The sequence below is a fragment of the Hemiscyllium ocellatum genome, chromosome 17 (assembly GCF_020745735.1).
Source record: "Hemiscyllium ocellatum isolate sHemOce1 chromosome 17, sHemOce1.pat.X.cur, whole genome shotgun sequence".
Classification (NCBI taxonomy): Eukaryota; Metazoa; Chordata; class Chondrichthyes; order Orectolobiformes; family Hemiscylliidae; genus Hemiscyllium; species Hemiscyllium ocellatum.
Window position 1 is genome coordinate 57,370,579 of NC_083417.1, and position 72,089 is coordinate 57,442,667.

General features: G+C 43.3%; 1 protein-coding gene across 2 annotated transcripts; it reads left to right on the forward strand.

Annotated features, from left to right (window-relative positions):
• Positions 1-12,903: 12,903 nt before the first annotated feature.
• ano10b (anoctamin 10b) lies at positions 12,904-45,630 on the forward strand. 2 transcript variants are annotated; one of them, XM_060838194.1, is made up of 14 exons: positions 12,904-12,981; positions 13,245-13,384; positions 15,044-15,190; positions 17,634-17,807; positions 17,895-18,029; positions 22,480-22,599; positions 24,214-24,780; positions 28,740-28,795; positions 31,012-31,086; positions 31,983-32,156; positions 35,178-35,369; positions 37,426-37,563; positions 42,529-42,645; positions 44,295-45,630. In XM_060838194.1, the coding sequence occupies exons 3-14, from the start codon at positions 15,046-15,048 to the stop codon at positions 44,421-44,423; spliced, it is 2,022 nt and encodes a 673-aa protein (XP_060694177.1). In that variant the 5' UTR covers positions 12,904-12,981; positions 13,245-13,384; positions 15,044-15,045; the 3' UTR covers positions 44,424-45,630. The 2 variants fall into 2 exon arrangements, with proteins under 2 accessions (XP_060694177.1, XP_060694178.1); XM_060838195.1 differs by lacking the exons at positions 42,529-42,645; positions 44,295-45,630 and adding an exon at positions 41,679-41,788.
• The last annotated feature ends 26,459 nt before the right edge of the window (positions 45,631-72,089 follow it).

Here is a 72,089-nt window from a genome sequence, read left to right on the forward strand (position 1 = left end):
TGCAGATGCTGGAGATCAGAGTCAAAAAGTGTGGCACTGGAAAAGCACAGCCAGTCAGGCAGCATCTGAGGAGCAGGAGGATCAGCATTTTGAAAGTAAGCTCTTCATTAGGAATAAGGAAAAGTGATTGCAGGTTAACACATTAATGGATGGCACTCAGGGAAGAAATAATTAACAAAAAAGCAAAACATCTTAATTTGAAGAGAAATGATTAGAACATCCTAAGATGACAAAATAAATAAAAGTTAAAGTTAACTGAAAAAAGGAGGTTGATGGCAAATGTTTGGCGCAGGATTCAGTAAAAAGAATGACTATAACGGCAAGTATCAGAAAGAATTGAAAAAGTTAGTGCCAGAGAAGTTATGAGAAAAGATTAACAGTCAATGTTGAATTAAAGGCAACGTTAAATTGAATGCCTAATCATTTTATACACTGCTAAAGTGTGAAAGGAAACTGTGTTGCTTATTGAGACCCAAAAAAATGTCAAGATATAGGAAGTGGCTGAAGTTAAAAAAAGTAAAATTTGTAACTAAATTAGTTCTCTGCATCAGTCTTCATAAAGAAAATGGTTGATGTGAAAGTGACAGTAAATGAATAGAGAAAAGATTTACTAAAAAGTTTAACATTAATGGAAATTGATAAGTCACCTGATCCAGGTAGAATGCATCTGAAATTCATCAAAGAAGCAATAGCAGAAGTAATGGAGACATCAGTCACAACCTTTAGTGGATACAGGGGCAGTGCAAGAGAACTGCAGGGCCACTAATATCATAAAAGCACTCAAGAAAGGTGATAGAGGTAAACATGAAACTGCAGACCAATGGACTTAGTGCTGATGATGTCGGAGTTATTAGAAGCTATTATTAGCAGCAAGATGAACTTTCCCTTGAAAAGGTGTGAGTAAATCAACGAGGGGTTCCAATAATTTATTAAAGGCAAATAATTTTTGTTAAATTTGATTGAATCCTATGATGAAGTAACACAACATGGCTCTTAAAATAACCGGAGTAGATGTTGAATATGTAGGTTTCAGAAAGCGTTCTGCAAAGTGCCATAAAAGTTTAATTTTTAAGATAATAGAAGCATATGGAATTAAGGTGAAACTGATGATATTGACACAAATTGCCTCAGTGACAAGAAGCAGGTCTTTATCAGATTGGGACATGGTTTGAAATCATATTCCCCAAAGGCTGAATTTAACTGTAGGCTTCAGAGCCTCGCTGCCAGCACCAAAGGGAAATCTGAACACCCAGTTGCTGGGAGGCAGACAGCTGAGACATTGTCCAGGATACAGACTCCTAATTGGCTGTCTCCAAGTTTATTCTCCAGGCTCCTGCTGCTGCTAGCCCACTCAGAGGGCAAGCTACTGCAAAATCTCAGCAGCCAATTGGAGATCAAGAGGTTGCCTAATGTGAAAAACCCTGGGAGAAACAAATATTTAATATTCCAAGGCTACACAAGACCATGCCTGCCCAGAATCACCCCTTTGTTTGAGGGTGCCTCTGACACCAATGGCTCTGGCCCTCCCCTACTCATAATGTTATTGCAGATCTCCCTGATCTGCTTTGGTCCAAAAGTAAACAACCCTAGCCTTTCCAATCTTCCCTCATAATATTTAATATTCTCCAATCATGACAACATCCTTATAAAAGTTCCTATTATGCAACAATTGGAACTACATACAGTACTTCAGCTGTGTCCTAACAAGTGTTGCATAACCTCATAGGCTTGTATTCTAAGCTTCAGCTAATAAAGACAAATAACTATTATGTTTTCTAGTCCATCTAATCTACCTTTACCTCCTAGGCTTATATTCTAAGCTTCAGTTAATAAAGGCAAGAAATGATTATGTCTTCTGGTCCATCTAATCTACTTTTCCAGTTACATTCAGGGATTTGTGGATTTGAACTTCTCTCACATCCTCTACATTTTCCAGTATCCTATTATTTAGTCATTAAGGTTCATGAGCTGTGACGAGCTGACTCCTGCTTCGTAATCAGGTGATTTGTTTGGCTGCATCATCTGATCTTTGTTCAATATCTGAAGCATGTAACTTTTATTTCTGCTGGCTGTGCAAAATAAGCTGCAATGTAGTGATTTTTCTGGAAAATGTAGTGTGTAGATCAGCGGTCAGGTTAAGTCAATCATATGATGGACAGAGATAAGACAGAGTAAAACCATAATCAAAGGTAGTCCATTTCTCTCAATCTATTTCTCTCAATGTTTCTTCCCTGCATGCTCTAAAACACTGAGGACCAGTTAACAAGCTTTTCAAGGTCCTAATTACCCCCTGTATGTAATCAATTGCATACATTCCCTCTACATCAATCATGCTTTTCAATGACTTGATGCAGAGTGCAATTGCAGAAAACTGCAACATACAAATAGTTCAGTATGCTCATCAAGTGCCTAATGATAATTTTCCCTCCATGAAACACTGTTCTAATTCCATCATGCTGCTTATTCCCATACTCCTAAATATTCACACAGCAATTAAAATCTCTTTGAAAGGAATTTATGAGCTGTTCTTTCTGAATAGTTTGTTAGCAGAATTCTTCAATGAAGTTCTATGATTCTCACCGTGCTCTACATATATAATTTTCTTCAGACAGTTAAATCTTATACCAATGGGGTCATTGTGCTGTAAAATATCTACCCAATTTGTCCCATTACCTTGCTCTTTCTTTCTTTATGGCCCTGCAATTTTCTTCTTTTCAAGTAAATGTACTTTTCCTTTTTGAACATTGCTATCGAACCAACTTCCACCAACTTTTTAGGCAGTGCTTTCCAGATCACAGCAACGATGTAAACAGATGCTTTCACTTCTCAACTCTCCCCTGGCTCTTTTGCCAATAATCTAAAATCTGTGTCCTTTGGTTATTGACCTGCGGCCAACAGAAATTGTTTTCTTTCTTCCTCGATCAAATCCCCTCATAATTTTGGACACATCTATTACCCTTTCACTGAAACAAACCTATTCGAAGGAGAACAATGCCACCTTCTCTGGTCTCTCCTCATAACAGAAGTCCCTCATTCGTAGCCTGAATCTCAATAACCTCCTCTGTACTTTATCCAAGATCTTGAGATGGGAGAGCTAAAGAGCATGAGTGACCACCTTGAACAAGTCCAGAATAATATGTTGTTAGGACATTCAAGGACTGTGCATAGGCAGATTGGAAGTTTAATTGAAGATAATGCTTGCCTATGTAACAGATACATGTTGCACTACATGTGACCCCACCATACTGTTCTGTTAAATCTTCCTTACTGTCCTGTTTTGACACCATTACCTTGATAACATGTTATAATCGCTCTATCTTAATTAGTTTGTACAGTGTTGCGTTACTTGTTACTTTGGTTAGACCTTTGGCATGCAACTTTTATACCTATCATGTTATTCCAATCATTTGGTTTGTCTCCAGCATTACCTTATTTTAAATTGTTTTGTAATTATCTCTCTGCCTCAGTTATTCAAATTGTAGGTCATCCCTTCATTCATTATTCTGCTGTTGACATTTTACTCACACCTTCTGACACTCTTGATCACTTGCAGAGATCTATAATTCAGCTGTCGACACTTCACTCACACTATTTTTGGGATTGTTTGATCTGTCTGATTATAAAATCTGTACTTGTGTGCTCTCTTCACTTCACCTGGCAAAGGGGCAGCACTTTGAACCCTTGTGATTTCAAACAAACCTGTTGAACCATAAGCTGGTATCATGTGACCTATGACCTCTGTTACAGCAGAGCTATCATTTTGAGTGAACCATGTTAAAATAATGGTGATCAATTTGCTACGGTACTGCATGTACACAAGCCTCCTATGTTCTTACGTTGCTTTTAACACCCTCTCGACCAAGAGAGGTGAGAATTCACACAGAAAACTGGAAAATGCTGAAATAACACCCAGGCCAGAAATGGTTAAATACCTCACAAGGGCGGTGGACTGAGGTATTGATAACTGGTTTTCCAGGAAGAAAGGGTGTAGTCATTTGGATTTTAGTTTTTCAGGCAGCTCAAGAATAGATTTGCATGAGGTGGCTGACAGTGTGCCTCCTTTAAAGTTGATATACTGTACACGTTAATCCCTAGCAAAGGCAATCTTGTTCAAGTTGCCCATGTATATGCCTGATGTGTCTGAGCCTCCCAACCTTGTGGCCTTCCTGTTAAATGTACCTTGTGATTGAATACAGCTTTACAGCACACAGCAAGGGTTAGTAGCATTTAATAGAGTTGACAACTTGCCAGATTACAATTGACAAAACATGTATCAGGTTTTCTGTTAGAACAGGATCCACTCTGTGTACAGTCGAACAAGGTGTCTAAAAGCAACCCATGTATTTCACAATGTTTGCAGACAAGTTAGTGAAGCATCAGAACTCTTTTTTTCTCCACAAATGCTGCCAGAACTGCTCCAGCAATATCTGTTTTTGCTTCAGATTTCCATATCTGCTGTTCTTTGTTTTATACACAAAAGGCTCTCTGGTCTTATGAAAGGGAGTGAAATGTGTAGATCAGTAGATGCATTTTATTTGCACATCAGGATGAGCTGTAGACTGTCAAAACATACCTCTGACCTGTCAATTTTAGGAAAATGAATTGTCACTGGCTCGGCATGAAGTGGAAAGTGTGAAAGCTGTGTGATGTATCAAAATACTTTGGAATTGGTTAGGGGTTGAGTGGGGGATAGGAGGCTGTGGGGTAAGTGCTGGTGCTGCCAGATGCCTGAAATCCTTGTGGCAATCCAAAGCTTTCCATCATTCAATTTGATACAAAATAAACAAGAAATCCAGTAGTGAGCTGAGGTCAGACATATTAATAAAATGATGATTACTCAAATCAAGTGTGACATTTGATAGTCTGTGTCAACAGATCTGATGAACAGTTTAAAACTGAAAGTCCATTCCTATTTTTTTTCCTGTCTTTCGATCTAAATCTGTCAATTCTCTCAGGCTAACTCCATGTCCATCTGTAACCTGTCGCACTTGATTCCCTCAACATGTAGGAAGTATGTAATATCAATGCTCAGAGTACCTATGGAATTTATGTAGAGAATAAAGCTATATCACTTTAGAACAGTAATCAAATATATAATACATGTTCAACTTATTTCAAACACTCAGAATTAACATATAGTAAACAAAGGTAATATATTGTGATCAAACATTCCACAGAGTACATCAAAGAGCAAACGGGAATAAGAAAGATCCCATGAACTTCCTAGAAACTCCCCAGATCTTGATGATACAACAAAATCTAATTAAACTTCACAGATTACTATTCTTCACTCTGATCCTAGTTTCGGACTGTCACAGGTTGCCTCAAAGAGTGCTGCTTTTCTGCCCTCCTTCCCTGGATTTACATTCCCCTGCACTTGGGAACTACTCTCCAATCACTCATTCACAACCATAGGTCCAGCTCCCCACTGACAGCTGCCCCTTGGTCATTCCCCACGCTCCAATATTACATCAAGCAAATACTGCTAGTGAGCTTTTTAACTCCCACTCGCTCAACTGCACTGAAAATTTAATAGTTATGTGTTTCTCCTAAGCCCCTTACGGCTTACAGATCACAGCATAAAGCAAACTTCCCATTTTATCATCTCCCTAGGGCACCACTTTGAGTCCTGATTCCAACATAGCTACTTACTAATTCCTAGAACTTTTACCTGAGTTTACTCAATCAGCACAGAACCATTTGACTGCTCTTGACTCACCTATGACTCGTACTGCACACAATCTGTGTAATTCAGCACAGCAATACATTGCTAGCCTTCCTAGCAATACATTGAACTGCTGCATTCCTGAAATGGAGTTGACATCTTTCCCCTTCTCCAACAAAATGTGGCCCATGAACCCCTCTTCAGTGACTCAAAACTGTCCTGAATGACCTATAAAACCTTGCAATATCCCCTTCCCCTGATGCCACCTAGCCCTGAACTGAATGTACTCGAAGTATTACATTACACAGAGCATCCTGGCTTGCTTGGTCCAAACAAAGAGATACTGTATAACTGGAGGATTTCATCATAACACACATGCACAAACATATATATTTGTTTAAATGGTATTTCCCTAGCTCATCCCAAAGTGTACAATTAGAAATAAATTAAAGCAAACTTACTAAATGAAAACTAAGTCATTGGGAATGGGGAAAGTATATTTATGTAAGATATTTGTTGACGGATTGAACGGCAGTACAGACACAATGAACCAAAATCTCTCTTCCCGTATTCTGCTCCCTAAGCTGGATACTGATGGAATGCTACACTATGAAGAGCTGCTGTCTTTTGGATCTAGAGGTTTTCCAGAGGCTCTCTCAGGTGACTATAAAAGGAAATGATCAGCTGAGTTATCCCTGGTGTCTTGGAAAATATCCATCCCTTAGTTAATGTCACCAAGAAATAGAGTATCTGGTTGCTATCAGATTGCTGTTTGTGGGAATTTAGATTGTGGGAAAACTTTCCCACATTGTTACAGTGAATACATTTCCAAATGTTGTAAACCCTTTTGGGATATCTTGAAGTTGTAAAAGGCAGTGTATAAATGTACGTCTTTCCTTTTGTATTTAGATAGTTTGTAAATAATCTATGTTGTCTTTAATTGGATAGCTGGTAAAGTGGCAAAGTAAGCTTTTATCCAATTGATTCTGTTAATTTCATTGTATACCTGAATCAATGGTGGCTCAGTGGTTAGCACTGCTGTCTCACAGCGCCAGAGACCTGGTTCAATTCCCGCCTCAGGCAACTGTCTGTGTGGAGTTTGCACATTCTCCCTGTGTCTGCGTGGGTTTCCTCCGGGTGCTCCGGTTCCCTCCCACAGTCCAAAAATGTGCAGGTTAGGTGAATTGGCCGTGCTAAATTGCCCGTAGAGTTAGGTGAAGGGTTAAATGTAGGGGAATGGGATTGGGTGGGTTGCTCTTCAGAGGGTCAGCGTGGGCTGGTTGGGCTGAAGGGCCTGTTTCCACACTGTAAGTAATCTAATCTAATCTAATCTCTCTCATGTGTCACAAAGTTGGCCCTTTTTTTCTAAAAGTTGTTCCTTTTCTCAAGGATACTGTGTCCTTGGTTTTTTTCAGAGGGGTCGTAAATATCTCCTGGCACCAATTAGTCTGGTTTGGTCCAGAGATTAAAGGGAATTGATAGGCCTTTTTGTTTATATATGAAATTTCAGGCCAAAGTGGTCATGTTTTAGAAGTGACCTGTGTAATGAAAGGGGAGAGGTCAGCTTTCTAGCAGCAGTTGAGTTCAGTCCAGAACTATTTGGGAGTTGAACAGTGAGCTGTGTGGAAACAAAGAGGCTTAACAAGGAAGGCAGATGAACTCAGGGCATGGTTAGGAACATGGGACTGGGATATCATAGCAACTACGGAAACGTGGCTCAGGGATGGGCAGGACTGGCAGCTTAATGTTCCAGGATACAAATGCTAAAGGAAGGACAGAACAGGAGGCAAGAGAGGAGGGGGAGTGGTGTTTTTGACAAGAGATAGCATTACAGCTGTGCTGAGGGAAAATATTCCAAGAAATACATCCAGGGAAGTTATTTGGGTGGAACTGAGAAATGAGAAAGTGTTGGGCACCTTATTGAGATTGCATTATAGAGCCCTTGATTGGCAGAGGAAATTTGAGAAACAAATTTGTAAGGAGATCTCAGCTATCTGTATAGGGTGGTTATGGTAGGGGATTTTAACTTTCCAAATATAGGCTGGGACTGCCTTCAGGTTAAGGGTTTAGATGGAGAGGAATTTGTTAAATGTGTACAAGAAAATTTTCTGACTCAGTATGTGGATGTACCTACTAGAGAAGGTGCAAAACCTGACCTACTCTTGGGAAATAAGGTGACTGAGGTGTCAGTGGGGGAGCACTTTGGGGCCAGCAATCATAATTCTATTAGTTTTAAAGTAGTGATGGAAAAGGATAGACTGGATCTAAAAGTTGAAATTCTAAATTGGAGGAAGGCTAATTTTGATGGCTTTAGGCAAGGACTTTCAAAAGTTGATTGGGTGGGGGTGAATGTTCACAGGTAAAGGGACGGCGTGAAGATAGGAAACCTTCAGAAATGAGGTAAGTGAAGAAGGTGTTTGGTATGCTTTCATTATTGGTCAGAGTATTGAGTACAGGAATTGGGAGGTCATGTTGCGGCTGTACAGGGCACTGGTTAGGCCACTGTTGGAATATTGTGTGCAATTCTGGACTCCTTCTTATCGGAAAGATGTTGTGAAACTTGAAAAGGTTCAGAAAAGATTTATAAGGATGTTGCCAGGGTTGGAGGAATTGAAGGAAAGGGAGAGTTTGAATAGACTAGGGCTGTTTTCCCTGGAGCGTCGGAGGCTGAGGGGTGACCTTATCGGGGTTTTTAAATCATGAGGGGCATGGATAGGATGAATAGACAAAGTCTCTTCCCTGGGGTGGGGGAGTCCAGAACTAGAAAGCATATGTTTAGGTTGAGAGAGGAAAGATATAAAAGAGACCTAAAGGGCAACTTTTTCATGCAGAGGGTGGTACGTGTATGGAATGAGCTGCCAGAGGAAGTGTGGAAGCTAGTACAATTGCAACATTTAAAAGGCATCTGGAGGGATATATGAATAGAAAGGGTTTGGAGGGATATGGGCTGGGTGCTGGCAGGTGGGACTAGATTGGGTTGGGATATCTGGTCGGCATGGACCGAAGGGTCTGTTTCCATGCTGTACATCTCTGTGACTCTATGACTCTATAAACTCTGTGTGGATGAGCAGCTTACATTTCGAAGTTGGACTCACTCAGAGGCTACTGGCAAGTACCTTTGTCAGAGAGAGCAAAGGCAATTTCAGCTTTCATTACGCCAAATGGACTATATCAGTTCAAAGTCATACCATTTGGTATGAAAAACGCTCTAGCCACTTTTTGCCACTCTCTTTCTGCCCTTCTAGCTTCAACCTGTAAGCATCTGTTCCATTCATTTACATTGGTTTTTAAGGGAGTTTGCTTATTGGGACAGTTGTGTATACTTGGAACAGCAGAATTAAGTCTAGTTTGGATAGGCTGAGTTCTGTAGGGGTTCTTTATTATGTTCTTTGTGTTTCATTGTGTAATTTTGTGAATAAATTTTTGTCCTTTTTAAAACCTGGCAGTCATCCTAGCAACCTAACTCAGGGTAATTTTCACTGTACACTACCGAAACAAATTGTAAAGTTATGATCTGGGCTGCCTGCTTAAGAATGTCTTGAGTGGTCTGGCCTCGTCCATAACACAAGGAAGGCAAGGACCATCATGTTAACAAAAAGCAATACTGAGGGGCATTAAATAAGGCAACACGCAAATCAAGGTAAAATAAGGCATTTTTGCACCTTCACGATGTCTTCTGCTGAGTTTGGGTGGAGAGATGGCCACATGACAATATTTAAACATCAATAGCTCCTCCTTTTTTAAAAAATATATTTTTATTGAAAAAATAGATTTTTAAATATTACGAGTTCAAAACAATACAATTCAAAACCGTACAAGAAAAAATCCAACAATAGCTCCTTCTATATTGTTTCAATGTTTTACTCCAGGCAGTATGAGGAAGAAAGATGGCAATTTCCCAACTTTAGATCATTCCAAGGTATTTTCCAAACTATGGTGAACTTTGAAGTATACTCTCCGTTTTTATGTAAGAAGTATAGCAGCCAGTTTGTACAGAGCAAACTCCCACAATCGGCAAACTGTTTCAATATTAAATAATAGCTAGGACAATGTGATAATTCCATGGCTTTTCTTCAAGGAGAGGCGTGGAATTGTTTACAACTACCTGAGATATTCCATATAAAGGGGTGCCATTTTTTGACATTCCTGCTTATTTTACAGATATTTGACATATTGCAATCTGACTATGCTGGCATATTTTCAGTCAGCTGAGTTCACAGTTATCTCCCTTTTATTCTTCTTCCTGTCGTCCCCTTTGCAGGAAGCTTTTGTGTTATATTTACATCGTAGCACCAATTTAACTTGACTGCGCTTTGCCTTCCAATGCTTCTGCAATCTGCCCCAGTGCAATGTCAATAGGGAAATGGCTGCCATTCATTAAAAACTCTACTTGTACAGTTGTTGAGAGCTTGCAGTGAGCTTCAGCTTTCTGAGCACAGATGTCTCACATTGTGGGTTGGGAGGGCAACTGTGAGACTGTTGGCCTGTATCAACAAGTCTTCCTGTTTGCCATGTGTGGCCCTGCTTTTCCAGCTGTGCAAGGACACATCACATCTGCACACCATCAGCACCTCAGTTCCATTATCTTTGTGTCTCTTGGGTCAGGGCTGCCTCTGGTGACAGAACTCTAATCAGAACAAAATTTTAGTGTCATGCTGTATCTTGGTCATATTCCAGCACAAAAGCAGCACATTGTATCCCTGAGGTGAAATGAACTTGGCTGTATGCGCTCGACAAAGACATCCTTCTGTTTACTGGCAGGCATCCAAACTGTGAGCTCTCTTGCTGAACAGAACCTGGCAAATAAATGTTATTGATGATCGGCTGAAGTGAATGTGACCAAGTCATCACAATCCAAGAAATGAAATGCTGGCAAGACCTACGTATATTGTAAGCATTTTCGATGTATCATAGACCTCATATTTCTTCTCAAAGTGACGGGTGTGGGGCTGGATAGGATTATTTAATTGCAGCAACTGAAGCAAAGTATTGACATTTTGATTAAAATTGAAACAGTTTAATCGATTCCAGGCCTGAATTGAGTCAGACCAGAAAATGCAGAGTTATTTTTCAACACATAGTTCTGAAACTGTACCTTGAGCGATGCACACTTTGGCTATTTTATGTTTCCTCCAACATGTTCTCCGTTACTGTAAGCATCAAGGATACGGTACATTTCAGAGAATACCTCTGGGATGCCTGGACCAACCAACCCAACCACCCCGTGGCTCAATACTTTAACTCCCCCTCCCACTCCACCAAGGACATGCAGGTCCTTGGACTCCTCCATCGCCAGAACATAACAACACGACGGTTGGAGGAAGAGCGCCTCATCTTCCGCCTGGGAACCCTCCAACCACAAGGGATGAACTCAGATTTCTCCAGTTTCCTCATTTCCCCTCCCCCCACCTTGTCTCAGCCAAATCCCTCGAACTCAGCACCGCCCTCCTAACCTGCAATTTTCTTCCTGACCTCTCCGCCCCCACCCCACTCCGGCCTATCACCCTCACCTTGACCTCCTTCCACCTATCACATCTCCATCACCCCTCCCCCAAGTTCCTCCTCCCTACCTTTTATCTTAGCCTGCTGGACACATTCTCCTCATTCCTGATGAATGACTTTTGCCCGAAACGTCGAATTTCCTGTTCCTTGGATGCTGCCTGACCTGCTGCGCTTTAACCAGCAACACAATTTCAGCTCTGATCTCCAGCATCTGCAGACCTCACCTTTTACTCAAGGAAACTGTGATTGTGGATATTGCTTGGTATCTCTATTCCTAATTACTTAAATAACAGTCCTCTGGAAGTGATTAGCACATTCTGCTACCTTAGGTCCACAGCAACAGACAATCTGTCCCATAATGCTTAGGGAAAACAGCTATGGCCACCAACCTATGGCCAATTTGTGAAATGCACCTTGGACTACATGACCTTTGGTCTAAGCTGAAGGGTTGGGCTGTCTTCACCACACCTGGCTGTAAAATAGAGGTGACTTACAGGTGACAGGAAGGTCAATATTTTCCATTCACAGTGTCTGCAGCCCAATACTAGTACATCTTTTTGTGATAAAATCATAAATGTGACATTTCTGTCAAAGGCAAATCACCAAATGTGTTACCAGCAATGAAGGGGTGGCTTCAGTGAATAGGGTGGAAGATAGTTGTAAGTCCTTCTGAATGGTGAGGTGGCCAAAAGCAAATGACTAGCTGGGCACACAAGCCTCCTGTTCAATGATGCTAACCAGCATGATGTGAAGGCCCCAGACATCAACCGTCACTTCTTGGAGTCATTGGCTCATGGGAAAGGGCAACGGCAATACTTGATGTGAACTGCAGGAAATACTGTGATGACCACTGGCAACAGGTGCCCAAAAACAAGAAGCCACAGTGTCATTTGGTAGCTTCATGTGGCAGAACCTGCAATCATCAAAAATGCATCGAGCGAAGGACACTATATCTAAAGGAACATGTTGCATGTTCATTATGACTCATAAGTGGAAGGAGACAATGGGGGAATGGGGAGAGTTGGGCTGGAAAGTGTGTTAAATTATATTGAATTCTCAGCAGCTTATGACAGAGGCCCTATGGCTGGATACGGCTTGTCTAATTACTCGTATTCTAGTGAAGGGAGAGTGGGAAATGTTAATCCAATAATGAATCTTAGTCAGACTGAAACCCCTTGTGCTTCAATTTCACATGATGAAGGACTTCACAGTTTGGAAGGTACATTAGCTATTGCTCATCACTAACTTCCATGCTACCTCAGTGTCTACTTGTTAGAATTAGAAACTTGGTGACGTATTTTAAATAGGTCTTTGTTAAAATACCAGATTGAGAAGATACCACACAAATGAGTTGAGCATTTACTCAATAATATCTCTAATGTTTCTTTCTATCCTGCATTTGCATTGTAACTCCACCTGCTGATCACTCTGACTACAGGGAAGAGAACCAGTGCTGTATTCTTAAAGATTGCCCTGTGATTTGAAGGTCTTGACTCTCTTTAAATAGTAGCATAATTAATAAATTATTTCAAAGCTGACTGTGTGAGCTTGGGTGCCTTATTGAAATGATTTTAAAAACCTTCATCGCTGCTTACCACAGCCATTCAGGGTGGGACTGTTTGTCTTCCAGGCATTCATTTGATTTGTCTTCCTATTGATTGGCAAACAAAAGGCCCAAAGAAAAGAAAGCACATAGTTATTTGGCTCCCTGTGTTCCACACCCTGCTGAACACAGCAGTGCAGCTTCTGACCGATTTGAGCTGAACAGTCTCAACGAGTCATTGTGATACACAACACAGAGGCTTTTCCTGATAGTAGGTGCCTTCATTCAAGCCACTAATCGCATGTTTTGGGAAGCTACTGGGCCAATGCAGGTGCTAACTTTTCCTTCAGCAAGACCAACTTCAGCAGAAGCCAAGTAGGCGTTAAAAAGCATCTGGCAAACCCTGTGGACATTACTTGTGTTCGAGGAGCCCTGACACTGACAGAGAGATGGGAGGGTTTTAGTGCAGCAACATTCCAGGGAGCCTGTCTAACTTGTTGGTGTTGATTTTTGTGATTTTCCATCTCTGTAAAGGTACAGGGGAAGAAAGTACTCGTGTAGACCAGTACAAGGATGGGTCAGAAACTACAGTTCAAGCGATGTAGCTGTATGACTCTATGACTCCTCCTGCAGTCCTGTGATTAGGCCTTCACATTAAATCCTCACCTGTGCAGGTAAGTCTCAGTTATTTAGTAACATTGGAGTGCACAAATTCTACTTCCTGTTTAATATTTATTTGGCTTCATTTTGACTTTTCGGTGAAAAGAATTACCATAAGAGGAGGCTGTATTCTGCTATAGATTTGCAAGCAAAAAGATGCCTATTTGATGTTCTTAATAGTCATATAGTATAGGATGTCATAGTCTTTAACTATTGCAAGATCCTGTTTCTCCATCTTGTTTCTCCATCCTGTTGAGTTGCTGCTTGCCTACCGGCTATACACTAATTCCATTTTTTATGCGTACTTTCTCAGCATGTAGGTTTCTCTCGCAAGACCAGCATTTGTTTCCACTCCCTCATGTCCCTTGAACTGAGGGACTGGGTGGGCCATTTCACAGGGCTACATTGTTGTTGGGCTGAGGTCACATGTAAGACTAGCTAAGGATGGCAGATTTACCTTCCCTAAAGGAAACGAGTGAAGCTGATGGGGTTTAATGACAATATGTGTCAGTCCTGTGGCACCATAAGTGAGACCAGCTTTCTATCCCAGGTTGCTTATTCATTACATTTGAGTTCCACAATGTGCCGTGGTGGGACTTCAACCTGCATCCCCATGGCATTAGTCTAGATTGCTGGATTACCAATCCAGTTGGATTAGTGCAGTATTATCATCTCCCCTCTGTGTACCAGGTTGCCACATCGAATCATAGAATGCCTACAGTGTGGAAGTAGGCCATTCGGTCCTACACTGACCATCATGGTTAACATTTTCCTGTCAAGTCCAGAGAGTAGAAAGTTAACATTCAGGCTTGCTGTTATGTATTACATATGTTATTCTATTAAGTTTTAAACAATGTTTCTCGTTCACACTCTCAGTGACTGCACTGTGACATTCTTCCTTATAAAGTTTAGGATCAACTTTGGAGTTGGGTGACGGATAGAAGTTGGGAAGAGATGAAAGTTTAATAGGACAGGAGCAAGTGAGAGTCTACAGTCCCCTCCACTGTTCTGTATGTCCTCCAGCTGCACAAAGCAACCCAAGCACACTGTCTAGAATGGGTGAATGGTTTGCCCATTTGTCAGCAGAAAAGGAATAATGCTTCCAGAGCAATGTATCTTCTTCACATCAACTGCTAATTGGATATTTGATCTATCTGTACCTGACACTCAGGCATTTGTGAAGAATGATTCAGACGTTGAATCATAATTCATCATTTCGGTATGAGAACTGACACAAGTCCCCCGAGGCTGACTTATTACCATACTGATGGCTACATTGGACGTCTCTTATTCAATTTATCATCAGGTTCACCACAGTAGAAAGACTGGGTCAATTCACAAAGGTGCTGGGGGAAGAGTCACTGTTACATCAATAGGCAATATAAAACACAAATTGTATTGTTGTAACCTCCAACCCCCTGCCTCTCAAAACTACTTATTAGGACAGGCCTGGGTCAAATTTACAACACAGTGCACAGCTGATGTTAGCTTCACTTTGCAAATTCAGGCAAAATAATGCATTCAAATAACAAAAGCCTTCCGATCATTAAAGCATCATGTTGCGCTTTCAGCTCCACTTATATATAGAAACCATTTATATGAATAGGCTGTTATTCTGTGGTTATAAATCCTGTTGGTTTACACTTTCCATTCTTTTCCATGGACTTGAGAAGCCATGGGATCTTGGACCAGACCTTCGTGTAAATGCTGTATTTCCAAGGCAGTGCAGCCTCTGGTCGCCTTGGAGTTAATTGAAGACATTAACATGGAAACGAAGCGATGGCTGATGACCCGATTGCAGGCAGAGAAGATAGTTGGTGGTAAGTCAGTGCTGATTAGCTGACAATGGACAGGTTTTAAAAAACACAGTTCTTAAAAAATAACTGGGACTGCAACTACTGATGGCCTGCAGCAATAACCTGCACTACTGGACCAACAGTAGAAGGCTCAGTTGCAAAGGGCTGTATGGGTGCAGTTGCAGGTTTGGGTATATGTTTGGTATTCACCTGCTTCAAGAGCACTGACATTGCTCCAATCAATCTCGTGTCTGTTTAGTTGTTAGATATTCCTCATCAACAATTTTGAGATCATTTCTGAGAGTGATTTCGATTGTTTGACCAGCCCCTGTCTTTGTGAATTTTGATATACCTCACCTCACTCAGCATGCTAACCATCACTATTGCCCTGGGCCCCTTACCATAGTTAGGCATGGAAATCTCAGTATGAGAAGCACTCAGTAGTCATTCACTTTGTAAGAATGGATAGAATTCAGAACCTTGCAAGGCTATTTAATAACTTCCAGAAACAGTAGAAACCCGTTACAGGGGTAAAAAGTGAGGTCTGCAGATGCTGGAGATCAGAGCTGAAAATGTGTTGCTGGTTAAAGCACAGCAGGTCAGGCAGCATCAGGAATCCTGATGAAGGGCTCTGGCCAGAAACGTCGAATTTCCTGTTCCTTGGATGCTGCCTGACCTGCTGTGCTTTAACCAGCAACACATTTTCAACCCGTTACAGGGGGTCTTCCTCCACATGGAGAGTTTGGTCCAATACAGTAGAAGACTGAGGGAAGCATAGTTCCGCTAAATTTCTGAATTATGATATCACATTTTATTCATCCTTTTTCCTTGCAGAATTTTAACTTTTACCTCTTCCTTAATCATCTGACATGGTTAATATTATGGCCTTTATCCAGACATTTGTTATACTCATATTCCTTATCTTCGGGATTTCAATCTGATTCTTTTCTTGCATATTTTACTCTCTTTCACGAACAGTGCTTCTGGACTGTTTGGTTTCTTTAGTAAACTTTGTTCTCCTCTTTCAAATGTCCTCTTTAATTTGTTAAGTTTTTGATCTCTTCAGTTTTTCTCCGCTGCAGCTTTCATATGAAAATTTCTCACAATCTATCCAGTCATGTTGCCTATTTTCTCTCCTCACTCCAGCTACGTAATACTGTTGCTCTTGTCAATGTCTGATTGACTCAGTTTGATTCCTGTTCTGAGTCCTTGTTTTCCTCTTTTGGCCTTTCAGTTGGTACTCTCTCACCTCTGGACACACTTTATGAATGCATGTCTATCGCTGGTCCATTTGTTTCACTGTTTCACTTTGTCTCTCAGTTTTTGCCTTCAGTTACAGAGTCATACAGTTAGAGAATCATGGAGGAATACAGCATGTAAATAGACTCTTCAGTCCAACTCATCCAAGCCAACCAAGGTTCTCAAATAAACTAGTCCCATTTGCCTGTGGTTAGGCCCATATCCCTCTTTCCTATTCATGTACCTGTCCAAATGTTTTTTAAATGTTGTAATTGTATCAGCGTCTACCGCTTCTTCTGGCAGTTCTTTCCACACACAAACCACTCACTGTGTGAAAAAGTTGCCCCTAGGTCCCATTAAGTCTTACTCCTCTCACCCTAGAGTTATGCCGTCTAGTTTTAGACACCCCTACCTGAAGGAAAAGACCTTTGCCATTCACTTTTTCTCTGCCCCTCATGAGTTTATAATCCTGTATAAGGTCACTCCTCAACTTCCTACACTCCTGTTAGAAAGATCCCAGCCTATCCTGCCTCTCCTTACAACACAAAGCCTCTAGTCCCAGTAACATCCTTGTAAATTGTTTCTGAATGCTCTCCTGTAACATCCTTCCTATCACTGTCTGTTTATTCTCACTGTCTGTTTATTCTTGGGTGAGCCAATGGCCCAGTGGAATTATCACTAGATATTTAAGCCAGAGACCTGGGTAATGTTGAGAGGACTTGTGTTCAAATCCCACCAGGCAGATAGTCGAGTTTGAACTCAATAAAAATCGGGAGTTTAGTGTCTAATGATGACTGTGAATCCATTGCCAATTTTCAAGAAAAACCCATCTAGTTCACCAATGCCCTTACCTAGTCTGGCCCTACATGTGACTCCAGACCCACAGCAATGTGGTTGACTCTTAACTGCCTTCTGGGCAATAAGGAATGGGCAATAAATGTTGACCTAGCTAGAGACACCTTCATCCCATGAATGAATAAGGGACCTAACTGATTAGGATACGTCACTGGAAACCAGTGAGGGTTGATATTTGGGAACAGTGAGGTCAGCTAGATGAAATTAATTTGAACCAATCCGTGATTCCAATTGTCAATTCAGTCCCCAGGCTGGGATTTTTCCCTTAAAGGAATGTATGGACATTCAGGAGGGTAATTATTTTGATAAAAATAGTGTGCAAGTCTATGGGAAAAAATGAGACTGACAGTAGGTAACGATTCTTATTGTCCAGGTGCCGAGCTCATGGTCCACCCTGGTGAAGATGATGATGGCAACATGCTTCTTGTTTCTGCATCTCAACATGTTCTGCTGAGGGCAGCCGAGGTTGTGGGACTTTACAAACTCTACAAGGACGGCTCCATGATCGCATTTTCATACAGAGACAGCAGAAACTTTCAAAACTCAGGTATCACATCCGCATCGAGTGGCAAAGAATCACCTCAGCTTCCATCGTATTTCTTACTTTTCAGACTATTTCGTTCTTCCTTTCCAGATAACATCAATGAGTTTCTGACACTTGCTGAACGTCAATTTATTGTTTTACGCACATTGGAGAATATAAAGGCCGTGGATGAGAAATATATTCCAGGATACCCTACAGAAACCCTCTATCCCGGAGAAGCAATTTGTAAGTTCTCAGTTTTGTCAGGAAATTGTGAAACAGTGGTGCACCCAGCACTGGGCCTTTAATTTTTAAAGCACGGGAAACATCAAAATGATCTTTTGTTTTGTTGTACACACAATTCAATCATTGGAAATTTCGGACCCATATGTCATGTAACTTTCGGCTGCTTGGAACAGTGTTCACACGATCTATCCCGTCAATGAAATGCCCAGTAAAATAATGCCCACTCAAAAACTTAACATGAACTCAAGTGCTTTTTATCATTCTCAGTTCAAAACTATCAAAAGCTATGCTTTTTGCAGAACTTGTGAGCTGCGTTCTTTTCCCATAAAGCGATGTATGGGTACTCAGGACAGTAATTATTTGAACAAAAATAGTGTGCAGGTATGTGGGGAGAAAAGCAGGAGACTGACAGACGGTAATGATGCACATTTGAAGAGCCAGAGAAGCCATAGCCTAATAGAGGTCTACATCATGGAAACAGGCCCTTTGGCCCAACTTGCCTATGCTGCCTTGTTTTTACAATTAAACTAGTCCCATTTTCCTATGTTTGGTCCATATCCATCCATACCTATCCATGAACTTGTCTACATGTTTTTTAAATGATGAGATTATACTTGCCTCGATCATTACGTCTGGCAGCCTGTTCCAGATACTTGCCACCTTCTGTGTGAAAAATTGCCTCTCTGGACCCTTTTGTAGCTTTCCTCTCTCATCTTAAACCTATGCCCTCTAGTTTTAGACTCTCCTACTATAGGGAAAAGCTGCTAGCTATCCACCTTATCTATGTCTCCCATGATTTTACAGACATCTGTAAGATGACCCCTCAGTCTCCTCTGCCCCAGGCAAATTAAATCCCAGCTCAGCGAGCAAACCTAAATCCAGAAACTCAACCTGAGCTACAAATTTTCTCAAAATTCACTAAAAGAAATCCCAGCCTATCTTGCCTTTTCTTATAACTCAAACTTTCCAGTCCAGGTAGCATCCTAGTGAATCATTTCTGCACTCTTTCTAGTATAATAGTATCCTTTCTATAGTAGAATGACCAGAACTGAATGCAGTGATGGGCTAAATGGCCTCATTCTGCACCGTAACATTACCATGATTCTGTAAGTAATTAGAATGACATTGATATACCCATTTATAGTGATTATGGGAGCCATTGGCCCAAAAATGACATTAAACAGCAATGTTATAATCTCTTGTTTCAAACCAAATTTCAGGAGTTCATAGACTATTGCCTTTTAATCCCATGGAATGCCAGTATGCCATTGGGATAAACAAGCTGGAGATAGCTTTGAAAATAGCATGAGCTGTGCCTAAAGGATCCCAGGCTCCAGGTGCCAGACAGAAATAACATTAGCAGCTGCTCACCTTGATAGCTTGGCCCCTGAGGCATACCAGCATTGGGAAGCTGGATGTTCTGATGCTTCTAAAACTTATTTGCCCTTGCCTTTGCTGGCATTGGAAATGGATATTCTGAATTTGCAACAAAAACTGCATCTAGAAATCTAATACCAATATCATCAGGCGACTTGATACCAGGAGGGGGAGTAGAATAGAAAATGAAGCTCAAAAATTACAGTTGGGCATGATATTTAATACCAATTTGATAAAGAAATGTTAACAGAAACAAGGATTCTCCAAAGTAGAGTAGAGGTTTAATAGAACGTTATGAACAATGCTGATGAGTAAATAGGTTTCACTAGTAGCAGCATGGCTGACAAGAGAGCATAGGTTTGTGCAAACTGGCACAGAAATAATGGAGAGATGAGAAAAGTTAGATCTGATAACCTAGAGTTCATTGCCTGAAAAGTGATGTAAGAACACTTAGGAAAGGAAATTGGATAAACTTTTTTTTCATATTCTTTCATATTACGTGCATTTTGCAAAGGCAAATCAGGGCAGGACTTAATGGTAAGGTCCCGGGGTGTGTTGCTGAACAAAAAGACCTTGGAGTGCAGGTTCATAGTGCTTTGAAAGTTGAGTCCCAGGTAGACCGAATAGTAAAGAAGGCATTTAGTGTGCTTGCCTTTATTGTTCAGTGTATTGAGAATAAGATTTGTGATGTCATCTTGTGGCTGCAAAGGGCATTGGTAGACCACTTTTGGAATTCTGCATGCAATTCTGGTCTCCCACCTATAGGTTCAGAAAAGATTCAGAAAAAGATTTACAAGGATGTTGCCGGGGTTAGAGGGGTTGAGCTATGGGGGGAGGCTGAATAAGCTGGCCCTGTTTTCTCTGGAAGCTAAACCTTATAGAGGTTTATGAAATCAGGAGGGGCATGGAAAGGTAAAAACAATGACTGCAGATGCTGGAAACCGGATTCTGGATCAGTGGTGCTGGAAGAGCACAGCAGTTCAGGCAGCATCCAAGGAGCAGTGAAATCGACATTTCAGGCAAAAACCCTTGATCAGGAATAAAGGCAGAGAGCCTGAAGCGTGGAGAGATAAGCTAGAGGAGGGCGGGGGTGGGGAGAAAGTAGCATAGAGTACAATAGGTGAGTGGGGGAGGGGATGAAGGTGATAGGTCAGGGAGGAGAGGGTGGAGTGGATAGCAGGAAAAGGAGATAGGCAGGTAGGACAAGTCCGGACAAGACATGGGGACAGTGCTGAGCTGGAAGTTTGGAACTAGGGTGAGGTGAGGGAAGGGGAAATGAGGAAGCTGTTGAAGTATACATTGATGTCCTAGGGTTGAAGTGTTCCGAGGCAGAAGATGTGGCGTGCTTCCTCCGGGCGTCTGGTGGTGAGGGAGCGGCGGTGAAGGAGGCCCAGGACCTCCATGTCCTCGGCAGAGTGGGAGGGGGAGTTGAAATGTGTGGAAGGAGGGGCGGAGGCGGGATGTGTACGAGATGAGTTGGAGGGCATCTTTAACCACCTCCGCCCTCAGACCCCACCCCTCCAACCGTAACAAGGACAGAATGCCCCTGGTGCTCACCTTCTATCCTACCAACCTTCGCATAAACCAAATCATCTGCCGACATTTCCACCACCTCCAAAAAGACCCCACCACCAGGGATATATTTCCCTCCCCACCCCTTTCCACCTTCCGCAAAGATCGTTCCCTCCGTGACTACCTGGTCAGGTCCACGCCCCCCTGCAACCCACCCTCCCATCCTGGCACCTTCCCCTGCCACCGCAGGAACTGTAAAACCTGCGCCCACACCTCCTCCCTCACCTCTATCCAAGGCCCTAAAGAAGCCTTCCACATCCATCAAAGTTTTACCTGCACATCCACTAATATCATTTATTGTATCTGTTGCTCCCGATGCGGTCTCCTCTACATTGGGGAGACTGGACTTCTCCTAGCAGAGCGCTTTAGGGAACATCTCCGGGACACCCACACCAATCAACCACACCGCCCCGTGGCCCAACATTTCAACTCCCCCTCCCACTCTGCCGAGGACATGGAGGTCCTTGGCCTCCTTCACTGCTGCTCCCTCACCACCAGACGCCTGGAGGAAAAAGGCCTCATCTTCCGCCTCGGAACACTTCAACCCCAGGGCATCAATGTGGACTTCAACAGTTTCCTCATTTCCCCTTCCCCCACCTCACCCTAGTTCCAAACTTCCAGCTCAGCACTGTCCCCATGACTTGTCTGGACTTGTCCTACCTGCCTAGCTCCTTTCCACTTCACCCTCTCCTCTCTGACCTGTCACCTTCATCCCCTCCCCCACTCACTTATTGTACTCCAAGCTACTTTCTCCCCACTCCCACCTTCCTCTAGCTGATCTCTCCACCCTTCAGGCTCTCTGCCTTTGTTCCTGATGAAGGGCTTTTGCCCGAAATGTCGATTTTGCTGCTCCTTGGATGCTGCCTGAACTACTGTGCTCTTCCAGCACCACTAATCCACATAAACAAGATTCTTTCCCTGGAGTGGGGAAGTCCAGAACTAGACAGTGTAGGTTTAGGGTGAGAGGGAAAACGTTTTCATGCAGAGAGTAGTGTGTGTTTGGAATGAGCTGCCAGAGGAAGTGCTGAAGGCTGGTACAATTACACAATTTAAAAAGCATTTGGTAGGTATGTGAATAGGCAGGGTTTAGAGAGATATGGGCTAAATACTGGCAAATGGGACTCAATTCTGGTTGGCATGGACGAGTTGGAGCGAAGGGTCTGCTTGAGTTGTACATGTCTATGACTCTGTGATTCTATAAACCATTATCAGTTTTGACTCTGTATTCTTCAATTCCCACATATTAGTAAATGCTTAACCCTCTCTCGATTGTCATTAAATACAATTTTATTTATTTTTCCAGGCTATTTTAAAATGTGGAATCTGAAAATTTATTCCATAATTAACTCCACTTTCGATGTGGAATTGCAGACAATTTGGGAGGGATTCATCACTTTATAATGCTGGGCCAATGAGTATAACCTGCAACTCTGAGAGAACAATGCAGGAGGCAGCTGTACTCCATACCTACATTGTCAATTCACATGTGTCTTGCCTTCAGTTAACAGGCTACAGAAAAGCAAGATTCTACACACATTCTATCCATTGCATGATGAGCAAATTCTGTGCAAACTGGGAGCTCGCTGGCACTCTTACAGGAATTTGAGCTTACAGCCCATTGGTGAGCAGACCATATCTTAAAGGTGACTTTATAACCTGTATTATAGGAGGCAGGTCTGCGAAACACTGTCCAATGCATCCACACCTTCCACTCCCTGAGAGATGGTTATTTGTCTGTCCCAGAAGCTGGGTTCTCCCTTCAGAACCCTACTAATTATGTCCGAAACTTTCAAGGAAGAAATACCATGTAATTATAACCATCCTTTAACAAGATCAAAACAAATGTTTTTTTTGTGGTTATCCTTAGTTTAGTCTCACTGTTAATGCCTCTCATTTCAATTTATTCACTGTTATTAATTGCATTAGCTTAACTTTGCTTTTGACGATTCGTCCACCGTACCCAAACTTGTTGCTTGTACTAATCTCACTGGGCTGTAAATATTGAGACGCTAAACTCATTCTTTTCCATAGTTGTTTGTTACTTTATTTACATTCTTGTTTGTGCTTTTCTTCACCACAGTTGTATCCAATGGTAAAATAATTTATTTAAAAAACTGACCCTAAATCATATAATGCTCATTGAATTCCTACACGTTTGAAGAGAAAGTGTTTTCAGGATCTTGGTGCTGCTGTAAAGGATGTGATAGGGCTCCTACACCATTCAAAGTGAGCCATAGTAGTGGCATTACACATTAATCATGGGATGCATCTTGTAGTATCATATGATGTAACAGGGGATTTTAGCAATTCATTGCAGTGAGTGCATTTCCTTATATTAGATGTGGCTCTGTTGAAAGACTCTCTCATCTCTGAGTCACTAACTTCTGGGTTTAAGTCCATTGCAAGGTTTGAGCACAAAAATCAAGTCTAACTCTCCAGTACTGAGGGAGTGCTCCACCCTTGTCTCATCATTCCAAAATCTTTGTTTGCTCTCTCTGATAGAGGATCCCATGGCCCCATTTTGAAGAAGAGCAATGAATTTGTCCTTGATGTCCTGACCAGTATTTATCCCTTGATCAATGTCAGAAGACAGGTTATCTAGTCAGGATCACGTTGCTGTTTATATGAGAGCACTGTGCATAAATGGGCTTCCTACATTACACTTTCAAAGTGGCTTTAAAGTGTTTTGAGCTATGCAGTGAATTGAACTGAATTGAATGATTTTGAATCGAGTCATTATTGTCACGTATTCAATATAAACCACAGTGAAAATTTTATGCTGCTGCCGTGAATTGGAGACATTCACATTAACTTAAAACAAAACAAAAAATAAAGAAAGATAACTAAAAGAGAGTCCAACTTTTCCTTCTCTGCCTCCAGGGTCCTGGTCTGGGCTACAGCAGCCTACCATGCTGTTGCCAGAGTCCCAAAAAGCACTATATAAATCCAAAATTTCTTTGTTATGGGATATACAGAAAATGTGATGCATGAGAACACATAAATGTACCATGCATGTCATCAAGACCTCCCCTTTCACTGTGGTTGGGCCATGGCCAAATGTCACTGCAAGACCCTGAAACCTGGTCAGAGGGATGGTAGGGTGGAAAGTAAGGACTGAGGAAAATTGCCATTTTTCCAAATAATGAGGCAGTTGCCCAAGATAGAAAAGAAATAGGTAGTAGAAAACACATGACAGCATTATTATTTCATTTTTGTGTGTGTGTGTCTTTTACAGACTCAATTTATTCATATTTTGGTGGTTCTGTCGCCATGTACTTCAGTTTCCTTGAATTCTTTACCTGTTCACTGATGCCAATAGCAGTCTTCGGTACTGCTGTCGTTCTACTATCAATGGACACAATTGACAAGTGTATCCTCTTTTCGGTTTTCAACATGATTTGGTCGACTGTGGTCATGGAGTTGTGGAAGCGACATAGTTCAGTTCTATCATACACCTGGGGCACCATGCAGATGAACAGCCAATTTGAGGAGCCCCGTGTGGATTATAAAGGCTCAATGGGAATAAATCCAATCACCCATCGTTACCAGCCCTACTATCCTGCATGGAGACGCAAATTGAAAATTTGGTGTGTTTCAGTGCCAGTACTATGTTTGTTCTTGAGCTTCTCTCTGTTTGGGATGTATGTTTTCTTCAGGATGGAGGCACTGGTCAAAACCTATTACAGTGAAAATGATGGCTGCTGGGCCTGTGCATTATATCTACCAAGTATTCTTCACACTCTCTACGTTACTGGTATGAACAGCCTGTACAAAATGGTTGCTGAAGTACTCACTGAATGGGGTAAGTACAGGTTGAAAACAGTCAGCAGGGAGCAACTCTTCAGGTGCACACAGGCTGTGGCAATATTGTCCAGTTGACTCACTTTGGCAGGACGTAATTTGGCATTGCTGGTCATTTCATGACACAAAGGTCCTATGGTCATAAATCACAGGCTCAGTTTTTCAACCCTTCAGAACGGGGCTGGATTCTCTAGGAGTTAAAGATCACCTTCTGGATACTGCTGAGAGCAACCCAGGAGAAAGAAAATCACACGGCCATTAAAGAAATGTGCGGTGTTTTTGTTTTGTTTTTCACCTGTTCATTAGCTATTAGAAGGAGATAATGAGTGAATTAGTTATCTGATGAGATCATTCGAATAGATCTACAGGAATATATCAAATCAGTCTCTAGGTGATGTATAAAAACTGAAAGAACTGTGGTTGCCATAAATCAGAAACAAAGGCAAAAGTTGCTGTAAGAGCTCAGCAGGTCTGGCAGAGGAGGGAAATCATAGTTAGCATTTCGAGTCCAGAGACCCTTCCTCAGATGATGTCTCCCTCAACCATCTTATCTCCTTGGTGGGTTTCCTTCTGAGTTTCAGGAACACTAACTCAATTCAAATTGTTCCAGTAAAGGAGTACAACAAAGAGTGGACTAATAGCTATATTATGTAGGTATCAGCTGGGGTTCAGTGGTACCACTTCGCCTCAGAGTCTTGACATTTGTGAAGGAGCACTTGCAACTTGTGTCCAATAGAGGCTAACACCTACTTGCAGTGTGATTGCAAGCCTTTGAATCCTCAACAGGATCATAGAATCCTTGCAGTGTGGTAGCAGGCCATTCAGCCCATCTAGTTTACAGTGACCCTCTGAAGTGTATCCCAACCAGACCCATTTCCCTATCCAATCCCAGTAACCCTGTGTTTCCTATGGATAATCCACCTAACCTGTACATCCCTGGACACAATGGGGCAATTCAGCATGGCCAATCCACCCAACCTGCACACCTTTGGACTGTGGGAGGAAACTGGAGCACCTGGAGGGAACCCATGCAGACATGGGGAGAACATGCAAACTGGCAGACAGTCGTCTGAGGCTGGAATTGAACTTGCGTCCCTGGCACTGTGAGGTTGCAGCACTAACCACTGAGGACCTGTGACACTCTTTTGAAGAAAATCTGGGAAAGGTAGATCCCCTGTGGCTTCAACAAACATTAGTTAGAACAAATTATCAGATTAATAACATATTGGATGCCACAATGCTTACAAAATGCAGGACACAGCCAATCTAATCAATACCCTCTCAATCATATTATGGACCAGGCCAGATCCCCTCAAGATATTTTAAGAAGGTAGCCTAGATTCTAACTTTTTCTTATTTTAAAGGCATATGTGTAGTGGATATTCCAGGCATGATGCAGCTGGTCAAACCACTCAGCTTTAAGCAAAACAGAATTTATTTAAACACCACTGTTGAAACACGAACAAAATAAAAGAGAATTTAGAATAACTCAACTTTATGAAAACTCAATTGACTCGAGACGTTATCTTAACAAACGAGCTCTTCCAATTCCTGCAACATTTTATAAACACAACCCCTGGCATAAGTAAATTTAAATACAGGTTCTTACAGGCAGTAGAGATTTCAGAGAGAAAAATCAGCCGGGGATCATCTGCTGAAGCATGAAACCCTTTTCACTGCAGCAGCTTCTGTCACTGTTACAGCTAAACCAAACTAGGAAAAAAACCTGAACTGTGAGAACTGGCCACTCCCCTGCCATTGTTAACGTAGACACATCCAGACATTTCAACACCTCTGTCTTTAGGACCCCTCTTAAAAAAACCCAATGACAAAATAATCTTTTTAAAGTGGTAGCATTGTCACAATCATCAGCAAAGTGACAAAAGGGGTGATCAACCTGCTATTATCAAGTACTTGCAAAGGAGTACACTGTTCACTGATGCTCAGTTTGGGTTCCACTGGGGCCATTCAGCTGCTGTCCTCATGACAGCCTTGGCTCAGACACGGACTAAAGAATTGAACTCCAGAGGTGAGGTGCAATTAACTGTGCTTGACATCAAGGCAGCATTCATCCAACATGGCCTCAAGGGGCCTGAACAAAACTAGAGTCAATGAGAATCAGTGGAAAACCTCTCCATTGATGGGAGTTTTACCAAGCACAATGGAAGCTGGTTGTGGTCGTTGGAGGTTAGTCATCTCAGTCCTAGGATATCTCTACAGGAGTTCCTCAGGGTTTTGATTTAAGTTCAACCATCTTAAACAATCAGTCAATAATCTTCTCCCATCATTAGGTCAGAAATGGTGATGTTCTCTGCTGTGGGCACAGTTCTTCAACACCATTTTGTAGTTCTTCAGATATTGAAACAGTCTGTTTGCAGATACAGCGATGTCTGGACAACATCCAGGCTTGGTCTGATAAGTGGCAAGAAACATTCAAGCTACACAAGTACCAGGTGATGACCTCTTCAATAAGAGAGAATCTAACCATTGCCCCTTGAAGTTACCATTGCTGAATCCCCCATGTAAACATCCTGGAGGTTATCATTGACAAGAAACTGAATTAGACCAACCAGTAGTTAGCACTACTGCCTCACAGTGCCAGGGATATGTGTTCAATCCCACCCTCGGGTGTGTGGAGTTTGCACATTCTTCCTGTGTCTGTGTGGGTTTCCTCCAGGTGCTCCGGTTTCCTTCCACAGTCCAAAAATGTGCAAGTTAGGTGGACTGGCCATGCTACATTGCCCATAATGTCCAGGGACATGTCCACTTCCATCATGCATTAGCCATGGGAAATGCATGATGATAGAGAAGGGGAGTGGGTCTGGGCACCATGCGCTTTGGAGGGTCAGTGTGAATTTGATGGGTCAAATGGCCAGTGTCCACACTGTAGGGATGCTATCATTTTATGATATAAATACTGTGATCACACGAGTAGGTTAGGAGCTAGGAATTTGGTGACATGTAACTCACATGTGGTTTCCCCAAAGCCTGTCAATCATCTGCAAGTCACAACTCAGGAATGTGACAGAAACCTTCCACGTTCTTGGAGGCGTGTAACTTAATCCACACTCTCAAGTAGTTTGATACCATCCAAGACAATTGATTGGCATCACGTCCTACACCTTCAACATTTATTTTCTTCACTATCTACAGCAGTGTGTACCATCTACAGGATGCACTGCTATAGGCTACAAAGGCTCCTGAGATCCTTTCAAATCTTGGTAACTGTTCAAATCCATGTCCACTTCCATCTGGAAGGACAAGGGCAGCAAATACATGGGAACACCACCATCTGCAGGTTCCTCCCTAAGCCACTCACCATCCTGATTTAGCACCGTTCCTTCACTGGTGCTGGGTCTATCCCTCCCTGGTACTCACTCCCTAAGAGACTGTGGGAGCACTAACACTGCAAGGACTGCAGTGGTTTAGAATGCAGCTGGCCTCCAGGAGGTTAGGGATGGGAAATAAATGATGGCCCAGCCTGAGATGTCCATATCCTGTGAATTAATTTTAAAAAGTATGGAAAAAGCATTTCATTTATTGGTGTTGATATTTTCATTCAGCCTGTTCAGACAGGGTATGACATGTCCCTCGAGAAGGTGGGAACTTGAACCCAGTTTTTCCAGTTCAACGGGAGGGACACTACCACTGTGCCACAAAAGCCCAATCTCTTGTTGTAGATATTTTCTAATCAATCATTTCAGAAATGTCATTACACACTTCTGGAACAAGTAGGATTTAAATTCAGGCCTCCTGACTCAGAGATAGGGATACTACCACTGCTGCACCACAAGTGACCCAAAGGCCTAGGATAGCAATGGTCATACAGGTGGTGAAATGTGTTGGGAATAAGAGAGAGGTGTCAATGAGAAAAAAAACACGAGGAAATGATAATAAGACAAAGAACAGTGGGAGAGGCAACTGAAACAATTTCTAAAGTTGGTTATAAATCTATTCCAGAAAATCATCGTTTGGAATCATCTTATCAAAACCATTTGACAATCAAAGTGTTGGTGGTAAGTACACAAGCACTTGTTGCATTTTCAAATTTGCCATAATTTTAAGATATTACTGTCTCAGCTATGAGTCACAACATATCATATTGAAAAAAGGAGGGAGGGGAAACTGATGCACTTTGCAAGCGCATTTGCTATCTTTGCAAGATAAGGTTGTGAGGCAGTGGATAATTCCTTCGTCTTTCCCTTGAAAGTATAGGCAAAGATCAGTCAAGAACAGTTCACTGTGGCTTTGTAAGGAGAAAATCATACCTCATGAGTTTAACTGAATTTCTCAAGGAGATGATTAGATAGATGAATGAGAGTAGTGCAGTTGATGTAGACTACATGGACTTCAGTAACGCTTTTGACAAAGCCTTGCATGGCAGACTGGTTAACAAGCCATTACAAGCTCATTGACTCCCACAGTTACCTGGACTATACATTCATACACCCAGCTTCCTGTAAAGACTTTATTCCAATCTACCAGTTTCTCTGCCTCCATCCCATCTGTTCTGATGATGCCAGCTTCTACAAAGTGCCCTCTGAAATATCCAGCTTCTTCCACAGCTGAGGATTCTCCACCACCGAGGTTGTCAGGGCCTCAGTTATGTTCAACCCATCTCCTGCACTTCTACTGTCACTGCTTCTCTTCCATCCCACAAGAGTGATAGGGTCCTCTCGTCCTCACCTACCAGCCACCAATGTCCACCTCCAGAGGATCATTAGCCACCATTTCCACTATCGCCAGCAAGATGGCACCACCAGACACATATTCTCCTCCCCTCCCTTGTCAACCTTCTGCAGAGACTGTTCCATCTGGGACAGTCCTAGTCCATTCCTCCTCCATTCCCACTACCCTCCTACAGCTCCAAGGCACCATCCCCTGCAATTGCAGAAGGTGTAACACCTGCCCATTTACTTCCTTCCTCCTCATTGGCCAAGGCCCTGCAGATATCTTCCAGGTGGGGCAGCGATTTGCCTGCACTTCACACAATCTAGTCTACTGTATTCGCTGCTCACAGTGTGGTCTCCTCTACATTGGGGAAATGAAGAGAGAGTGGGAGACCATTTTGCAGAACACTTACATTCTGCCAATAAAATGACCCTGAGCTTCCAGTTGCCTGCCATTTCAACACACTAACCCGTTCCCTGGCCAACATCACCGTGTCAGGTTTGCTGCAGTATTCCAGTGAAGCTCAGCACAAGCTGGAAGAACAACACCTCATTTTCCACTTGGAGACCCTACAGCCTTCAGGACTCAATATCGAGCTCAATAAGTTTAGGGCTTGAGCACTTTCTCCCATGTCCTTACCCAAACCACCATACACCAGGCCTTATCATCACATGGGCTGCTACCATACACAACCCAATGTCTGCCATTAACTGTCCCCATTAGCAGCTATTCATCCTCCCAGGTTGACCTTTACCCATTATGGTTGCTTTTCATGAACACTATGAATTATTTCACCTCCCCACCCCCCATCACTATGCGATCTCTTAATTTACAATGTGGGAAGATCCCACATCCTCATTGAAGAGGTGACTATCCTTGGGTCTGCAGGTACTTTCTGACCTGTAATAGTTTCCTATCACCTCTGAATGACTGCTGTGTGATTCTAATAGACTTCTGCAAACTGTTTTATTGATTGTACATTGTGCTGTTCTCTGTGAATACTCGCTCTCTTTAATGCAGACTATAGTCAGTTCTTCTAGAATATGATGGCTGTGTTCTTGTGTAAGCCCAAGCTATAGAAACATTGCACTTTAGAATCAGTGGTTAAAGTGTTGGCAATGTAATCACATTACAGCCAACATATATTTAAAAAGTTCGCACTTTAGACATAGTATCCCCAATTCATCAATTGGAATACAGCGAATTCACGTTAAGGAAGTGGGTTATAGCCTAACGACCTGTATTCCATCCTTTCTTCACTTGTCTCTTACACATGACTGCTGATGTCACTGTTACATCATGACATGCATCGCCATCTCATTATCATATCTATCCTCATCATGTGATAATTCCATTTGGAGCTCTCTCATCCACTTCACTGGCACATAGGTGTTCATTGGCTGCACACTATGAGTGGATCAGATGGGACTATTTTCACGGAAAAATTCTAAACGGTAACTCTTGAAGAGTTTTACATTTGAGACTTCCTTTGTAGCCAGTTAATAGCAGTCACAACATCTTAAGTCTAGAGACAATGATTAATTTTGCTTTTCATTTCTAGTTTCGCTTTGTCAATTGTTTCGCTGCCCTGTTTTATATCTCACTCTACCTCCAGGATCTAGAGCTCCTCAGAAAGGTAGGCAGTTTCAAATCCGTGATATAAACCAGATGTTTGAAACCAGATATAAAACATCTATGGTTGTATTTTCTTTTTAACAGGAGTAACATGGCAAGGTGATGAATTGGTGCAAACAGAGGCAGCTGTGATCTAATGGGGCACCTTCAGGATGCCACTGATATGTAGCTGAGACAAATGGTACTTTATTTGGATTGTGAAAGAGTCTGATGCAGAAATCTATGTGAACTGAAGCTCCATGGCATATGCAGAAGTTGAAACTAATAACTAACATGAGTACACTTATGCAGAATACTAGATAGCAGTGATATATCTCCCTAGAGTCCAATAAATCACACCAAACATTTTTGAATGTCAACTAGACCTCTGTGATCAAAATGCAATTATTATTCCTTGTAACTCAAATATTTGAATTGATTTTGCCCATGTAGAGAATCAGTATAATATCAAGTTAAGAAAGAAAGGACATTGAGGAATATGTCTGTTTCCCATGTGTGGGCACACTTTCATCAAACCTGTTCACATTTCTAGAGAAGGAGAAGTGTTCAGCTTGTAAAAACTAAATCCTGAGATTTTCGAAGCCAGGTAAGATCAAATAATTAACTAGACTGCCAATTCCTCCCTGAGCTGGCTCCTGAAGTGCCCCTACACTCTCCTAACACCACCTCTGCCTGATGTTAGTTTCTGTAGGTAAATGTTTGACAAGCTCTGGAGATTTTTGAATTGCTCACTGTACACCACCATGGCCTTAACCCCATTTATGGAATAGGTTAATGCTCCCACTAAAATAACAGACTGACGAATCTCTTACAAACACGTTGTTCATTAGCTGTGATTGCTGATTTTCAGTCATTTCTAGTTGATTTTCAGACCTCATGTTGTCCCTTGCACCCTAGAAACTTGCATCACTGCTTGTTCTGACTCAGATCATCAATCAGCTCATAGAGGCATTGGTGCCCTATTTATACAAGACCATTATGAGGAAAGGAGCAGGTTTGAAGAAAACGACCATGGAAAACACACCAGATATCGACAAAATCAAATTACAAGGAGAGATGTCGTCATTTCCGGTAAGTAGTGTCATTATTATCTTTGTTAAACAACAATGACCTTGTATTCCGCTCAAACATTCCACCCTCCTCTGAGCGATTAGTAATTTTAGAAGAATGTATGCAATATGTTCATCTTATGAGTTTAGTATCCCCTATGGTTGGGATTTTGCAGTTATAAACTGCAAAGCAGAAAGATTCGAGAGATCTGGTATTTCATCCTCTGAAAATGTATGTAACAAACAAAAGAAAATTGCAAATATAAAGCATACTCATGATGCTTTATTCTATTGTAGAATATTTGGTAAATATCTTGAAATAGTATTGTTAGAGAATGATTCCCACCCTACATTTGAAACATATTACTTGGTGGACTTGGCTCTGGCCCTTGTGTGACCAAAGGCCTTCTCCTGAGTGTTGTGTAATCCGGTTACTTATATTACTGTCTCCACAGGAGGGCAGTATTGCTTCATGTGAAGGTGACAGCACTGGGCCCTGCCACATCTCTTCTGTTTGATTTTCACTGAGATTTCTGTCCTTATTTTCCTCTATATATTTTGGGGTACCAGCAGAACCCTCGCGTCATTTCTTATCATCAGTTGGAGATTTTGTAAGAAGATCGATGCCAAGCACCATTAACCAGGGATGCCACCTGTTCAGTGTTGGAGTCAGCACTGAGATCTGGGTGCACTTGAAAAGGCAGCATTTATTATGGCAGTTCTTGGAATGAGAGGTGGTTGGAATCAGGAGATGGAGGATCCCAGGGTTCAGGAAAATTGAATGGGTGGGGTTTCAGGAATGCTGAGAGATCACTGAGAGAAGGTTCCTAATCTCTGGAGGTATTGCAGTGAGAGTTAGAGACTCTGGAAATGTGGTCTGAGGTTCTGCAAGCTCTCAGAGAACATCCTGGGATCTGGGAGCCAAATTAGCACTTGGGAAAGGATGGAGATGCCAAGGCTCTAGAGTCTGGTAATAATGAGGAGCAGTGTTTCTGCAGTAGTAGGGAAGATTTAGAGTCTGGTAGTTTTGGGATTATTGATCTCAGGCATACTGGCCGAAGCAGGAGCTAACAAGGTGGTGAGGGAAATAGTAGACAGGAGAATGAGATCCACATTACCCATGATTCAACTTAAATCAACAGGAGGAATCATTGGAGGAACATGGGGACAATAATAGAAAAACTGCACATATCTTTTGTAATACACAGACTACTAGAAGTCTTGGTCACAGATAACGGGCCATCATTTACCAACAGGGAATTTGAGTGTTTCGCAAAGTCGAATGGCATTCGACATAGGGACAGCTTGATGCCATCCATCGTCCAATGGTCTGGTGGAAAGAGCTATCCAAACTTTGAAGGCAGGCTTAAAGAAAAAGCCTTACAGCTTCACTAGATCCCGAACTGTCCCAGTTCCTGTTTGACTCTCGGACCATCCCCCCATGAAACTACAGGGATAGCTCCAGCAGAGTTGCTAATGGGGAGAAGACTCTGCACCAGGTTAAGTCTGATCATACCGGGCCCGGGGGTGATGGTGGGGGGGGGGGGGGGGGGGGGGGGGGGTGGGGGGGGGGGGGGGGTTAGGGAATCAAACAGCATCGGGAACACTAGTGCTGAACTCAAGGCTCTGCTAAGCGAGAGACGGTTTACTTCAGGGGATGTAGTTTGACGTGGGTCAAATGCAGGCAAGTGAGACTAATTTAGTTTATTCAGCATGGACAAGTTGGACCAAAGGGCTTGTTTCCATGTGGTCTATGTCCCTAATTGAAAGCAGGCCTTCACTCACTGTTTTATGTTGTCACACAGGGTAAAGATCTATCTGATTCACTAAGAGCTTAAGCAGTGTGCTATTGATGCATTTTAAATTGATTGTATATTGGGGAGGTTCAGAATAACAATCTTCATCTGATAATAGAGAGCTGGTTTATTGCTGAAAATATAACAAACTTGCTGCTGAAGCTTTTCATCTCAATGTTATCAGGATAGATGCCCGGAAACCAAATTTCACATGGAACAACAATTTACAAACAATGTATGGGAAACCGAGTACTGATTGTTTGGCAAGATAAAACAAAAATTGATGGCCTGTCTCTCTTTTCAGTGATAACAATTTTCAAAAAAAGTCCAATCCACCTTCCCCAATACTGACATTAAATTAAAATGCAGACATTTGGTATCGTTACATATTTTAATAGACACAGGGACAATTATCCTCGTACCTCTCTTTTGCAAGGAGGTTTTGACAAGTTTTAGGATTGATCTAGTTTTCAAAAAAAAGCTGAATTTCTCACTTAATGATTTATGAACTGACTGGACGGAAATAGTTGCAGCCTCAGAGTTGCCTGTCAGACAAATTCAGTCAGCTCTGCTCTGGGATGTATCCGTTCTCAGTCAGGTTGGGAAATGAAGCACTGTATGGAAAGGAACTATATCACTGCATAGAGACAGGAAAAGCAATGTGCTTTTTTTCAAATGGGCTGCATAGATCATTTACTTTGGTGACTCCTGGCTTTTTTCTGCCTCTTCGACTAACCTCTTGATTTGATCGACTCTGTAAATGTGCCATTTGTCCAAAGATTGTATCATCTCAGAAAAATCTCAGTAGAATGATTTCAAAAGGAATGGCTGGGGCAATCTGAGCTCTACCCTGTTAGTCACTACGCTAATGACTATACTGCAACTCAGAATGAACAAGAATACCTTCAAATGGACTCGAAGGCAGCAAACAATATTGTACAAAAGAATTTGAGAGGGGGTGAGGAAGAATAATTGATTCTTTCTTGAAAAGGGCTAGGCCTGGTTCACTGAATTTTCTAAAGCCACCATTTATTGTTGAGAGACAAGGAGGAAACTCAAAATCAAATGACGGTGGGAGGGATTCACCTGCTTTAGGATTCACCACCTTCTATATCACAGTTCAGATGTGAACTAGCGCAGTTGACCACACTCAGGTCGGTGCTCAGTTGGTAATGCTCTTGCCACTAACCTGATACTACAACGGAGGTCCGCTGAAAATCCTGTCACCTTTGTTTTTGTCTGTCTAGGGGATGTTTGATGAGTACATGGAACTCTTTGTTCAGTTCGGTTACGTCAGCCTTTTCTCCTGCATTTACCCTTTGACGGCCATACTGATAATGGTGAACAACGTCACGGAAATCCGAATGGATGCGATGAAGCTCTGTCATCTCTTTAGAAAACCTTTCATCTCACCAGCAGCAAACATAGGGGTGTGGCAGGTGAGAAAGTGCATTGATCAGACTCTCCCTTAGAGGAGGGCTTTAAATGAGAGGCTGTTGTTGGGGAAGTTATCTTCATGAAATTGATAAAGAGGCATTCAATTTGTGCAAAAGATATGAAAAGATGGTTCTACCTAACAATCTGTTCCATAGTGATGTTTGCTTAGCAAAAATGTTGGTCCAGGACAGCAGGCAAGGTCAATAACATTGCTTTTGTTCAGATAGTATTTTGAGGTCTTCTACATCCAACTGCGAGGGATGATTTCATGTCTCATCTAAATTTCAACTGTGTCCCTCAGTAGAATAGTTTCAAAAGGAATGGTTGGGGTAGTTCTGAACTCTACCATGATTAGATTAGAGCATAATCTTAGTCTCATCTGAAATTTCAGCCTAGATTCTGTGCTTGAAATGTTGGAGTGGGGCTTGAAGCCACAAACATCTGAGTGCTCTCACTTAATGAAGGCAAACACCCAAAGACAGAAGTGTGGCCGATTCCTGGTTAGCCCTTGCTGACTCCTTGCTGTTTTATTGGATGCTCTTCAAACTTTCTTGCCAACGAGGAGTGAACACTCAATTGGTAGTATGAACAGAGGGTCGACATAACAAACAGCATGGGGTCCATCTGCTTCATATGGAGATTTGAGGTCAGCATGATCACAGTGGTGCACAAAATGATCAATTTGGCCTTTTTTTCTTTTATATGTTCTTAGAAAATAGTGAGTGGGAGTAGAGCCTGTTGATGCTATGTTGAATTGCCTGGGGAATATTGTGTGGTGGCATGGAGGCTCAGTGGTTAGCACTGCTGCGTCACAGTGCTAGGGACCCGGGTTTGATTCCAGCCTTGGGCGACTGTCTGTGTGGAGTTGACACGTTCTCCCTGTGACTGCACGGGCTTCCTCCCACAGTCCAAAGATGTGCAGGTCAGGTGAATTGGCTGTGCTAAGTTGCCCCTAGTGTCCAGTAGGTTAGGTGCATTAGTTTAGGGGAATGGGTCTGGGTGGGTTACTCTTCGGAGGGTTGGTGTGGCTTGTTGGGCCAAAATGATCTGTTCCTACACTGTATGGCAGAATACGCTGGAGGGATTCTATGAATAGGTATACTTTAGTTATACAGGGTATTGGCGAGAGCACATCTGGCGTACAGTGTACGATGCTGGTCATCATACTCACAGAAGAATGTTAATGCATTGGAAGCAATTCAGACAATTAGGTTATTACCAGGAATGAGCTTATTGTTTTCTGAGGCAAAGCTAGACAGTTTAGGTCTGTACTACTCAGAGTTAGAGGTTATTTAATTGAAACATAAAAGAACCTGAGAGGACTTGGTTATATTCTTTTGTGGGAGAATATAAAACTAGGGGTCAGAGTTTAAAAATTAGGGATGCTCATTTAAACGGAGTTGAGGAAACAGTTTCTCTTTCAGAGCGTTGTGAATCTTCGGCCCTCCCTTCCTCAAAAGGCTGTGGATGCAGGATCTTGAAATAGTTTTAAGGCAGAGGTAGATTGATTCTTGATGACCAAGGGGATGAAAGGTTAATTGGGGATATGCAGGCATGTGCAGTTGAGGTTAAAATCTTATCGGCCATTGAATGGCAGAACAGGCTGAAGAGGCTGAATGGTTTGCTTCTGTTCCTTGGTCATATGTGAAACTGACATCAGAGGCATTTCTGTGACTGAGATAGGACAGCAGAGTGGAACACTTTCAAATTAGCTCAGGGGGGTTCCAGTCTGTTTCCAAACAAATCATTTCTCTCCAACTGGCTTTCATTCTCTAGTGCTTCAATGCTCCAGCTGCAAGTTAGGAATTAAATTCACCTCTCTGTTAGTGGTAATATGCAAGCTTGGGTAAAGCAGTCTATCCAAATAATTGACAGCCAGGAGATGAAAGACACTGAACAGCAAGCCAATGTCATTGTGTCTGCTTCTAAAGTTTTCCTATTTACTTTTAAAGACGAAGGAGCTCCATGTTTTGTAGCTGGCGTATTTCAAATTTGCATCAATGTATTTTTTTTTATTAACACTGCCATGTCCCTCTTATTATCTGCTCTGTTTCACAGACTGCGTTTGAGATGATAGGATTCTTGTCAGTCATCTCCAACTGTTTTCTAATTAGTATTTCCCCTCAAGTAGAAGGGTATTGTGCAGAAAATAATATAACACCCAAGAATGTGTTGATCTGGACGGTTGGCATTGAGGTAAGTGAATGTCAATAGTGTTCATTCTTCTCTGTCTTGCAAGGGACAATGACAAATCACAATAGCTACAGACACAGCACAATATCAGCTACAGCAAGGAGGTGTTTAATGATTTTGAATGTATTAGAGTACAAATTGGAATGTATTTTCTCATCAGTCTGACAAATGGCATTCAAAGTGTCATAGACTTATAGAGATGTACAGCACGGAAACAGACCCTTCGGTCCAACCCGTCCATGCTGACCAGATATCCCAACCCAATCTAGTCCCACCTGCCAGCACCTGGCCCATATCCCTCCAAACTCTTCCTATTCATATACCCATCCAAATACCTCTTAAATGTCGCAATTGTACCAGCCTCCAACACATCCTCTGGCAGCTCATTCCATTCATGTACCACCTTCTGGGTGAAAAAGTTGCCCCTAAGGTCTCTTTTATATCTTTCTCCTCTCACCCTAAACCTATGCCCTCTAGTTCTGGACTCCCTGACCTCAGGGAAAAGACTTTGCCTATTTACCCTATCCATGCCCCTCATAATTTTGTAAACCTCTATAAGGTCACCCCTCAGCCTCTCATGCTCCAGGGAAAACAGCCCCAGCTTGTTCAGCCTCTCCCTATAGCTCAAATCCTCCAACCCTGGCAACATCCTTGTAAATCTTTTCTGAACCCTTTCAAGTTTCACAACATCTTTCTGATAGGAAGGAGACCAGAATTGCATGCAATATTCCAACAGTGGCCAAACCAATGTCCTGTACAGCTGCAACATGACCTCCCAACTCCTGTACTCAGTACTCTGACCAATAAATGCCTTCTTCACTATCCTATCTACTTGCAATCCACTTTCAAGGAGCTATGAACCTGCACACTCTGATCTGTTTCATTGTTCAGCAACACTCCCTAGGACCTTACCATTAAGTGTATAAATCCTGCTAAGATTTGCTTTTCCAAAATGCAGCACCTCGCATTTATCTGAATTAAACTCCATCTGCCACTTCTCATTCAAAGGGATTTCAAAGAGGACATATAGTCACCAATGGCTATGGTGGGTGCATTGGTGTAAGCATGATTTGCCCACAGTATAGTGACTGATATAACCAAAATAAATTACTTTGGAGCAAATAAAATTCAAATATATTTTCTAAAGGAAATTACCTACACTTGAAGGACTGTCCTCCAGATTAAATTGAAAAGTTACCTTTGGGTACACATCCTCAGGTACCTGAAGGCTAAAATCCTGAGGCTGGCAGGTAAGGTGGGGCAGAGACAAAAAAAAGTCTCTCAGGTCACTATTCACAATGACAAGGCAGCTGCAAGGATCTGCCAGCCATGGCAATGGCACGAGGTGTGAGAGGGAGCAGGCGACCAAAGCTGCCAGGGCTTCTTGAACCAAGTCACTTCAACAGGATTCCAACAGTTTGGGCCCACATTATGGACAAGTGTCTCATTCACCAAGGCCCATGGGAATTGAAAATGTTCAGCACCGTTTGCCCAATCCAGAAATCTATCCAGGGCACATGCAGCTGGCCCAAATGATGGAAACGACACTCATTGACTCTTTATATCAGTCTTTCATCTAGCACTGTACCAACAACACTGAAGAGATTATTGTCTTCACCACCTCGGGAGTGATCTGATAGAGCAGATCACCAGCTCTTTTAGAACCCACCAGTTGTGATTTCATTGAAATGAATGAGTGTCTATAATTAATGGATTTTAGAAGGAGTGGCTAGTCAACTCTGTTTGATTACCTTCTATACCTTTGTGTAACAACCTTGGTGATGGAAAACAAACAAGATTGTCAAACTCCTTAAAGAACCAGACCCTGCACGTGGAACATATGCCTGTGATGCCCGTATCATTAATAAAATGTGAAAAGAACATACTCACAAACTTCTTGAGTCAAGCCTTTTGGAATTTTATTGGGGTATTTCCTACCAAAAGCAACTGTACAGTTGTATATAGGCAAAGTGTAAGCTAAGGGCCCAGCCTTCTGCTGACCGTAAGAGCTGAGGATGAGCTCTCAAAGACCAATTTCCCATCCTCAGTGTGATACAAAGTAATGGAGTCAGACACTTAATTCTATTCAAAGTTTGTGAGAAGATTTGTAGCTCGGGTGCTCGTTGTTGTGGTTCTGTTCACCGAGCTCAAATTCGACTGGGACAACACTACTATTACAGGGCAAGCCAAACAGAGAACAGCCAGGGAATTCCTAGAGGCATGGCACTCATCCACAGATTCTATCAACAAACACATCGACCTGGACCCAATATACCGGCCACTGCAGCGGACAGCAACTGACAGCTGGAAGCGGCAGAGACAAGCCACTATAAATGCCGGAGGAAACAGCACAGACGCGCTTCACAGGAGGCTCCCAAGCACTGAGGATGTCACCTTGACAGGGGACGAAACGTTTACAACAAAAACTCCCAGCTCGGCGAACAGAACCACAACAACTTAATTCTATATCAACTGAGGGAACAAGAGCTAGCGAGAACCTAGGTATGATTAAGAAACATAATAGGGTCTTCTCCTCTCTTCCACTCCAACTGGTTTGACTGTCAGAGTACTGGAGGATAAGGAAGCCTGACCATGGTCTCTCCTTGCAGTCTGACTGGATCTAAGATTGACTTCAGAGCTTGGAATTATTTGTCTGTCTGATGCTAAGAAGCTGACTATTAATGCTTACACCCACATCCATACCTACCATGTGAATCTGTATTGTTTTTTTCCCTATTATCCACATTCAGTTGAGCGATTAGTGTTGAAAAATTGGGAATGCTCTTCCACGTTGGACACTCAAATTAAGGCCAGGCATCTTCCATGTGATCATATCACAGCAAGACACATCTCCAAGCTCTGGTCCCAACAAGGTGACCACCTCCATATGTCATTTCAGACACAGTTAAAGCATCTGAGCTGTAGGCTGCCAATAACATGGCAGCACATGCCAAAGTATGAGCAATTCTGGATGATCTGCTTGTTCTTACAATGAAAAAGTTAAACCAACCCTGTTTTTTCTTGCACAATATCCTTACAGTTGGACAAAGAAACTTTTCACCCAACATCTGGGATGGATTGAAACTTAGATCTGTAAAGAGAAATAACAGTTTTGCCTTTTCATCACTATCTGTGCCTCAGAGTCCTTGGTTGTCCTATTTTCTACACACACTCCAGTCACACTGACACAAACACACACACTCGTAAATGACTGTAGTTAATTATCATCTATGTCTATATTCTGAACATGACTATGCCTTTATGTAAGCTTCAAAGTCCTTTTAACTGATAAATAGAGCATTGAATCTCTAATATCTGAAGAGAAGCGCACACCCTCAGGAGGGACCAGGAGGTTGGTATCTTATGATCAGGCACACATGATTTGAATAAAAAGCCCATATCCCTCGAGCTATTTTTGCATCCTTTGATGAACATAAAGGTTGTCTGTTCTGCACTCAATAAGCTAGACATGGAATCAGAAATAACTGGAAATAGCACAACCATAGACATCTGAAAAGAGAGCAGATGAGTTAATGTTTCTAATCTGTCTATGGATCTGTTTGTCTACTCACAGTAGCTTTGTTCTCAATATCTAACCACTGAGACTGTTCAGACTGAAATGCAGTCAGATACAAATGTTCCTTCTAATTTGCCTCATTTGTTGAGCAAACCAGAACAAGTACAAATTTCTACACTTCAGTCGTTGCTGGAAAGAGGCTGTTTCAAAATGTATTCTACCCTAATTCTTTTGAAAGAACATAAAGGACACGGCAAAATTTTAAAAGCTTTGAAGTTACGCATTGAGGCCTAAGTTAGCGTTATGTATAAACAGTGCATATTCAATACGAGGGAACAAAATGAAAAAGATCAATTGATCAATATGCCAGCTCATAAACTAAGCTTGCAGAAACCTGTGCGTTTCCACCATTAAAGTCTGAGCTAATTAGAGACAGGATTATGTTAGGAATAAGGGATCTACAAGTGAATGTATGCCTACTGACAGAAAACAAACCTACACTCAGGTTAGTGATTGAGCTAAGCAGAAGCACTGAGGTTGTGAATCAATAGATGGAACATATTCATTGTTGAACAGACCAATTCTGGCATTATTCTGACAGAACTTCCAGGCATGAAGGATGGAACAATCACAGACCAAGGGCTGGATGCAAATCTTGTAAAAGACATCATGAGGCATGTCCAACATGGCTACGAAGAAACACGACAAACAGATACAGATGAGATACTGAAGAGATAGCGGCTGAAGAGAATGATGAATCACTACACGCAGTGTAGCAGCTTTGGTTCAGTCAGCTCGATAGGTCAGACATGGTTTGTGACTATGGGAATGAGAGCTGCAGAAGAACCTACAGAGAGTTGATCAGGAAGAGGTGAACACGCTGCCTAGCGGGAACACAGCACACCCAGGGGTTCACAGCAATCCAGCAACAGAAATAGAGGAACAACGACCACCATAAAAACAACAAATACCACAGGAATTGCACTCCCTGAGGATACAGCATCACCCAGGTGAACAGCCACCAACAACAATACAAACATGTACCTTTAAGAGTCCAGCATAATTTAAGCACAATGTGGGTTACGCATATGCAGAGACTAGTGGAAGCAAGGCATGAGAACTGTAGTGCATATAGTTGCTAATGTAGGCAATTCAGAACATACATGGCAGTGCATGCTATGCTATTTGTTTATTTGTATCAGGATGGGGATACTTGGATTGATGTGACAAATATCTGCCTGAGTCTGCCATAGTCATTTGACTTCTCCCACGATGCATATATCTTCTAGAGTGACATTTTAAACTTCACTTCAATAAAAATCCTCGCGGCGAACACACTGCTGTGTTGTACTCTTGAAACATAGACCAGTTTGTTCTTGCTACCTATTTAAGGGACTCATGAACTCTTCCACGGTTCTCAGGCCGACTCTTGTGTTATTTCTGTGTTTCAGCATGCCTTATTGGCCATAAAGATCATTTTAGCTTTCGCTATTCCTGATGTTCCTCAGTGGGTGAAGCTGAGGATTGAGAGAGTTGAATATCAGTCCCTTCAAGCCCTCAAGCACAAGGTAAATCATGACCTATCTAAAATATCAAAGAACTAAAGAATCTCTTTCAACAACTTACATTGATAGGGTACACTTAGTTGAGAAAAATGTCTTATGGTGCTCCACAGCACTGAGGATCATAGATAAATAGAGTCAGAGGATGCTGATGTGTAGAATGATCATGCTAGCATGGATGATTGGGTTGAATGGCTTGTTTCTGTGCTGTATGATCTGTGAGAAATCTAGAAGCAAATCAGAATCACAGAAGTCAGGAGAGCTGCAGACTCACAACCCTGTGTTAGCAAATGATCCTGTCATCAGTTACTAGAATCACTCCACTGATGCTTCAGATCAAATCATACACTGATTTTGAAGGTAGATACACATGTCTCCACAAAACAAGTGCAAGTCCTGCTGGCTGTTGTGGAGTGATTTCTAGCTCAGGCCTTCCAGTGATCCATGTGCGATTTACAAACAGATTTCTCATCATTCAACAACAGCTTGTGTTTACCTCAGAACATGTGAAACAGAAACTGGAGAAGGCCGCTGCACCCTTTGAGCCTGCTCCACCATCCAAAAGGATCAATGTCGACTTTCTAGCTAATTCCTTTGGTACCCAGAAATCTCTCACCCTGCTTTGAATGCATGATGCTCCCTTTTCCAAATCTAAAAGATTGGTCATGATCTTATTGAATGCAGAGTAGGCTCAATGGGCTGAATGGCCTACGCCCACACTCCTTTCCTCTGTGATGTTATGAATATGCTTAATCATGGGCATTCTCAGATTTTTGAGTAGAGAATTCCAAAGATTGATAACCCCTGTGGGTGAAGAAACTATTGTCCGTCGTAATGGTTGACCTCTGAAGCACTTCTAATGTAATAAACTCATGAGGTGATCTCGGGAGTGTCAGCAGTCAAACATTGATGCCAAGTCAAAAAGTGTGGGGTGGGTGGGTGGGTGAGGGGTGGGGGGGGGGGGGGGGGAGGGGGGTGGGAGGGGGGGAGAGGTGGGTCGTATTGACAGGATTGGTCAACAAAGTATGTTTAGAGGAGCTTCTTATGGAAGGAAGAGTGAATTGGGGGCTGTTTTTAACAGGGGCACATGGAACTGACCTGCTCAAGCCTCCCTCCTGAGGGGAAATGTTGATCAGAAACTGGCACTTTAAAAAAAGCCATCCCCAACCCCCCCCGGCATATGGGCCAAGAGCTGGCAGGTGGGACTAGGTTAATTTGGGATTATGTTCGGCATGGACTGCTTAGGTCGGATTCCATGCTGTGTGACTCTGTGACTCTATGTGATGGTAGTTGAGGCAAACTGAGAGCTGTAAGAGGGTAGAAATTGGCCAGTTAAGAGCCTCATTAGGCCTCACACTATGTGAACTAGTGGGCACCTTCCCTACCACCAGTACCTACCTTTTTTATGGAGGGCAGTTCAAGTCTGGACCTGGGCACTAGTCATGGTGGACCAACCATCCACCGAATCCATCCACCAAATCCATCTCCTATCCACAGGAAACACACCTTGTGGGAAGCAGTCAACTCCAACCTGATGGCATGGGGTCCCAGCAGCTAAAGCCACCAGTGGTTGAATAAAGGATGAACTTGGCAGACAAAAAGGGCTCATTTTCCATCAGCCTTGGGACGTAACTGCTATTTTCTCTCTGTTTCAGCTGGCTGAAGCCAATAAAGATGACAGCAAAGAAATGGTGGCGAAAGAAACACTCTCTGATGGAACTACGGGGTTCAATTCTACAGAGAGCTCACTGTATACAAGCAAGAAGCAGCTAAACTTACTGTAACCACTCTGTTACCACGAACAACAGAAATATATTTCTGTAAGCATTGAATAATCCCTGCTGAGAAATTATCTCTGTCCCTCCGTCATTTATTTTTATGCTTTGTGAATAATCACTCGGCTCCTTTGTTATTTTGTGGATTGCCTCTACATGCACAAATCTATATAGAAACCAGTCACTGATAAACTACACTCCCTACAGCAGAAACCATGACTTCCACTTGTATTTCCAGCTTTGTCTCTTGATTAAAGCAATAACCTTTCACAAATATAAATCATCACAGCCAGGGACAACACAGACCAATGGTCTGTTCAGAAAGGGTGGCAGCAAAACTGGTTTCTCTTTTACAAATAAGATCCTGTTTATTTAAATGATTAGCACAAAGTCCTCATTATTTCTGCATAATTGGCACAAATACCATCCTACCTAGTGAGATTTTGATCCCATTGCCTTTCTATTTTTAATGCTTCTCTGCATTGCTATGTGATGAAATGTTAAAACAGCAAGTTTCTCATGAAAGTATAGCATTCCAGAGGTTGAATGGTCTAACCAATGATAGATTAGCATACAATCCAGCCCTCTTGTCTGCGGTTGGTGCTGTCTGACAGTTGGAGACCTTTCCTTATGGCCCTGACTGATCGTAATATCTTTATCCAGAGACTCACTGATTGATGGCTGGGTTACTTACCCTGTGACACTGAGTGATAGTTGCAGGCCTCATACTGCAGCAAGCTGGCTGTACACTTTCCCATGTGACAATCTGACTAATCCTTGTGGTAAGGCCCTCTGACCATTTATTACTCTGTGGTATATTACTATCGCTTCAAACTGACAAACACAGAAATAGACAACTTCATGACAGCAATAGTTAGTGCTATTGGCCTCAATTCTATGTCTTGATGTTAAAACTGTCATTCACACACATACCCATCGGATATTACCTTGAGAAAATGTACAACATTCAGACTCAGTGATTTGTGGATTCTGATCTGTACTTTAATACCTCCTCTGCAAACCATAGAAAGTGCATAGGAACTTTACAACATTGATACTTGATAAATATGACATTGCAGAGGATTCAACATTAAAAGACTAAAAGGAAAAAAAGAAGGATTTGTCCCTTTGAAATGTTTGATGCATATAATGCTGGGTCGTTTATTTATTAGTTTTGTATTACTATTATTGCGTACATATGGAGTGGGAATGAATATTCTCATGTACAGTATTTCATTAAAACCAAAGCACAAAGTAAAGTCCATTGTTTTCTCATGGATTTCATGGGATTTTATTCTAACGTTCATGTTTTTGATATTTGGCCCATTTGAAAAGGCCCAAGAAATACCTAGACTTTTGTTTTTAAGAATAGGGTCCCTATAAGGATATTGGGACATTTATTTTAAAACTATCTCCCAGAAGTCATGCATTAAGCAATTTGCTTGGATTTATTTACTGGAAATCACATGCCTGGATTATGGCTTTATATTGGGTATTGATTAGAGTTCTGCTGGAGTACATCCAACTGAGAAATAGAGAGACAGAGAGAAGCCATTCCAGTCCGTCATCATTCTCTCTCAGAAACCTCTTTTGGAGGGTCCAGTCAAATAACTGAAACCCCGACCTGCCTTTTCTCATGAAAATCCACTGAAGGGGTTATTCTCAACAGCACCTTGTGAGCTCTTTAAATGAACTGTGTTTGAAGATCCTAGTCACAACCACGTTTAAGGAATATTCATCTGTATATGCCATGATGCCACTTGAAAGCTATATTGAACATTTCATAACTTATCATATTTTTCCTTCGGGAACTAACAATTATTGGCCAAAGTGTTTTTATTTCAAAATTTATCTCTGCAGTGAAGTTTCCTTTTTTCCCTTACTTAGTGTGTAAGTCCACACATTTGTAGGGTTTACAGGTATTTAGAAGGATAAATACTGATACTTTAATATTTCAAACTTAATGTTAATTCAATTGATATATTTACCAAACTGATCCTGTTTTTACAACGAATTAATAAACAACAATTCTGCCGTTTATTAAAGAAATCTGGTTGATAGATGTTTAATTCTAAATCTAATAGAAATAAAGTATAAAATATCAGAAAGAAGGGTAACATTTAAATATATGTTGTGACTCATGGACTACTGGGACTAGAGATACTTTGTATACACATCCAGCCTCAGTTATAACAAAAGGGTCTGTTATCCTACAATTGCAGATCACTGATCACCACATGTGAGGAGTGTTTATTTGTAATTTCATTGGTCAGAGCATTATGAGTAGAACATGCTCAAATTCCCCAGGTTCATCACATGAAAAGAGTCTGGATTAGAGTGGTGCTGGAAAAGCACAGCAGGTCAGGCAGCATCCAAGAAGCAGGAAAATCGACGTTTCGGGCAAAAGCCCGTCATCAGAAATAGAGGCAGGGAGCGTGCAGGGTGGAGAGACAAATGAGAGGGGATGGGGGTGGGAAGAAAGTAGAATAGAGTACAATACGTGAATGGGTAGGGATGGAGGTGATAGGTCAGAGAGGAGGGTGGGGGAAGGTAGCAAGGAGTACAATGAGTGAATAGTGTTGGGGATGAAGGTGAATCGGTCAGAGAGGAGGGTGGAGTGGATAGGTGGAAAGGAAGATAGGCAGGTCGGACAGGTCATGGGGATGGTGCTGAGTTGGAAGGCTGGAACTGGGGTGAGGTGGGGGAAGGGGAAATGAGGAAACTGGTGAAGTCCACATTGATGCCCTGGGGTTGAAGTGTTCTGAGGCGGAAGATGAGGTGTTCTCCCTCCAGGTGTCGGGTGGTGAGGGAGCAGCGGTGGAGGAGGCCCAGGACCTGCATGTCCTCAGCAGAATGGGAGGGGGAGTTGAAATGTTGGGCCACAGGGCAGTGGGGTTGATTGGTGTGGGTGTCCCAGAGATGTTCCCTAAAGCGCTCTGCGAGGAGGCTTCAGTCACCCCAATGTAGAGGAGACTGCATCGGGAGCAACAGATACAATAAATGATATTGGTGGATGTGCAGGTGAAACTTTGATGGATGTGGAAGGCTCCTTTGGGGCCTTGGATAGAGGTGAGGGCACAGGTTTTGCATTTCCTGCGGTGGCAGGGGAAGGTGCCAGGATGGGAGGGTGGGTTGTTGGGGGCCTGACCAGGTAGTCATGGAGGGAATGGTCTTTGCGGAAAGTGGAAAGGGTGGGGAGGGAAATATATCCCTAGTGGTGGGGTCCGTTTGGAAGTGGCGGAAATGTCGGCGTATGCTGCGGTTCATGTGAAGGTAAATAGGGTGGAAGGTGAGTACCAGGGAGCTTCTGTCCTTGTTATGGTTGGAGGGGTGGGGTCTGAGGGTGGAGGTGCGGGTTGTGGACCAACCCCCACCCTCCCACACGGAGGTCCTGGGCCTCCTCCACCGCCACTCCCTCACCACCCGACGCCTCGGAACACTTCAACCCCAGGGCATCAATGTGGACTTCACCAGTTTCGACATTTCCCCTCACCCCCACCTTACCCCTGTTCCAGCCTTCCAGCACAGCACCATCCCCATGACCTGTCCTACCTGCTTTTCTTCCTTTCCACCTATCCACTCCACTCTCCTCTCTGACCTATCACCTTCATCCCCACCCCCATTCACCTATTGTACTCTTTGCTACCTTCCCCCATGCTCCTCTCTGACCTATTACCTCCATCCCCACCCCCATCCACCTATTGTACTCTATGCTACTTTCTCCCCGCCCCCAACCCCCCTCTTATTTATCTCTTTGCCCTGCAGGCTCCTCTATTCCTGATGAAGTGCTGTTGCCCAAAACATCGATTTCCCTGCTCCTTGGATGCTGCCTGACCTGCTGTGCTTTTCCAGCACCATTCAAATCCAGACTCAGGTTTCCAGCGTCTGCAGTCCTCGTTTTTACCTCATCTCATGAAAAGTGCTGTGAACTTATAAGTGTCATCTATAATATGACACCAGTTATACTGCAGCTATATACTTCCCAGGATAAAGGAACACTTAGAATTTAGTAAGTGAACAAGGAGCTTTGAAGAGGATTCAAAAAATTTACCAGGATGTTGTGGTTCTGTTCGCCAAGCTGGAAGTTTTTGTTGCAAACGTTTCGTCCCCTGGCTAGGCGACATCATCAGTGCTCTGGAGCCTCCTGCGAAGCGCTTCTTTGATGTTTCTTCCAGTATTTATAGTGGTCTGTCCTTGCCGCTTCCGGGTGTCAGTTTCAGCTGTCCGCTGTAGTGGTTGGTATATTGGGTCCAGGTCGATGTGTTTGTTGATGGAGTTTGTGGATGAATGCCATGCCTCTAGCAATTTCCTGGCTGTTCTCTGTCTGGCTTGCCCTATGATAGTAGTGTTTTCCCAGTCAAATTCATGTTGCTTGTTGTCTGCGTGTGTGGCTACTAGGGATAGCTGGTCGTGTTGTTTCGTGGCTAGTTGATGTTCATGTATGCGGATTGTTAGCTGTCTTCCTGTTTGTCCTATATAGTGTTTTGTGCAGTCCTTGCATGGTATTTTGTAAACTACATTAGTTTTGCTCATGTTGGGTATCGGGTCCTTTGGGTAAAAAATGAGGTCTGCAGATGCTGGAGATCACAGTTGAAAATGTGTTGCTGGTTAAAGCACAGCAGGTCAGGCAGCATCCAAGGAATAGGAAGTTCGACGTTTCGGGCATAAGCCCTTCCTCAGGAATGAGGAGAGTATGCCAAGCAGGCTAAGATAAAAGGTAGGGAGGAGGGACTTGGGGGAGGGGCGATGGAGATGTGATAGGTGGAAGGAGGTCAAGGTGAGGGTGATAGGCCGGAGTGGGGTGGGGGCGGAGAGGTCAGGAAGAAGATTGCAGGTTAGGAGGGCGGTGCTGAGTTGAGGGAATCGACTGAGACACAGTGGTGGGAGGGGAAATGAGGAAACTGGAGAAATCTGAGTCCATCCCTTGTGGTTGGAGGGTTCCCAGGCGGAAGATGAGGCGCTCCTCCTCCAGCCGTCGTGTTGTTATGTTCTGCCGGTGGAGGATTCCAAGGACCTGCATGTCCTCGGTGGAGTGGGAGGGAGAGTTAAAGTGTTGAGCCACGGGGTGGTTGGGTTGGTTGGTCCGGGCGTCCCTGAGGTGTTCTCTGAAGCGTTCCGCAAGTAAGCGGCCCGTCTCCCCAATATAGAGGAGGCCACATCGGGTGCAGCGGATGCAATAGATGATGTGTGTGGAGGTACAGGTGAACTTGTGGCGGATATGGAAGGATCCCTTGGGGCCTTGGAGGGAAGTGAGGGAGGAGGTGTGTGCGCAAGTTTTACATTTCCTGCGGTTGCAGGGGAAGGTGCCGGGAGTGGAGGTTGGGTTGGTGGGGGGTGTGGACCTGACGAGGGAGTCACGAAGGAAGTGGTCTTTGCGGAACGCTGATAGGGGAGGGGAGGGAAATATATCCCTGGTGGTGGGGTCCGTTTGGATTGTTCTTGGACTCCTTTGTTCTAGTGAGTTGTTGTCTGAGCGTGGCTGTTGGTTTGTGTGCCGTTATGAGTCCTAAGGGTCGCAGTAGTCTGGCTGTCAGTTCTGAAACGCTCCTGATGTATGGTAGTGTGGATAGTCCTTTTGGTTGTGGCATGTCCTCGTTCCGTGGTCTGTCTCTTAGGCATCTGTTGATAAAGTTGCGCGGGTATCCGTTTTTGGCGAATACCTTGTATAGGTGTTCCTCTTCCTCTTTTTGCAGTTCTGGTGTACTGCAGTGTGTTGTGGCTCTTTTGAATAGTGTCCTGATGCAGCTTCGTTTGTGTGTGTTGGGGTGGTTACTTTCATAGTTTAGGACTTGGTCTGTGTGTGTTGTTTTCCTGTGTACCCTTGTGGTGAATTCTCCGTTCGGTGTTCTCTGTATTATCACGTCTAGGAATGGGAGTTGGCTATCCTTTGCTTCTTCTCTTGTGAATCGGATTCCTGTGAGTGTGGCGTTGATGATCCGGTGTGTTTTTTCTATTTCCGTGTTTTTGATGATCACGAACGTGTCATCGACATATCTGACCCAGAGTTTGGGTTGAATTTGTGGTAGGGCTGTTTGTTCTAACCTTTGCATAACTGCCTCTGCTTTGAGTCCCGAGATTGGTGATCCCATGGGTGTTCCGTTGATTTGTTCGTATATCTGATTGTTGAATGTAAAGTGTGTAGTGAGGCACAAGTCCAGTAATTTAAGTATGCCGTCTTTGTTGATAGGTTCCACCTCCTGTTTTCTGTTCTGTACGTCCAGTAGGTTGGCTATTGTTTCTCTGGCTAGGGTTTTGTCAATCGAAGTGAACAGTGCCGTCACATCGAATGAGATCATGGTTTCTTCTTTGTCTATGTGTGTATTCCTGATGACGTCCAAGAATTCCTGTGTTGATTGTATGGAGTGTTTGGATCTGCTGACCAGGTGTTACACAGGAAAACAACACACACAGACCAAGTCCTAAACTATGAAAGTAACCACCCCAAAACACACACAAACGAAGCTGCATCAGGACACTATTCAAAAGAGCCACAACACACTGCAGTACACCAGAACTGCAAAAAGAGGAAGAGGAACACCTATACAAGGTATTCGCCAAAAACGGATACCCGCGCAACTTTACCAACAGATGCCTAAGAGACAGACCACGGAACGAGGACATGCCACAACCAAAAGGACTATCCACACTACCATACATCAGGAGCGTTTCAGAACTGACAGCCAGACTACTGCGACCCTTAGGACTCATAACGGCACACAAACCAACAGCCACGCTCAGACAACAACTCACTAGAACAAAGGACCCGATACCCAACATGAGCAAAACTAATGTAGTTTACAAAATACCATGCAAGGACTGCACAAAACACTATATAGGACAAATAGGAAGACAGCTAACAATCCGCATACATGAACATCAACTAGCCACGAAACAACACGACCAGCTATCCCTAGTGGCCACACACGCAGACAACAAGCAACATGAATTTGACTGGGAAAACACTACTATCATAGGGCAAGCCAGACAGAGAACAGCCAGGGAATTCCTAGAGGCATGGCATTCATCCACAAACTCCATCAACAAACACATCGACCTGGACCCAATATACCAACCACTACAGCGGACAGCTGAAACTGACACCCGGAAGCGGCAAGGACAGACCACTATAAATACCGGAAGAAACATCAAAGAAGCGCTTTGCAGGAGGCTTCAGAGCACTGATGATGTCTCCTAGACAGGGGACGAAACGTTTGCAACAAAAACTTCCAGCTCGGCGAACAGAACCACAACAACGAGCACCCGAGCTACAAATCTTCGCACAAACCTTGAACATTTACCAGGATATTACCAGGAATGGATATAAAAACAGTTTGGAAAGACTGGGACCTTTTCACTGGAATGTAGGAGGTTGAGGGGTGACTTTACTGAGGTTTACGAAATCATAAAGAGCACAGTTAAGGTAAATAACAAAGGTCTTTTCCCTAGGTTGTGGGGAGTTCAAAACCAGAGGGTATATTTTCAAGGTGAGAGGAGAAAGACGTAGAAAGGACATCAGGGGCAACCTTTTCACACAGGGAGTGGCTCACCTGTGAAATTAATTGCCAGAGAACGTGAATGCAGGTACATTTATAACATTTAAAAGACATTTGGATAAGTTCTTGAATAGGAAAGGTTTGGAGGGATATAGGCCAAATGCAGGCATGTGGTATTAGGTTAGTTTGGGAACATTGTTGGTGTGGACTGGTTGGACTGAAGGGTCTGTTTCCATGCTGTATGACTCTATGACCCTGCTCCCAGTTGGGTTCCATCTAATTCTCTGGAAAGCAGGTGGTGAATGGTTGATGGATTATAAATATTGATGTGCAAACCCCATTAGGTGCATGCAGGTCTATGATGGCTAATGTCACACACTCTCCTGCGACTCATACAACTTTCATAGCTTAAAATGGCTCACACGTTGAGTCCACATGTTCCATTTGAGACTGAGGCCGAGAAGCAGTATCTCTCTCTGCTCACACATTTACACTGATGGACACCATTAGGAGTACCACTTTGTAGTGATGTACCACTTACCCTTGTCAACATTAGGAGGCCATAATGTCTCATGCAGCACTGGACTGAGATTTGCCTGTGGATACCATGGCTGCTCAACACATCTGACATTTCTGTCCAGGCTAGGCCAGACTTCAAAAGACGGCTGTCTGCCATTCCTGGATGGCATTGAACAGAACTGTTCAGTAGGTTCACTGTCCAATCACTGGGCCAGATGTTCTGACTGGGTCAGCAACGGGCCAGCTGCACTCACTGTCCCAGAACTACTGCATTCACTGTCTCAGGCCCTGGAACTACTACATTCACTGTCTCAGGCCCTGGAACTACTGTATTCACTGTCTCAGGCCCTGGAACTACTGCATTCACGGTCTCATCCCCTGGAACAACTGTATTCACTGTCTCAGACTCTGGAACTTCTGCATTCACTGTATTACATAGAACATAGAACATAGAAAAGTACAGCACAGAACGGGCCCTTTGGCCCACAACGTTGTGCCGAGGTTTAATCCTAATGTAAAATATAACAGCTTAACCTACGCACCCTTCAACCCACTGCTATCCATGTGCATGTCCAGCAGTTGCTTAAATGTCCCTAATGACTCTGCTTCTATCACCACCACTGGCAACGCATTCCATGCATTCACAATTCTCGGTGTAAAGAACCTACCTCTGACATCTCCTCTATACCTTTCTCCTAATATCTTAAATCTATGACCCCTCGTACCAGTCAATCCTGCCCTGGGAAAAGTCTCTGGCTATTGACACTATCTATTCCTCCCATATTTACAGCCCTAGAGGACCTTCTTTTCAACTTTCCACCGAACTCCCTAAATTACCTTTAGGGCAAATCTCAACAAATGACTGACAAAGCAATTGGTATGATGCAAGTAACTGAAATTTTCTTTCTAACACACAGCACGGATTTCAGAGGTTAACTAGTATCAGATTGTGTAGGCCAAATGATTTGCATTCTGAGGAAGGACTGTCACAGGTGGCAAACACACCCTTCATCAGCTCACATGCACAAGCCTGAGACAACTCACAGCGCATTGTCAGCAGTAGACATTCCATATCAAAGGGTAGGTCCAGCCATGTCTATCTGATCTCAGATGCTGAGCCTTGGAGTCCTATACAGAACAGAAGTTTGTATAGCACCGATTGGAGATGAATTAATAGACCTCTCCCCAACAGACAACCAGATAATGGACTCATTTCACAAACTAACAAGATAATAGACATACTTCCCAGAAAGCAACTCAATAGGAAGTTCAACACTATTAACAAGCAAAGAATGGACCTTTCATCTTATTCACAAAGATCCCTCTCCAATAGCATTTCTCAAATATACAACAAGAATATGAACATTCTTGGAAGACATAATGCAGTTTAGGGCAATTACCAGTTCAGATCCTATAAGCTAATGAGTTATAATTCAAGTTAAACATTGTTTATACCAAGAGTTTAAAAATACCACCTTCTTCATGAAATTTGTCTGCTACATAATCCAGTAGTTCCATCTGGTGTTCACTGGTAGAGGCACGAGCATATTACACCCTGGAACAACTGCATTCACTGTCTCAGCACTGGGCCAGCTGTACTCACAGGTTCAGCACTGGGCCAGTTGTACTCACTGGTTCAGCATTGGGTCAACTGCACTCACTACCCCAGCACTGGGCCAGCTGCACTCACTGGATCAGCCCTGGTCCAGCTGCACTCACTGGCTCAACACTGGGCCAGCAGCACTCACTGGCTCAATCCTGGGCCAGCAGCACTCACTGGCTGAGCCCTGGGCCAGCTGCACTCACTGGCTGAGCCCTGGGCCAGCTGCACTCACTGGATCAGCCCTGGGCCAGCTGCACTCACTGGATCAGCCCTGGGTCAGTTGCACTCACTGGATCAGCCCTGGGTCAGTTGCACTCACTGGCTGAGCCCTGGGCCAGCAGCACTCACTGGCTGAGCCCTGGGCCAGCTGCACTCACTGGCTGAGCCCTGGGCCAGCTGCACTCACTGGATCAGCCCTGGGCCAGCTGCACTCACTGGATCAGCCCTGGGTCAGTTGCACTCACTGGATCAGCCCTGGGCCAGCTGCACTCACTGGATCAGCCCTGGGTCAGTTGCACTCACTGGCTGAGCCCTGGGCCAGCTGCACTCACTGCCCCAACCCTGGGCCAGTTGCACTCACTGGCTCACTCCTGGGTCAGCTGCACTCACTGGATCAGCCCTGGGCCAGCTGCACACACTGGATCAGCCCCAGTAACATGTGCGCTACCTTCTCAACCATTGGAATATCTGTGCACTCCCTCAGACATAGTACCGTCTGCACACACTGCCTCAACCTTAGGCACACTTTCCTCCACTGCCAGAGATCCTGGACAATTGTGTTTACTGCTTCAGTGGTCTGAATCATCTGCATTCACTGTCTCAGCCCCTGGAACAATTGCATTCACTGTCTCAGTCCCTGGAACAACTGCTTTCACTGTCTCAATCCCTGGAATAACTGTATTAACTGTCTCAGTTCCTGGAACAAATACGTTCACTGTCTCAGGCCCTGGAACAACTGTAATAACTGTCTTAGTTACTAGAATTACTGCATTCACTGTCTCATCCCCTGGAGCAACTGCATTCACCGTCTCAGCCCCTGGAACAATTGCATTCACTGTCTCAGGCCCTGGAACTACTGCATTCACTGTCTCAGTCCCTGGAACAATTGCATTCACTGTCTCAGGCCCTGAAACTACTGCATTCACTGTCTCAATCCCTGGAATAACTGTATTAACTGTCTCAGTTCCTGGAACAAATATGTTCACTGTCTCAGACCCTGGAACAACTGCATTCACTGTCTCATCCCCTGGAGCAACTGCATTCACCGTCTCAGCCCCTGGAACAATTGCATTCACTGTCTCAGGCCCTGGAACTACTGCATTCACTGTCTCAGGCCCTGGAACTACTGCATTCACTGACTCAGCCCTGGAACAATTGCATTCACTGTCTCAGCCCCTGGAACAATTACATTCACTGTCTGAGCCCCTGGAACAACTGCATTCACCCCCTGGAACTACTGCATTCACTGTCTCAGGCCCTGGAACTACTGCATTCACTGACTCAGCCCTGGAACATTTGCATTCACTGTTTCAGGCCATGGAGCCACTGTATTCACTGTCTCAGACCCTGGAGCCACTGTATTCACTGTCTCAGGCCCTGGAACAACTGCATTCACTGTCTCAGGCCCTGGAACTACTACATTCACTGTCTCAGCCCCTGAAACTACTGAATTCACTGTCTCAGGGCTTGTACAGCTGTATGCAGCACTTCCCCAGAGACACCTGCACTGAGTGCCTTAACTAAGGGAACAGCTGCACTGACTGCCTCAGCCAAAGGGACAGCTGCACTTGCAATAAGCTCTTCAGTATTACAACAATGGTCTGGAAACCACTTTCCTAAGCAAAGTGAAGTGGGCAGCAATTATAGCACTGTACACATGACAACAATTTTTGTTCTACTACTAGCTATCTCCAGGCAGTATGTATGTATAGTCCCATATCCCTAAATTTCAGAATGCAGCTGACAATTTTTTATTTCAAGTTCACATTATAACAGCCCACATTAAGTTTCATTTCTGGCATTTGCTAATCTGTGCATTTATCCTTACAAAATCAATGATGTTGTGGATTTGTCTGTGTTGCTAAGCAATTGTGGCTGCAATGATAATTTATCATTGTCTGTTGCTAAGCAAATTATGTAACTACCTTATTCTGATTTCAGGTTTAATATTTTGTACTGATGACAAGAAAAAAAGATCAAGAGACAGTGAACATGTAGCCAAAAGTGAAAATACTGTTCTTGCAGCCTGTGAAATCCAAATCTTTACAAGCTTGGGGTCTACTAAATAATTAGAGATTAATGGTAAGACTAACTAGTGTCTATCCATTCAACAATTCTCGGAAAGTAGCTGAATGAGAATCCTGTTGCCATTTCTTTGGTATTTGTCATTCAGGAATCTCTTTAATTTGGAATGATCCCAGACAGGCTGAGCTGTTAAATCTGGTCGGAAACTGTAAAACATAATGGCACTGTGCCATAATGTCAACATTACAACCAGAGGAAAGCCCACACAAAAATACCACATTACAACAAGAAAATATCCTCCCACAAAAACACAGGCTGTGGAAAAGGTTGTTACTGAGCCCATAAGAATAAATAAAACACTGCTTATTTTAGGAAGTGAAGAGAAGGTGAAGACATCAATCTAGAAGATTGACCACTGTCACTGAAAGCGTAGATCAGTTCCTCAATCTCAGTTGTCAGTCTGTAGATTAACAGACCCTGCATTTACACAAAGGATGAAGTTAATTGTTAATGGGCTGGACCTAAAATTCACTACAGCAGATAAAATAACTTCAGACAATTGCATTTGTCAAAGCAAACAACAGCAATTTCCTTCTTGAAGTTTCATAGAATTCCTACAGTATGGAAGCAGACCATTCAGCCCATCAGGTTCTCATTGACCCTCTGAAGAGCATCCCATCTAGACCCAATCCTTAGCTTTCCCCATAGCCCTGCATTTCTTGTTGCTAACCCACCTGGCCTGCACATCCCTGGACACTATGGGGCAATTTAGCCTGACCAGTCCACCTTACCTGCCCACCTTTGGACTGTGGGAGGAAACCAGGGCACCTGGAAGAAACCCACACAGACACGGGGAGAATGTGCCACATAGACAGTTGCCTGAGGGTGGAATCGAACCCAGGTCCCTGAAGTTATGAGGCAGCAGTGCTAATCACTGAACTACTATGCTACCATTGTTAAGATAATCATCAGGGTGAACTTCTAGGGTGTTCAAGTGGCAATGACAGTTTTGTCTTGGAGATCCAAATGGAAGACCGAAGTTTCATGTCTCCATTTTCAGTGTTATTATATTTCAGTGGAAACTCACCACTAGCAAAAGGCATCTAATGGAATCCCCTATGATTAGACATGTCTGCAGTTGTATTTATTGCAATACCAAACCACCAGCAAATTATAATTGGGGTAGTTTGTTGCTACCAGCCTCTTTCCTTGATGGAATCTGAGGCTCTAAGGTTTACTGTGGTAGAGGAAAAGCCTGGTTGAGTCCTAATGAGAAGAAGCTTTTGTCTGAAACAGAATATAGTTTGTTGGATGATAGCAATCAAGTACAATCTGAATGGGTACATGAATAGGGAGGGTTATGGGCCAAATGCTGGTGAATGGGATTGTCTTTGACTGGGATGTCTGGTCAGTGCAGACAAATTGGCTTGAAGGGTCTGTTTCCATGCTGTATGACTCTATGACTCAATAATTTACATTAGAAGGTAAGAATGTTTAAGACTATGAGGAGACATAGGGTATAGGCTCCCATTCTTCAAGATCATAAGCCTTTTCCACACCTAAATCCCATGACAGCATCAGACAGTGTGGACCTCAATGCAACTTCTGACATTAAACCTTTCAGAATGATTACTTTATAACTACACTTCCTTTCAAGCTTTTTCCCTCACATATGTATCTATTCATGTGTATTGTCATATTTGCCACAACCTGATTCCCTCCAATCTCTAACTTCATAAATTCCGATGGTCCGGAAGTACAGAAGGAAAATAAAGGCAAGATTTTCATGCAATCAAAATCAGATTTACACGGAGGTAAAATGGGGCCGAATGAGATTGGATTAAGAACAAATAGGAGAAAGTTTAAAAGTGAACATGTTCTATTTTTAAATCTCCAGCAATTGAACCTGAAGGAATAACACTATATGCTTTAAATAATGGATTATTTTCAGTGCCAGGGAGGTTGATTGGCTACAATTAGCACCTATCACATCATTTTAAGGAGATTTGGAATTGAAATGATCTGACTTAACCCTCTATGAAGAGCTATGTTCCTAATGATTGCAGAAACATAGCAACTTCATGCCATTCAGTTCATTTTGATGGTGAGGTAGTTAGCAAGCTGCTGTTTTTGTGACACTCAGGTTCCAGTGACCTATTTCAGAAAGCAGTTTTCGGATATGTTAATTAAACCATGCATCACCCACTCAAATAATTTTGGTAGACCATTTATACACCAGCAATGCCAAGCTCCATCACTCTCACTGTGACTTTGGCTGGAAAATCTGGACTAGCCTCATCAGCAGAGCTCACTTTTGATCAGAAAACTTTATGGAGAACTGAATGAGTTGTTGATTACATGATTTGGAGATGCCAGTGTTGGACTGGGGTGTACAAAGTTAAAAATCACACAACACCAGGTTATAGTCCAACAAGTTTAATTGGAAGCACACTAGCTTTCGGAGTGACGCTCCTTCATCAGGTGAACCACAATCACCTGATGAAGGAGCGTCGCTCCGAAAGCTAATGTGCTTCCAATTAAACCTGTTGGACTATAACCTGGTGTTGTGTGATTTTTTAACTTTGTTGATTACAGGTAGTTCTCCTGCAACGCATTTTTCATAAACGTGATTCAACTGTAAAGCGATTTGTGAATTACGGATCTTTTTTCAAAATAAAGCGAATTGCCATTCGCTATTATGCGATTCTACCCCCTATATTACCAGCCGCCTGTGATTTATTCTGCACCAGTTTGTCCTTTGTGTGTGTGTGTGTGCTCTCTTCAGGACCTGATGTAACAGGTTGGGGGTGGTGCCGGTGTAGCTGCGTCTGTGTAGTTTTGCTTCTATCTGCAACTAAAGTAGGGGAAGCGAACATTGGAATATTTTGCTGGAATACCTACTGGGATCATGCATGGAGCTCGGGTGGGTGGGAGCCGAGGAGTGGGAAGAGAGAGAGAGACAGAGATAGGGAGCGAAAGAAGGTGCAAATACAACGATGCCCACTGAAAACTAGAGAGTAAGCAGGGCTCAGTTGCTGGCCATCTGAAGCTTCAACACATGGCGACTTTGCAAGGGTGGGGGGGGAGTTGTGAACACAAGGATGAACCACAGGCGACGCTCATCTCCCCCCATTCCACCCAACCCCAAGTTATACCTGATCCAAGCTCCCCTTGTATCTGTTTGAACGTCGGGGTGGGGTAATCTGAGTCTCAGTCCCTCGTTCTCTCTGAAACCCGAGACCCATCAAAACTTCCAGCCATTCGGAGCAGCCCAGCCCTTTAACCACCTCCTGAACAAAAAGGAGATTTCACTCGTGCCAAAAAAACAACTTCCGGAAGTTTCACAAAGTTTCATGGCAAAGAGCCGGACCCTGGATAAACTCCACTCCACAAGGAGCCAGGAATACAACAAAACGTTGGCAAATTTCACTTGCCTTTTCTATAACTGACCAGAATTGGACAGGTCCGCCAAACTTGGAGTCCCTAACCCTGTTTTTCCCATAGGCCCCATTACTTCTATTGCGTGGTTTTCTATAAACCAACATGGCATGGGAACATAACTACTGCTTTATAGGAGAACGACCTGTACTTCACATCAGTTGGAGGACAGGAGCAGAGAGGGAGAAGATCTGGAAACATTCACCTGTTGGTAAATCATCTGAGGAATGACAATGTGGAAAAGGGATGTAAGCAAATGTGAAGACTAATAGCATGGGGGAGGGAAATACTTTTTATTTTTATTTTTCAAAATAATCATACCTATCACCAATAGTTTATTAAGCTGAATATTTCCAAAAGAGGAACTCAGTCTATAAACATTAAAATAATAATAGCTCTGTTTTGTTGAGTCAGTAAAGTGACAAAGATCATAGTGCACATACTGGGGGAATCAGAATATGAAACAGCTAATGTGTGTTGCTTAATTACAACAGTCTAAGTGACATTTACTCAATTAATGAGCGGCAAGCCACTTCCAAATGAGGCACAATTAATTATTTAAACTCTGAAATGATTAATGTGTGGAAAATAATTCATATTTATGGATCTATGAAGATGAAGCTCTTGTACCTTTCACCCATGTGGGGCTGTAACTGGTAAAAAGCTAATACACCATGATCAGAGCCAGGAGCAACTCTCCCTACATTTCATCTCATGTCAAAAACGTTAACTGGACCATCGTACATACAAGAGGATTTCTTCAGTCGTAGTTGTAGTCTTACTCTTGTCAATATTCTTTGTCGCATAATACCTGGATAGAAATCAAAGCATTCACTTACCACATGTTTGCAGAAGTGTATTTGTTGATAGTATAGTAGCTGGCTTGCTATAATGATGTGGCCTCAACCTCTGCTATAAATGGCTTTCATTTTAGTTTGTGGCAATCTTCAGATAGATAACTTGTAATGTGATGTCAGATGTTTGAAGCTGATAGTGAGTGGATTTTCAGATCTGCAAAGGACCCTGTTACTGCCAAAAAAAATGAAAACCACAGCCTGCAACATTGAAATGTTGGGTGAGTCAGAATGGCTGTGACTTTTCCACTTGCTGCTGCTATGGAAATGAAAAGAGATGCGAGACAGAATTGGAATTAATTCTGCACCTCGTGACAAAATTTCAAAATTGCTATGGAATTGAATGAAAAGACTGAGCAAATTGGAATAGCAACCCTGTGATCAGTGCTGGAGAAAGAGTGCTCCACACTGTATTACAGCTAGATCTCACTGGGGAGCAGGGAATTCAGACAGCAGCCATTCAAAGGCTTTGATGCTATACTTTGAGCCCTTTATTAACGTTATGTAGGAATTATATGTGTTCAACATCAAGTCTCAAGGAGAAAGGGAAATTATTGATCAGTATGTGAAAGCACTAATATATTTAACTGAACATATGCAGAAGCTCTGAGGTTGTCAGTCATCAGCTTCTGCCTCCAATTTTCCACAGATTATGGTGTTGGACATCCCCTCAACTTCTTTCACCTTCTTGCCACCTCTAGAATTGGGAAAATCATGCCAACTGTAAAAGAAGTGTCCATCTCTGTTCACGTACTGATCATGGGAACAACATTCACTTGGGGAAGGAGCCAACAAATAGCAGACAAACTGACAACAGCAACTCACGTGCATGTCACCAGAAGACTGTGACTTTATGGAGACAACGGATGAAACGTATGTTTTGAGACTTATGAAATTGGGACAGACTAGAATTCTCGAGAGTTTATTCGCTCATGGCACTTTTTATTTATTGACATGTCTTTAAGACAACTTGCAATTGCATTTGATAGTGAATGCAAACTTTGTTTATGAAAGGGGGATATTTGGAGAAATGAATTTACTGGTTTGCTGTATAGGCATAGACTTTGGCCTCCAATGTATCTCACTTTCACCTTAGTTTGTGGCAGCCTTGAAGAAAACAATTTAAACACCATACGCTGAGTCTGTAGATTCAGTCATGCCATTGTGGGAAGCTAAGGAAAACCAGGCATTAACCACAGTGAAATAAGGAAGTAAATCAAAGTCACTTGGTGTGTACTTAACAGACCTGTTTTGGAGAGCTGTATGGGAACAAGTCCACAGTGTTCAGGTCTTCAGCTCGAGTCCCATGGGAGGCGAGATAGGTAGAAAAACATATTAGTAGAAAAGGCATTCCTGCCTCCACCTGTTGCCTACAACCCATGTTCCATTTTCTCTCGTTCTCTCTCTGCATTTATCCTTTCCCTTTCCCTCCACCATTTGAACTGGAGCATACAATGCAGACTGAGTTCAACAAATTCATACAGTTTCTCTCCTGAGAGTGCATTAATGTTATCACAAGGCAATTCTCTTTCAGAATTCATTACCCAAGGGAGGGGGTTGTTTTTAAACTATAGGACACAGGCTATAGAGGTTAGTTCCAAGAAAGATTTGAGAGAATGTACTCAAGTATTTGTTCAAGAAGAGCATGACAAGAATATCACTCTGTCTTAATAGAGGATGAAGGCCATTTGTGGAATTGGTTTTAGCTATGACTTTTTAATGTTATTCAGGAAAAAGTGGAAATACTGACTCAGTCAAATTGATGCCAGGTAGCACACAAGTCAAAAAGAACATTTGTAAACCTAGTGCCCCATAAAGCCTAGATGAGCTGCCTCCATTAGGGTGGCACGATGGCTCACTTGTCAGCACTGCTGCCTCACAGCACCAGAGACTCAGGTTCAATTCCACTGTCAGCTGGCTGCCTGTGTGGAGTTTGCATGTTCTCCCCATGTACATGTGTGTTTCCGTCTGGTGCTCCAGTTTCCTCCCACACTCCAAAGATATACATGATTGGCTGTGCTAAATTGCCGATAATGTGCAGTTTAGGTGGGTTAACCATGGGTTATGTGGGTAGGGTGAGGGTTTGGGATCTGGGTGGGATGCTCTTCAGAGGGTTGGTGCAGACCTGATGGGCCAAGTGGCCATTTTCTGCACTGTAGGCATTCTATGATTACAGTACATATGCTGCCTGAGGTTGTTTGTAAATAGTATGGCTCCTATGCTGACTCTAAGTAGCCTTTTGACATGCCCCTATCAAGATTTAATATTAGTTTTCTCCATTATTCACTTCAATCAGTAGTGCTATTGAAATGTTTGAAGTTTTTCCTTCCATCATAAAACTTATTCATAAACCTGATTGATTTAACTCAATATTTACTTTTATTTCAATCTGACTAAACATTGTGTGGGTATATTATGACTTTTTTTGAATATTTTTCACTGGATATTTTTAAAGTGGAGATAAATCTTTAGATTCTGAACAAACCAGGGAATGAAACAGGAACAGGCCTAGGCAGCAATATGTAATTGTCGGCCCAGTCACATCAGCCACGATTTTATCAATAAGTGAAGTGGGTGTGAGGAATTGAATGACCTATGTCCTAATTTCTATATTCGTATCTAGCTATTTTGATTTAATCAAAGAGGAAAAGATAGGTCCAAGCCTTTGCTAGAAATCCCAGTTGAGTTCTCTTCAATCATTTCAAAAATGTCAGAGGTGTAAATCCCTGATTCTTCGCCCAGTATTAAGCAATTCTGAGCTTCTCTGGCCATGCATAGAACTAGCAACAAATAACCTGAGGGCTCTAAGACTTCATAACTTCGATAGGACTCCCAAGTAAACTACCATTTTAAACCATTTATTACATTTCATTTGGAGCTTTGCTGGTGGAAGACTGGAAAATCCAAATGGAATTGCAGGGGTAGATTATTTAGCAGCGTCTATTCAGTTTCCTATTTGAAAATACGTATTTGTTCAGTGAAATTGCTATTAGCAACCTTGAGTTAACTGTCTAAGGATTACAGTGTCATCTCCTTGTACTTGGACCTTAATACAACAAGAAATCAATCAGCAGATGCTGAGTCAGACTTACAGCAGTACACTTTAAGTTATTGATACTCCTTGACTTATCTGTGAATATAAATTCTTTTACTTCTTTTTGCACATTGGAAATAATGATGGCCTACTTATGGAATCCTTACTGGAGCTGTCTCCAGCTGTACCTTGATACAAGAGATGCCAAGGCCTTGGTGAAGTTGCAAGCAAGATTTTATCATAGAATCCCTACGATGTGGAAGCAGGCCATTCAGCTCATTGAATTCATATTGACCCTCCGAAGAGCATCGCACCCAGACTCAACCCTTCTACCCAAACCCTGCATTTCCCACAACCAATCCAATTAACATGCAAATCTTTGAACAGTGGAAGAAAGTGGAGCACCCAGATGAAACCTATGCAGGCACGGGGAGAACGTGCAAACTCCACACATACAATGGCTCAAGGCTGGAATCAAACCTGGGTCCCTGATGCTGTGAGGCAGCAGTGCTAACCGCTAAGCCACAGTGCTGCCCCAGTGATCACCACCTGCCCAAGGGTAATGAAGGATGGGTAACAAATTCTGGCCTGGCCTACAACCACATCCTATATTAATATTTTTAAGAAGAACTTCCAGGGAGAAATTAAAAGAAATGTTTTCTAGGCAGCAAGTTAATATGGTCTGGAAAGGTGATCATCCAAGATTAACTTTCAGAAGCGATTTGGACACATACTTCAACGTTGAAGCAATTCTATGAAGAAAGAGCAAAGGAGTTGGATGAATTGGACACCTCTTTCAATGAGGTGGCACAATCACAATGGACTGAATAGCTTGCTTCTCTGCTGTATAGTGTCACGAAATAATTCGCAACCATTTGATACCAGGTTACAATTCTACTGAATAAGAATAACTGTGGCACAGGAGGCTATTTTTGAAGCTGCTTAATGATGGGGAACATGCTCATAAATGGAAATCGAGAAAGACATTATGCAGTCAGATTTAATAATAGATAATTTCAGATAACAGGAGCATCTGCACCTTGCACCTGACCAAATTCATCAGTGCAGGCGCTGTGAGAAACTGTTCAATCAGTCAGCTGTCAATCAAAGCAAACTAATGAATGGAAACAGCATGAAGCGAACATTGCACTATACTAACCAGCAAGTTTGCAAGCAAGGGACAATATCATCCATGATGATTTCTGAGAATAATGTTAATGACATTGTATTACACAAATTATAATCTTCCTTCCTGTGTGCAAGAGGTCTGGAATGACTCAGACTGGTCATAACCTTAATCAGTCCTAAATATGCAACATAACTGATGCATGACAGTCTATCAAATTATAGAATATAGACACAGAAGGTATCTGTTCACTCTGTGTTCCAACTCTGCCATGGAGCTATTTGTTGTAATTCCATTCTTCTGCTACTCCCCAGGCCTTGTAATATTTCTGTTCTTCAAATATTTATCTTGTCTCCCTCTTAATTTGTGTTGTTGACTCAGTTTCAACTTACCACAATAATCCTTTACCTGCAAAAATTTTTTTATGTTCCCAGTTCTGAACTCCACTTCCTTGCTAGCAATATGTTGGCAAGTGGAAATAACATTTTAAAATCGTCTCACTCAAATTAAAATGTTCAATTTTTCTATTGGAATCTATTCACTGAATAGAGTTCTAGGTTTCACAGCTGTAACACCTCTATTTGTCCCACTGAATCTACATTGCATATTACCATTGCCCCAAAATTCTGTTTATACCCTTCCAGTACACCAGCTATGGGCCTAGACTTTACTCTAGATTAGATTACTTACAGTGTGGAAACAGGCCCTTTGGCCCAAAAAGTCCACACCGACCCGCCGAAGCGTACCCACCCAGACCCATTCCCCTACATTTACCCCTGCACCTAACACTGCGGGCAATTTAGCGTGGCCAATTCACCTAACCTGCACATTTTTGGACTGTGGGAGGAAACTGGAGCACCCAGAGGAAACCCATGCAGACACGGGGAGAATGTGCAAACTCCACACAGTTAGTCGCCTGAGACAGGAATTGAACCCGGGTCTCTGGCATTGTGAGGCAGCAGTGCTAACCACTGTGCCACCGTGCCGCCCACAGTTAACACATTGCCAATATCAGCTCTCAGATCTTCTTCCAATCTTTTTTCTGCCCTTACTGAAGACTAGTTGTCACACTGACCCTGTGACATTCAAACAGTATCAAGGCATCCAGACCAGAGTAAGTTATACAATAGACTGCCTGCGCAAAACTAACTATCATTTCCATCCTGTGTTTGCTTTGGCTGATGCATGACAAGTACTTGGCTATGGTAAGTCCAGCAATGAAACAGTAGCAGGTAATTATTTGATTGTTGGTGGTGCTGGCCTGTGTCAATTCCAAAAGTGGTGTTCGGCGCCAGCAACTACACAGTTTTCTCTCATTGTTTTTGCCCTCTTCTTCATTCCAAGTGTTTGTCCACTTTCCAATATTATTTCTCCATTTTGGTCAAAGGCTCTATGGTGAATATAACTCTTCTCTCTTCAAATGCTGTGTAATCTCCCAACACTCTCTGCCTTTGGTTTCTTTTACTGAGGCCACGCTACGCAACTAGGAACGATAGCATTTCCTAATGGTTCATAAAAAACAAATACATTTAGCTAAATGCAGCAGTTTTAAAACCAACAATTTTTTTTTTAACTGCAGTAATGCTTATATTTTCCCCAGCACCCATTTTGTGTGTGTGCAGGTGTGGGACACGGTGAAAGACACAAAGTGTACCAACAATGTAATTCCTTATTTATGCTAATTGGACCTCCCATTCTGGAAAGTGTAAATTATGGGTTTAACTTTGATGTAGAATGCACTACCTGAAAGAGTAGTGGAGATAGGTTTGGCAGTAAGTTTTACAGAATCCCTATAGTGTGTAAACAGGCCATTCGGCCTATCAAGTCCACACCAACCCTCCAAAGAACATCCCACCCAGAGCTAGCCCCCTACACTCTCCCTATAACTCTGCATTTCCTATGGCCAATCCACCTGCGCACCCCTGGACTCAATGGGCATTTGGAATGGCCGATCCACCTATCCTAAATGGAATTAGATGTATAGTTGAATGCAAAAGGCACACTCTGTAGAAAGAGCAATGTTGTGGGTCTAATTGGATTGCTAATTTGATAGTTTCTTGCACGTGTCAGTCAGGATTGAGAAGTCAAATAGACTCATTCAGTGTGGAATCTAATAGGGGCCTGAATGACGTGCCTATGTTGGGCTTTGAGGCACAATCACATGAGAAAGCCAGTGAGGCCCATTTAGATGTCGGGAGAAACTCACAGCATCTTTGATGCATCTCCCTAGTGGTGAGGCAAATTTCTCTCTAGACAACAGTGAATTGCCAGTTGAGGAAGATTAGCGTTTGTTTAATCTCTTGCTAATGTTGCGACTCACCATTATAATATTCAACTTCCTGCCTTACCAAACCAGATGCTGGGAATTCTCCACACAGAAGTCAAAGAGAGTGCCTGGTGACTTCAGCTCACTGCAGGCTCGGAGGACCCTGCATGTTGCTCAGCACCAAATAATGTCAAGGGGTGGGGGGCATGATCCATGGGTACCAGCCTTCGCTAACAGACCTGCACTGCAAAGGACAGATGCAGTCAGCTTTGAAGGACTACACCTCCTCCCACCCTGCCCCCTGTAAAAACTCCATCCCATATTCTCAATTCCTTTGTCTCCGCCGCATCTGCTCCCAGGAGGACCAGTTCCAACACCGCACAGCCCAGATGGCCTCCTTCTTCAAGGACCGCAGATTCCCCCCAAACGTGATCGACGATGCCCTCCACCGCATCTCCTCCACTTCCCGCTCCTCCGCCCTTGAGTCCCGCTCCTCCAACCGCCACCAAGACAGAACCCCACTGGTTCTCACCTATCACCCCACCAACCTCCGTATACAACGTATCATCTGCCGTCATTTCCACCACCTCCAAACGGACCCCACCACCAGGGATATATTTCCCTCCCCTCCCCTATCAGCGTTCCACAAAGACCACTTCCTTCGTGACTCCCTCGTCAGGTCCACACCCCCCACCAACCCAACCTCCACTCCCGGCACCTTCCCCTGCAACCGCAGGAAATGTAAAACTTGCGCCCACACCTCCTCCCTCACTTCCCTCCAAGGCCCCAAGGGATCCTTCCATATCCGCCACAAGTTCACCTGTACCTCCACACACATCATCTATTGCATCCGCTGCACCCGATGTGGGGAGACGGGCCGCTTACTTGCGGAACGCTTCAGAGAACACCTCAGGGACGCCCGGACCAACCAACCCAACCACCCCGTGGCTCAACACTTTAACTCTCCCTCCCACTCCACCGAGGACATGCTGGTCCTTGGACTCCTCCACCGGCAGAACATAACAACACGATGGCTGGAGGAGGAGCGCCTCATCTTCCGCCTGGGAACCCTCCAACCACAAGGGATGAACTCAGATTTCTCCAGTTTCCTCATTTCCCCTCCCCCCACCTTGTCTCAGTCGGTTCCCTCAACTCAGCACCGCCCTCCTAACCTGCAATCTTCTTCCTGACCTCTCCGCCCCCACCCCACTCCGGCCTATCACCCTCACCTTGACCTCCTTCCACCTATCACATCTCCATCGCCCCTCCCCCAAGTCCCTCCTCCCTACCTTTTATCTTAGCCTGCTTGGCACACTCTCCTCATTCCTGATGAAGGGCTTATGCCCAAAACGTTGAATTTCCTGTTCCTTGGATGCTGCCTAACCTGTGCCAACTTGTTCAGACATCAGGCCATCAAACTGAGTGTAAAGGCTATCGGTGCTGATGTATTGGCACACAGACAGGCTGCTTGGGGAGTGGAGAGGAATGGATGTCTTACAGTACATCACACCAAAAATCTAAAACCGACAGCATGCGCCATGTTTATTCAAGCCAATAGCCACGGCGGACAAAGAATGGGGTCCAGTCTTCAGTCCACTCAACCAGGGCACGCTGTGGGTGAGGAGTCCTAGAAACATCAGTCATAGGCACTGCCCACGCACAGTCCAGGGGCTTGGTCTCTCACTCAGGTCAGGTAATGTTAAGGGATCTGTGCGACTGTATTCTGGAGCGGGCATCCAGCAGTCAGTCCCGAGGGCCATCAGTATCGGTCGAGGGGGGGAACCACATACCATCAGTCAGGGAGCTGCAAGGACAGTGGTGAAGGCTGCAGTCTGTCATATCCAGGGGCTGCTCATCCACAGGGTTGAGTAAATACACAGGCTGGGGTCTGTGCGTTGGTCATGGAGGAAGGTGCGACAGGAGTCCAGAAAGGATAGCAGGATAATCGCTGCCAAAGCTGGGTGGGAGGGATAAGGCTGGAAGAATGCCGAGGAATGTCTCAAGGTAGGGACATGGTTTTGGGTGGATGAACTCAATGTGTATCCAGGGTATGCAGAACAGAACAGAGGGCATGGTGGAACATGTCAGGGGATGTGGTTATTGGCAGGGACCATCAACAGCATAATGGTTAGGATGGGCATCATTAAAGTGAACTGTTGTGTTCGGTAGAGGGGGCATTGAAAACAGAGGCAATGCTCAATCAGTTTGTGGTCCCCCTGGGGAGGGGTTTGGGTGGAAATGGGATGTCGGGATGTGTAAGGTGACAGCGGACATGGATTCCCCCTCCCCCCCCCCCACCCCAGGATGGCAGGGTGAGGGGGATGGGGTAACTTGGTGAGCAGATGGGGACTGGTGCTGATGGTGCTCACAATGAGCTGTGTTCCCTGCTATCACTTGCCATTCCCTAGATGCAAAATGCAACTGGAGAACTGGTGGATGGAGTCAGTGTCATTTTCAGGGTGAATGTACAGGATTCCCATCTGCTAGGCTTTAGGCAGTTGAAAGGGCAAATACATAAAGCATGCAAACGCAAACTCCAGCTCCACTGTGTTCGCAATAATCTACTTGCCCATTTGCAATGCAGGCAGAGTGAAGGTGCTTCTGTGATCCAAGGTGGATTGCAGTGTGCCGATGGTACTTGCAAATCTAACATTGTTGTCTCCGCAATGAGAAAGTTGGCAGCAATGGCTTAAAAAGAGGCAAACGCTGACCAAAGGTGACCATCAGTTGTGAAACTTCCAAGGCTACTTGGGAGGAGGGGAATATTGCTTCATCATATGACACCTAATTGTGACAATGGACTTGACTGAATTCAATGAACAGTTGAATGATTAATTCAGATCTGGCATGGAAAGGGTACAGCAGACATTCCCTTTCTGGTTTAATGCATTGCTCACTTGGGCAGTGCCAATGCAGCACCTTCACCAAGTTGGTACACAAGTTGTGACCAGGGCCATAGTGAAGTAGACGATGGGGGTCTGGAAGATGTGGTTCTGACTGGTCTGAGGCCCTGTCCAGTATAGTCCAGACACAGCATGCTGCACCATCCTGGTGGCCCTCAGAACTGACTGCTGGAAGCCCGCCCCAGAATGTAGTCACACAAATCCATTAGCATCACCCGACTTGAGTGAGAGGGCAAATGCTTGGGACCAAGCCTCTGGACTGTGCATGGGCAGTGCCCATGACTGATGTTTCTGGTGCCCCAACCCACAGATGCTGCACCATCCTGGCGTGCTATGCTGTACACAATTGGAGGAGGCAGTGAGGAACTGGGGGAGTGGGAGCAATCTTCCCAAGGAGGGGGACAAAGGGTAGTAGGGAGGGGGAACTCTCCTTGTCCATAATAGAGTTGTACTACATCAGGTGCTACAGAGCAGACAGGACCTAATGGACGACCTGTTCCAGTCGATGAGAGCTGGGTGCGATGCAGTTAAACAGACATTGATCTTCATTCCAGTGTTTGGTTTGCAATGTCAGGGTGAACTACAGTCTCTATTCATTATATCGCATTCACATCTGCTGACTGCAAATAAAAGCCCATTCTTTGGGAATGTCTAATTGCTTGCCTGTTCCCCACCTGGATAATAACAAGCTGTGGGTTACAGCAGACACTAGGGACAGAGTGGAGGCTGTTTAGACAGGATGTAGCTAAGGTCAAGGCAAACTGTGTGTCCTGTGGTTAAACAGGGACTAGGGGGAGGGAATGGGTTTTGGATGTGCCTTGAGAAACATTGCTTTGTGGCTGCTGTGTCATAATGTTGCCAGTGAGGGGCAGCACTGGATTGTCAACGCTTGTCTGGGAGGCACAGATGTGAGGGATGTCGGTCTCTGGTGGATATCTGTGAGTGGCGAGATGTTCTGGGATGGCACATGATAAAATGGGGCTAGAATCAGTAATAGGGTTGGGGGACGAGTCAGGGTGGGGTACTCTTCAGAAGGTTCGGTCTGGGCTTGTTAGGCCAAAATGGCCTGTTTCCACACTGTCGGAATTCTATTCAGCACTGTGATTCTGTGACTTGGGATAAAATGTACTGAGATAGTCCAAATTGCAACAGCAGAGATACACAGAACAAAATAACTTACATTGACACTTCAAAGAGAGTTCCTGAAATCCTCTGTGTGTAATATAGGGACTGGTGTGTAATATATAACTAACTCACCCAGCATCACATACTACATTACTACATTACATACACATTTACTACATTAGTCAAAAGTTAAAACACTCTCATTGATGTTTAAAGGTGAATATGCTAGGATTGCAAAGTATTTATTCTAGACTTCCACATAAAATTCAGTCCTTTGTAATCAGTTTGGTGTGACAGTGTAATATGTATTAAACATTCCCTTGTTTAAATTCAAGCTCTTTCCATTAAAAAGAGTGTTAGCACAGATAACACAGCCATTGAGAGCCTGAGGCTTCATCATAGACAGGAAATTGACAAGCCTTGTCCTATTTCCTCTTGCTGTCAAATGATGTGTGACATTGGCAGAGAAAAGGGAACATGAGGGAAAGGTTGTTGGTGATCAGCACGTCAATATCACTGATGACTGGGAGCAAAGTCTGAAGCAATCGTGCTGCAATCACCTCACTTCTTCGGGTATCTAATTAGCAGAAGACTGCATCTTATATTGTTTGTATGCACACATCACTCAGAACCTGTGACAAGGGCAAACTGTAATTTGAATGGGTTCAGCAAAGCTACCAGTCAGTCAGGTCTTTTGCCTCTGTCAGCACACAAGCATTCGCCAGCTAGTGCTGCACATTGTAGGTCTTTCAACACAGGAGATGCCAGCAATGATTTATTTACTGCAAAGTTGTGATTTTATTTTTATTCCCACAATAAAAAAAACCCTGAACTATAAAGAAGAGGGTTCAAAGACCCACTGGATGTAAAAGTAGACTTTACCAAATTACACATATAGATTTAATTCACAGCAATATTAATCTGGAATACTCATCGATAATGGGTCAAGATTTCCTTGTTAACCATTCTGTTCCATTTATTCTTTCATGGGATGTTAGTTTTGATGGTTGGGCTAGCTCATCTCTAAATGCCCTGGAGACGGTGATGTGAGCCAATGTTTTAGGTCCATC

What these genes read in the sequence shown, in the direction of transcription:
- ano10b (XM_060838194.1), top strand. Translation starts at nt 15,046, where the DNA reads ATGGGATCTTGGACCAGACCTTCGTGTAAATGCTGTATTTCCAAGGCA. An exon ending in CTATCCCGGAGAAGCAATTT is followed by an intron (nt 18,030 to 22,479) that starts GTAAGTTCTCAG and finishes TCTTGCCTTCAG; the next exon opens with TTAACAGGCTACAGAAAAGC. An exon ending in TGACAATCAAAGTGTTGGTG is followed by an intron (nt 28,796 to 31,011) that starts GTAAGTACACAA and finishes TTTCATTTCTAG; the next exon opens with TTTCGCTTTGTCAATTGTTT.